The sequence below is a fragment of the Diadema antillarum genome, unplaced genomic scaffold (genome assembly GCF_040938485.1).
Source record: "Diadema antillarum isolate AM-2024a unplaced genomic scaffold, OU_Dant_1.0 seq00001165_RagTag, whole genome shotgun sequence".
NCBI lineage: Eukaryota > Metazoa > Echinodermata > Echinoidea > Diadematoida > Diadematidae > Diadema > Diadema antillarum.
Window position 1 is genome coordinate 604,040 of NW_027271972.1, and position 72,089 is coordinate 676,128.

The 72,089-nt window shown below is 38.5% G+C and overlaps 2 protein-coding genes across 2 annotated transcripts; one reads left to right on the forward strand and one right to left on the reverse strand.

Moving 5' to 3' along the window:
- Positions 1-2,470: 2,470 nt before the first annotated feature.
- On the reverse strand, positions 2,471-41,826 carry LOC139744367 (uncharacterized). Its single transcript, XM_071654808.1, has 33 exons — positions 40,956-41,826; positions 38,899-39,065; positions 36,500-36,584; positions 34,169-34,402; positions 33,387-33,775; positions 33,307-33,350; positions 31,194-31,328; positions 30,321-30,536; positions 29,514-29,706; positions 28,804-28,906; positions 28,158-28,330; positions 26,804-26,983; positions 25,184-25,231; positions 22,861-22,975; positions 22,352-22,473; positions 21,577-21,622; positions 21,078-21,147; positions 20,533-20,551; positions 19,257-20,002; positions 13,810-14,127; positions 13,005-13,337; positions 12,037-12,269; positions 10,643-11,022; positions 10,078-10,180; positions 9,318-9,481; positions 8,501-8,647; positions 7,684-7,752; positions 7,175-7,243; positions 6,858-6,909; positions 6,158-6,302; positions 4,455-4,592; positions 3,418-3,579; positions 2,471-2,679 (listed from the first exon to the last, which is right to left on the reverse strand). Exons 1-33 carry the CDS (start codon positions 41,061-41,063, stop codon positions 2,471-2,473), a joined length of 5,715 nt encoding a protein of 1,904 aa, XP_071510909.1. The 5' UTR covers positions 41,064-41,826.
- A 10,885-nt stretch (positions 41,827-52,711) lies between these two features.
- Positions 52,712-53,890, forward strand: LOC139744379 (E3 ubiquitin-protein ligase NHLRC1-like). The gene has a single exon (XM_071654820.1). The coding sequence runs from the start codon at positions 52,712-52,714 to the stop codon at positions 53,888-53,890; it is 1,179 nt and encodes a 392-aa protein (XP_071510921.1).
- Positions 53,891-72,089: the final 18,199 nt, after the last annotated feature.

Genomic DNA, 72,089 nt, shown 5'->3' on the forward strand with positions numbered 1-72,089 from the left:
ACAGCTAAACACATTATATTTAAAGCTTCTAAAAATTTCAGCTGCGCTATAAATCAACTTTTTGTACACGTGTAACTACAATTCTGCACATGCTGATGCCACTTCTTTGGTCCCACACAGTCAACTTGCCAACTGCATCTTAATGTGGTATAAAATCTGTATCATAAATAACAGTACAGCACACTTGTAACAACAGTTGTGGATGTTGCTTCATTTTTTTTTGCAGGTTGAAAATTACAATCTTATGTGAAAGAAAACAATAATTTTACATCTCAAAACTGAACGCATTTTCAAGTATATTGTATCAGTGTCCAGTTACTATGCTATGCTTTCATTTTCCCAATACATTGTAATAGTATGATTTTATTCATGTTTGATTAACTTTGAAGTATCATACACTTGTATGTATTTTTTTGATTTTACATCAGATTTGGTTTGAGCATAAAATATTGGATTAGTAAAAAAAGCGTGTCAACACTACTGTATGTAACATTTATTCATTTGCATGCAAAGGTCAGTTTTTATGGTTGACATGACGGAAAACTTATTTTACATATTCTAGACAAAGGAATTGATTTTTATAGCTGTGATAGTATTATAATGAAGTTAATCTCTATTGGTGCTAGGAATTAGATCTTTGGTCCATGACATTTGCACAATGCATTCACTATTTCATTCCCAGCACTAGGCTTGCCTAATCATACTGATCATACTTTGGTGTCCATGATTTTTTTTTTTTTCAAGCCACATTTAGGGTAGTACTGCAAGTTTACATGAAGTTGGACCAAAAAATACCATGGAAGTGAAAGTATTTTGGGACGGATATTCACTGAACAGATACTGAGTACGCCTAAGGCACTCGTTCATAGTCTCAGATATGTAACAGTAACTTCAGAGTTGACTAACCATCATGATTTTTTTTTTTTAAACAAAATGTAATATATCACAGACCTGGAGGAAATTTTACAATGCAAATTATGTACAATCAGCAAATGGCAAGATAGATGAAAAGAAATACATTAAATCTCAGCTTTGATGATCTCAGAGAAATGGAAGATTACGTATACTTTTCACCATGAAGATAATGTTATATAAATGAAAAAATAAAAACATCGTGGACGAGTATGTCAGTTGGGGAAAAAAAGGTATTCAGGAAGAATCAATGGCACATATCTTCATCTGGAATGGTTAGTAGTTGAACTGGAGTTCATAGCTGACATCAAGTTCATCATAAAGTTTGTTTCCTTTAAAAAAAAAAGGCATTAAAGTCAAGTAGTTTCTGCAATGTACATGTATTTGGGACGGATGATCAATTATCAAATCACTCATGCACATTTCTTCTTAGCACATGTTCTTGCACAGCTTCATAACAATGAAAATTCAAACTTATTAGAAATTTCAGCCAAATACTGCTGTATGATGGTCAAAATCAGATTTTTCTATGAAATCTCAAAAAAAAATGTAATTCATTCCCTGCAGTGCACCATTTTATCCAAAAAATTCCCTCTAATCACTCAGCCATATCCTTACATGCTTACAGAGGGAAAGTTGTCATGGTATATGTATATGGCTTGATAGGCCATGGTGATGTCAACTCTGAGATTTGCATCTCTGTAAGACAATTTTCTTTGAAACACTCAATGACATTTGACCTCGTACATGTGTAGCATTTCATGATGTATGACACGCTTTTACACAGCACTTGAATGAAGACCTCACACCAGGTGAGAAACGAGTTCCTAAATAAATCAACAATGACTTTTCAGTGGTCACATGTGGTAGGTTTTATATGCCTATCACTTACAGTCAACTATCTAATACTGTTATCACTCTGCAGCAGAGGATATTTCATTTTGCACATGTGCCTTTTGAGTGTTGAGCCCTTTCACGTGTTGCAAAATGTCTCAAAGTATAAGCCAGACTGATAAGAAAAAGTCCTATGTCTGACAGGATCGTTGTGCAGGCACGCTATGCTACATTATTCTTGGCACAAGTCCAATAAGTTATAATATATATATATTGTGAGTGCAAAAGCTTATTAAACATGATTTTCAATGAGTCATTGCACACAAAAGTAGATATTTCATACCCGTATGAAGATCAACCATATTACTGAATGAAGGAAATGAGTGACAAATTCCTGTGCAGAGACAAGAAAAAGTGAAAAGTGAAAAATGTGTTGCTCAAAAAGATTTTTGAACCAAAATCATGCCTAATGAATATCAATGTGTGTTGAAATTACATAATTCTAAATAACAGTCCATCATTGCTTTTAATGACAGAAAAAATAAACAAACAAACAAAAAACAACCCACACTTCATTCATATCATCCTATACCAGTATTAAAGCTATTCCAGTACAAACATTACTTCATCAACATGGCAATAGTACTGCGGCATGACAGCTTACTGTTGCTGTTTAATCTTTTCACGCTCATTACAGCATTGTTCATTGAAACGTAACTCTCTCCTAGGATGTAACCTTTTCATTCTGACTTCCGTTCTCTTTATTATCTCCTTCTTGTAATTTTCCTTCCTGCTCTGCCTTCTCCTTCTCCTCAGCTTCCTTCTTCCGCCGGATCTTCTCCTCCCACATCTTCTGCTCCTTGCGTTCCTGCATCGAGTTGAAGACGAGCTCTAGGGACTTTTGGAGTTGGATGTCCTTCACGGCATCAGTCCCTGGGAATGAGCGGGAATTTGCAAACAAAACGTGAACAACATTCTTGTGATATTTGTCATGGATAGATATTAAAACCTGTGAGGTAACTCATGCAAACATTTTGAAGTTATGTGACAGTTTTTGCAACTTCTGATCCGCCACAAACAATAGATGGGATGCTAGAAGTAAAAGTACAAGGAAAAGTTGCTGTTCATTCTCCATACAGGATGAATTTTCTCATGTGATCATTCATTATGATGGATCAAAGCAGACACATCAATTCAATGTTTGTAACAGAGGATTCATGAAATAACCTTTGAAATTATTGAGGATTGCATTGCACTGGATTCTTACTGAATTCCTTGACAACAGCATTTTAAGCCACTTAATCTTAATTGACAATCAAGCCCTTGTTATTCATAATCAGGAAGTTCACTAAAGTACAGCAGTCTGTGCATACTCTCTGGAAGGATCACTTCCGGAAAAAAAAAATGAACAATTTTAACATGAATATAAGCAGTCAAGCCAAAGCAACATAACAATGACAACCACATAAATTGTAGGAATTTTAGGAACACATATGAAATCAGAAGAAACTAATGCAATGTGGCACCTCCAGCACATCAACTTGAAGAGCACTTCCAGTCGTACTGTATGACCACAGTCACTTGAGGAGACCACAGAGAAAGGTAAAGTCCCTCCTCTATGGACATATTGAGTAACGGCTGCCCTGGGAGGTCAAAGGTTAAAGAACTTACCTAGCATCTTTCTAGCCTCCTCTCCATCCACCAGGGGGTTCAGCCAGGTGGACTTGCGGACTTCCTTGGGCTGCAGCCCGGAGCCCCGGGGCACGTAGATCATGAAGACAATCTCAGATACCTCTCTCTCCTTCAGCATCAGGTTTGGCTTGTTGAAGTCCTCTGTAGACATTCACACAAAAATACGGTCTTCATGATGCCAGTAGGCCACTTCACACACAAAACTTCGACATTGAGCTTTAATATGTTCTCTGTGTACCTATGTTAGCTCATCTGTTTTCCTGGTTTTTTTTTTCTTTCATAATCTTGCCTTGTCCCTTCACTGTTTTCACTGTTATAATATTGTATATCTATACTTTGATAAGTTTGCTCATGTTTACATGTATTTTGCATATATAATGAATCGGAAATAAAAATTGAATTGAATTGACTCTGTAAAGTGCACAAACTCTTCCATGTGCCATTAAGAACAAGCCTGCTGAATCCATAAGAAGTAATCCTTAGAGGAGCTGCTGGCATTACAGATTGCTCAAATTAATTGTGACCATTAATTAATGATGTGGCCAATGCATAATTTTCTCACTTCAGACGTTATGACCATCTATCCCTCCTCTTTTTCTTTTTCTTCTCATCCCTTTTCTTCATACTATTGTTAGTTGTTAGTTTTATCATCACTACAACTATCATTTCTTGCTACTACTACCCAGGTACTGCTTTTACTGATAATTACAGTGATTAGTAATATCAATATTACATAATTCATATGATGTGAAGGTAACAAATTACTACACATTAGTTACAGTATTTGAATTTCTCATTGTATCACTATCATCTTCTGTGGTAAGTATTATATACACAAATTGTAAATTGGTAGTTTATAATTACAATCATGGGTTCTAGGGCAATTACCCTCTGGACAATTACCCCAAACCCTTCCCCTGACCATAACCCTACTCCTAATCCTGAACCTAATCCTAACCCTAACCCCAATGACAATGACACCCACTGACCATCACTCTCCACTTGACCAAACTCACTCTTGGTGGCTCCAAGGATGGAATTGTTGATCTCCTTCTTGGAGGGGAAGTGGTCGCACTCCTTGAAGTATGCCGGTAGATCCTTGGCCTCCATCTCTGTCTCAGGGTGGATCCTCTTGGCAAAGACGTACTCGTAGACTGAAAGGAGGAAAGTATTTTATTGCTCTCATTTGTTACACACAATCTTCAGCCTATGTCTGGTCAGACATGTCATGAGATGTCATTCATCTTTTACAGCATCTGCACATACACGTACTGTCAAGCAAAACACTTTCGCAGCATGAAATTTTTGCAAATTGGAGCCAACGGCCCTTTTTGCTGCATGAAATTTTCACGAAATGCCACTGGCATTCAAATGCATAGTGTCAGCAAGAACTTTTGTGTGCATTTCATTTTGAGAATCTTGGCTCCAAAGAATTTCACCAAATGAGAATGCATTCAGTGTACATTTCTGCTTTTACAGTGGTCAACAGAAAAAAAAAAAGTTTAACAAAGTACCAGCGGAGTACAAAAAGCCTCATTTCTGACAGTGCAGAAAAAAAAAAAGCACAAAAACTGTGCTCGCACATCTGAGATGACTTGCTGTATTCAGCAGAAATAAAATCTGGCATTTAACAAAATATTCTTCTTCAATGCACACACACCAACATTCATCCCACCAATGGGAACAAGTAAAATCTTCCATTATGATAATCACTTCAAATCAAATAGTAGATTTTGTCAACTTGTCCTTCATGACTACCTAGTAGAAGCTCATTGCTGGAAGTGGTGGCCTGAATTTTCTTGCTAAAAATATTTTGTCATAACCCTTTACGACAATTGTTTTATAATTACCTGCATCTACAGTTTCTGTAGATGAAATTGGTAATAAAAATCTGAAATGGCTTGTACACCTGGATTTTGCCATGCATAGATGTGCACAATTGATTGAAGCAATGCAACAACTGATATGGTTTCTTGCTGACAGAGGGCACTGCTGTTGCTTCCCTTTAAGTGGCTTAAGTAATTGCATTCCACAGCAGTTCAGCTGGAAGTTTAACAGTTAACCCATTCCTTACGGGAACCTGGTTTACCAGGTTCCCGTGGGAGCAAAATGAAGACAATGGTGCCTGCTTCAGTGGCCTAAATTCATGTTTCTTTGTGTTAAAATGCTCAGAAAAGTGGGTTTGATAAAAAGATCAGAGTTTATTCTATCAGGATTTGTTCTCCTGCTGTTTAAATAAAAGGGGGGGGGGGGTTTACAGTATTATGTACCTTTTCCTGATTTAGTTTTTTTCTTGTTCTGCTGCAAACTCGTACAAACATGTACATAATGATCAAGGCTGAGATCAGTTAGAAATGCGGGTTCGCTGACCCCAGTCACCTCATTCAGGTACCTGGTTTTGTGTAGAACAAAAGATTCTGAGAGCTCATCAGCGCACGCTCTATTCATACCTCGCACCCGATCGATATTTCCATTGTTCACGGGCACATGTAGTTGACCGTAGAAAGGGGGACACAATGAACCGCTTGACTGCCTTCACACAGCTGGATTACCAACCTGTGTGCCTCTCTGTCGATGGGCGAAAAGAATCTTGTTTGGGGGCATTAAAGGCACTCATAGAATTGCGGAAGGAATGGGTTAAATTCCTATGGGAAGAGCTGTCATATTGTGAAGGACTGAAGTCAGTACAATAAGTTTACAGTTGATGAATTCCTCTTACACTTCTTTTTATCCATGAACTCGTCCATCTCCCAGAGATCCAGGTGAATCTTGGGTTTGCCCACACCATGCCACCTTGCTATCTTTTTCATCAGTGTGTAGTAGTACTTGATGAAGGACTTGAAAGACCCAGCATGGATGCGGCTCTATGGATATCAATGATTCAGATGAAATTACATATATAGTTTCATGATGGAAGGATTAATGAACATATTTACATCATATGTTGCTAACTTTAAAAAAAAAGCTACCAAGTTTATTTACTAACAGTAATACACACATAATTTAGATCTTTATTAATCCTGCCTACTGTGATTTTGATGAATAGTACTGACCTGAATTGATGCATTCTTTTCTGAATATTTGCACCAATTCTAGATGTACTATCACACAATTTGCAAACAGCAGCAATCAAAGCTGATGGTACTGCAAGCTGATTTATATTTACACTAGACTGTGTAAATGTTTTAAACTATTTCTTCTGCACAAACTCACAGATGCAATGCGTCATTGACGATATTTCCACCCGATACTTGCTATTACACCAGCTGATCTAATCTATCGACTGCATTCCCAAACATCCATAATCAAACATGTGCATTATTTTTATGCCCATCTTCATCATATGTCTTCCTGCTATCAGCATGCTGATTACTTTACAGTTCTCCTGCTTGTTTTTCTCTTGACAAATCACGACTCACCTTTTCCTTCACCTTGGCCAGCATTCTCCTCACAATCATCCCTCGGACAAACCTGCAAAAATAAAGTACGAGCTTGATTTTAATCATCACACTACGAAAACCATTGATATTGCTGGTAGCCTGCCATTTTTGTATTCACACATTTTTCTAGTTGCTCCTGATATGGCACAAGCCTATTAATTTTTCACTCTGAACAGGCAGCGCTGTAAAAACAACTACCATTTTATCTACATTTCATCACAAAAAGACAGGCTGAGACAATGTGTGCATTCTACATAACATTGTATGTAATAGATCATCATAAGATGAAATCTCACCTCTGGATGCTGACTGCAGCCCTCTTCATTTCTGCCTTGGAAACACCTCTGGTCTGAGCATTGAACAATCTAGAAAAAAATCAGAAAGAAAATTCCCATAAACTAATAATGAACATACACGTGTACAAGTATCTTATTTTATCTTTATGATAATTTCAACATTTCTTATTTGTACTTGTTCTACAACTGAGACAATAGCAGTTAATTTTCTGATTTGCACTTAGACAAGTGAAAAAATATCAAATACAAACACGTGATCATGTGAGTTTTAGATAACAATGGAGGGAAAAGCAATGCTTGGTATTTGTAACATTCTAGCCATTGTAAATTACAGTAATTATAATACACAGCTTTGATTTGATTTTTTGTTGTTGTCATAAACATGATTTTCTGTCAAGCGTGAATATGATAATGAATAAACAGGTCTTAGCAAAGGCAAGTTTCCTGCTACCTAACCATATATGCATAGAAATAGAGAGGAGAGGAGGGGAGTCTGGAATAATACATACTCATGGATGTCTACACTGGGGCCAATTCTCTTTAGTAGGGCCATCTGTCTTCTGTGCTCAGCCGCTTGCCTGTAGAGCAATAATGATTAGAACCAAGCAAACTTAGTAAAGAATAGGGGCAAAAACCAGCAGAGGAAAGGCAGTTGCATAAAGAAGTCAGTGCATACATGCTAAAAAGTCACATGTTGAATGTCAACAGCTACCCAAGAAATGGCACATAAAGAAGTTAACTTTATACACACAATTAGATATCTAAAGTAGAGCTGATCTCACAGTCAAGAGAATCTACGTAAGCACATAAAAAAAGAAAATTTGAATATTCTTTTCAATACAACCTGTCACGTTTATTGCTCATATTTTCACATTGCTTCAGCTAAATCTATTTTGCAAAAGCATTCACACTTTCAGCAGATTTTATAATGGAATCACACTGCTCATCATGGGATCATGACAACTGTAAGTTGAGGAATGATGAAATCATCCTTGCAAGTAATTAACCCATTGAGGACGGACTGATTTTGCTACAACTCGCATTTCCCATAGACAGGTGCCCGAGTATACTTGGGACTCATCCTCAACGGTGGGGTTAAATGTCTGATAAAAACAATGAACCAGTAATCCAAACTTCCAACATCCAGTTTAAATTAAGAAAATTACTGCATACAAGAAAGTTACGATCCATCAACTTCCAGTTAGCCAAGCTAGTCTTGATAGCAATGTTTGGGCATAGTGAAGGCTGACAAAAATACATCAATATCCCATCAGTCCACACAGGAAGTTGCTCATGATACATACAAATTTTGACCCCTGAACTCACTCTTGGAGCATCATGTTTCGCTTGGCTTGCCGCAGCTTCTCCTTGTTGAGCTTGTCCAGCATGTATTCCTTCTCCCAGTTCTTGAAGGTGACGTCATCTCGCTTGTACAAGGCGATCTCTCTCTTCCACAGGTGCTCAAGGTAAGCTCTGGTGAGAAAAAAAAAAAACATGAAGGAAATTGGCTGGACACTACTCTTCATGTAATCATAGTTTGTGTGGTATTTATCTCTTCTGCTATGCAGATCCTATTAAAAAACAACAACAGCATGATGCTATTCTATCCAAAAATCATTCGTACTCTCTGTAATAGACACAGTGGCACTGACAAATGTAAGGAAGAGAAGATAGCAGTCTGCTACGATATATGATGGACGAGGGTCATGACAATTATAGAAATTACAATTATTACATTCAATCTGACTCATTTTCAAAACATGACGAGTACCTGTACAATGCCAGGTAGTTAATTCAATGAGAACGCACAATGAGCGCCACAAGATTATAGAAAGGCATTGTACAGAAAATGACTACTATTATCATCCACCAACCATAAACCAATGCTTGCAGAGCCTGGATATGTGGTTATCATGCAAAACCAGTTTCTCTTCTCCCAGAGGGAATTGGCAAATCATTCATCGACAATATTAAGCAAGACGTGCATGGTGGTATTGCATATTATGTGGAATATAGAGAGGAAGCTTATGCAGGACATTTGAAAAAATTATTATAGACTGGTGGAGGTACATCACTGTATATATTTAACCATTCATACTTGAAAAAGTATAATAGATTGGTGGAAGTATATATCATATCTCACCTCTCCGTTGCAAATGCTTCCCTCTCCCTCTTCTCCTGCCTTGCTTTCTCAGCCTTACTCAGTCTCTTCTTGGTATCTCTGGAAGAGGTCTTGTTGAAGAGCTTCTGGATGTCTACGGATGACTTGGCTTCCTGCTGCTTCTGGTAATACTCGTATTCAGCACCCTGGAGAAGTAAAATTCAGACTCTGTGTTGTCATTGTTTTCCACTTTGTCTCCCCCCCCCCCCTTTTCTCTATTACATTAAATGGCACAATAAAGTAGGTAGAGGTAGCAGAGGGCAATAAAAGGACAAAGTGTAAGCTTACGGAGCAGTGTAGTGATACTGCTCTCTCTCTCACAGGCTCTCTTTCTCACGCACACAGACACACATACACTTAAGTGTAGCACATAGAGCAATATTGGGATACTACTGTCTCTTCCAGTCTATACATTTTGTACATGCACACAAACACATGCACACACAAACACACAGGCAAGCTTAAGCAACTTACTGATATATTTTTCTCTTCCAGTGGCTCCTTCTCTCTTTTTTTTTCTCTCAAACACAAACATTCATACACAGATACACACATGAAATATTACTATCACCATAAACCAACCCAAAGCTGTTTGTTGTTGAGAGGCAGTGTAAGATTGTGACCAGCAAGTCTCATCAAATTGCACTTGATACTTGCGTTTGATCTGTAATCAAGAATGCAGTGGAATACGCAGGACTGGAACTGACCAAAAATCTACACTGTGCTGTGATGCTATACTCACAGGATTCGAATGTCCAAACTCAGGTACAGGTCGCCCTTCCCACATCGCACCCTTCTGCCTTCCACTGGGAGAGACAGGACGGCTGAATCGGGGAGATGTTGGTCTGCATCACAACAGCAAGCCAAAAAATATGAAGTCAACATTTAAATTATCTTAAGATGTCTTTGACAGCACACTAGAGCTGAAGAGCAAAAACAGACAAGATTTGTGAGATTCATTACACATAAGAGTATTGCCATGTGTACATCACTTAGATAGATATTGTGTTCATTATTGTGAAAGGAATTATATCATAATTGAGCATTTCATTCATATTCACTGTTACAATATTTCACAAGTGGAAAAAGAAGGCTGTTTCGATGTCATTTACATCCTTACGTCTTTCACCATGAAAATATCAACTGCCATAACCTGGTGTAAACAAACATTCCTTCCTGTCTACAAACTGCCAATGTAGATTAACGCCAGTCCAGAAATTTCCCATGAGGGTGCCTTTCACAAATTTCCTCACATAATTCAAATAAAGTATCCACCAGTTTTCCTTTGTAAAGAGTTTCATTCTCACCTTGGTGATGTGGGCCTGGATGGGGACACGCTCAGTCTAGGTGAGGGAGACCGGACAGACGGCCTTGCTCTTCTAGCTGATGCGGGCCTCACACTCCCACCGGTGTCTGTGGGCAGACCCAGTCGGGGTGCAGGACCAACCCCTGTCCGCTGTCCCGGGGCAGAGCTCGGTCGTCTCCCAGGGACCTCCAGCAAGGCGGGATGGTCGGTCGACGGAGCGGTAGTGATGGTGATCGAAGGGGAGGCAGCTCCGGAGGAGAAGCCCGTGGCATCACCGCTGCGAGAAAAGTCGAGCTCGCTGTCTGGGGTGCAGATAGATGTGCCCGCTCCATCGTCATCAATGATGCCCAAATCGTCATAGTTATCGGTGATAGCAGAAACCTGAGCATAGGAGGAATGAAGGCAATCACAAACCGGTAAGTGTTGATTTCATGTTTCTCTGTCACACTTAAGTTTGTATGTCAACAGAACATCTTTACTAAAGCAACAGTATGGCTTCAATTTCAACTTCTACATGTATCTTCTGAAAACCTTGTTCAATTATGCTACATTGCTCCTAGTAATTCTCGGCTTGAAAGTGTTGCCTGGCAAACTGTGAACAAATATGAAAAAATCATGCCAAGTCAAAGGAAGCTATAACCATTAGGATGTCAGGGCTTATTCTGGGGGCATCTAGACATTTGTCCAGTGCATTCATAAATTCCATTTGCATTCATAATCAATGATTTACTTGCCTAATATAATTTTGTTTACATTGGAAAATGTGGTTACCAAGTTTCACTCCCTGCATAATGTTGCCTGTCAATAATGAGATTACAAACATTCTAGCCTCAAGAAACTGACTGAAAATTACACTAATTCACAAGATGTAAATGTAAATCTATGTGCTACCTATCTAACCAAGAAATAGATACTGTAAAACAAGGAATTTTTGCGTGCACTTTAATTTCGCGAATTTCGCGAGCGCCAAGATTCGCGAAATTAAAATGCACGCGAAAGTCCTTGTTTACACTATATGCATTGAACGCCAGTGGCACTTCGCAAAAATTTCATGCCACGAAAAAGGCTGTCGGTTCCAATTCGCGAAAAATTCATGCGGCGAATATATCATGTTTTACAGTACATTAAAATAACCCCAAATATACAACCTTGTCAGAGAACAATATCGCATACACATTCCGTCTGCAATGCTGGAACATACAAGCATTCATGAATGTTGGTGGCACAGCGTGTACAGCGTTGGAAAGCATTGCAAGCCGTTAGGTTGTAGCAATGATACTCATTAAGTGCTAGCCATTCCGTGCTAGTATAGACCTGTGCTCTGTAAAGTTCCATAAAATGCAGCAAACTAAAAAGACTTTATTATGATCAGGGTGACAAGATTAGGCCTATTACCTCTGCATCCTCTGAAGTAATGGTGAGTCTGCTCTCTGACATAAGTCCAGGGCTGCCCTGTCCACTTGCATCAGCATCACCAACAGCAACAGATTCCCCCTTCATTGAGAAGTCAGTATCTCTTCTGCTCGATGCTGAGCCTTGCCGAGATGACGCGGCTTTTGAGCGGGCGGATTTTGGCCTTGTCGGGGGAGACGGCGATGGACTTGGAGTCCGACTACCAGCCCTAGACCCTGGAGGTGGCAAAGAAATGATATGAGGATTAAAAGAATACAAATATAAATCTTGCAGCTTATTGATATACAAGTGTCTTATATAGGTTCTCTTGATGCACATACAAAACTCAACAGCACAAAAAAGTTTGCTTTACATCCTCCAGTTTCTATAGGAGAGGACAGGAAATCAAGTTGCAGTGATTAATATCTTTTGTTTCATGAATGGGGCACTCTACTAGACAGCTTATCACCTGTGAATGCTCAGCAAAAGGTACACCTTGTTAAAGTACAAGTATCTGGACTCTATTTTCCCCCTTTTGTTTTGCAAGTTGATCACTACATGTATGTCACCAAAACACACAAACAATCATGTTTAGATCTCCTTTCTATCTTTTGGCACTGATACAAGGCTTAAGTGGGCAGTTTCGACAAGTTTGCTAATGCACCAGGAGACATGCTTTTTGAAGGTGAAAATTATTTCTGTGTTCATAGTTGTTGTTTTTTTTTCTAAAACTAACCATATATAGTAGATAAGTCTTAGTTCCAAGTTGTCTCTACAGAAGAATGGCACACAAAACAAATCATACCAGCTGATGAACATATTTCAACACAGCTTAAATCAGCTATCTGATTATACAATGCAAAAACCTTCACAAATAACATTCATGAACATATACATAGACAAACTTTTCTATTGTCAACCTGCATGTAAGAATGAACTCTTTCAAATGGTCAGTAAGGGCTATGACATACCTCCCGGAGATGCCCCTATGTTGGGAGACAAGTGACCACCCACAGAACGAGGGGAAGGTGTGCGAGATGCAGTCCTCAGTGAGGGTGACGAGGACCTCGAGAGCCTTGGACACGGTGTTGGCGATGGTGAAAGGCGTGGCGAAGCTCCCCCTCCTGACCGAGGAGTGGCAGGCCTGCTGTTTTGGGGGCTAGTCCGGGGAGTGAGAGGCTTGCTGCTGACTGCAGGCATCATCAGCAGGTACTCAGGCACATCCCTGGGATGCTGGGCATGGCGCTGGGGTTCAGCCTCGTGTGTAAGCAGGTCCCTATGTTCACTCAACAGCCTCATGTAAGCTGGGATACAGACAGCACAAATGAAATTACATTAACAATGGAAATATAGCTATTCTTGAAACAAATCATTTCAAAATAAAAGCACATTGTACATGTACGAAGCAATTCTGATGGAAAAAACGTGCTGTTACTTACATACTCGCACTCTATTGAAAAGTCATCTGGCAATCGACTAGTCGTCAAGCTCTAACAAAACCAACCCTAACTGCAAACAACCGAATACAGTATTCACAATCCACAGACCAACAAATTTCACTTAGACAATAGACGTACAGGAATAATTAGGAATTTCAACGACAGTTCCAACAACCGAATCTGCTAGATGACACATGCTTCAAACTGTTTATACTGTACTTGACATGTTTTACAAAACTATTTCACATCCACTATAACATAAACAACCATATGAAACCAAACATTAATCCACAACTGAAATGATAGTGATGGACACAAGTGCAATGGTCATAGTTACCAGTAGGCGTGTTATTTTGTGACCTGACATGTGCCTGCTTGGAGCCAGGCACTCCATGCTGCACATCCAACTCAAGCGATACAACTTTTGCCCTGGGAGTGAGTGGGTCCTGATGCTGAGAGGTGGATGTGTGATGTGGGCTGTTGCTGTTGTCATGGTGATGATGATGATGATGATGTGGATGATTCTTCTCATACGTTTCCACGGGGACAAAAGAGTGGGAGTCACTGGGAGGAGCAGCATGCATGGATGGTGATGATGAAGATGGGGAACTATCTACGGCTTTAGCCCTGAAAGTGTGCTGGCTTGATGGTAGCACTGAAGGACGTAAAGTGGATAGACAGAGGGGCGGATGGACAGATGAACAAGAAACAGATGCACGAATGAGTCAAGACTGAACATGGACACATCAGAGCAATGACTAAGCAACAAGCTTGCGCAATAACGAGGAACATGCACATATTTTCTGAGTGAAAGCAGTATTTGAGAGTCACAACCACAATTCTGTCATGATCTACAAAACATTTTTCTTGAAAGCAATGGATGCACTCAACACGTCTTACTTAAATGGAATCTGCTGAAAGAACCATGAGGAAAAAGATGCAGTTCTAAAAGCACATTTTGACAGATTATGAATTTGCAGCATGAACTTTTGTACACTAGGGCCCTGTTTCATAAAGCTGTTCGTAAAGTTACAAACAACTTACGAGCGACTGGTGATCAGTTCTGATGTGCTATACTTATCAGAATGTCCATAATTTAGCACAAGAACTGATCACCAGTCGCTCGTAAGTTGTTCGTAACTTTACGAACAGCTTTATGAAACACTCCCCAGGTGTATTCATTCATGAGCCACCACACCTACACAAACTACATTTCTTGACAAGTAATTCTACTCAATGCTTCAAAAATCATGTACTTGTACAAAATACAAGGCACATCAAACCAGGATCATAGCAAATTTTACACAAACATTAGAGACAACGTATCTACATGGTGAATGGTTGGTAAGCATTTTTGCATTGCTTTCTCCTTTCATCACACAAACAGTCATCTCATCTGAATTTCAAACGATGACTTTGGTGCAGTTCACAGTCAGTTTGAGTTGAGTTAAACCAGTCAGCACACAAAATGGGTGAATTTTTTAGGGTGTAATGATGCAGGAATATATTACAAAATGAGTATTGACCCATGCAACCAATTTCCAATGACACAAATTCTTTCACATTTTTGATCAAGCCAGCTGATTACATACACAATAAAAAATATAATTATCTTTAAAAAAGCCATGAAGGAAATACATTTATCACCATTCCCTTTCAACACTGAGAAAACAGAATATCTTTAAATACCAGGTCTCAGGGCAATGCATATTTTGTCAACTAGTGTTAACAGATTAAACGTTTATTGAGTAGTTAGAGGATTACTATGTTACAGTGTACTTGGGATCACTACAAAGTCATCACAACATGATAAAGGAAAGAGACATGTGAATTTGAAAGTATTGATGAGAAACAAATGAATAAATGCATTAGAATGTGTCAGCTTAGGATATTAGTTTTGTTGGGTGAATTCAAAGCTACATGAATGTTCTGAGGCACATGTGTATATACAAAAACAAAAAAGGAAAAAGATTTCATTCATCACTTCATGCAAAGAACAGCAAGTATTTTTCAAACCAAGGAAATATTAATGGTCAGAGTCAGTCAAACTAAGATGCAATTTTATTAGATCAGGATTTGGCTATGAATTGCTAAGAGGTTCTGAAGACTACAAGAGACAAATTAACTGCCACACTGCAAACCAATCATTTTAAGCTTGGTAAAAAATACCACAGGCAAGCCTAAAGAGTGTGATAATGCCCTGCCTCATTGGCAGGTCATAAATATATAAATTTGAAAATGTTTCTGTGCTTAAAAGAAGGTTGTGTAAAGAATAAAGGCAGTGCAATCTCAGTTTTAAAACATGAAATGATGCCAAATCTCAATGCACTGCAGTTTTTGAATTGTACAATTCAGAGATGCTTGGAATTATGCAAATTCCATTCAAGGCTTTCTTATAAGATCTTGGATATCTTCACAACATTGCAAACGGTATCGAATGGAATTGGTTCCGATTCTAGTTTCATACTTGTGTTCATCACATGGAGTCACGAACAAAAGACAACCTGGCACAGATCTTCCTGGCTTCTCTCGTTTTTATTGGGACCGAATTCTTGTTTCCATCATTTCATTTGATTCACAGTAAACACTACAAAAGTGCATCATTAGGGTTTCAATGGCCCCAGAAAAGGGTTGTTTCCCTATGCTACAAAGTCTCAAGTCTTCCTTTTCTCCCTTGTCAGTTTGAACTGGTTGTACCCTTAACAGCAACCAAAGACATTACCACCTGATTACTTCAAGAATAAGTGGAAAATTATACAAAATTAGAGCCATGCTCAGCCATACACTGCATAATCAATCACATCCTAATTCTCAAAAGTACCATGATACACATGGTGGAGGATGGTGGTATTATGGTATTGTACTAGCTTTGACTGTTTCTGTGATATTTCAGTCAGATACTAACATGGGGATTTTAAGGACACCTCAAATTCCTACAGTGACTACACTTTGTAATTCCTTTTTTTCTGTCTTTTAGAATTATGTCATCACAATCAACTCACTATAACACATCATGATAAACTGCAATGAACATATCAATACAAACTGTATGTTATCACATAAATCAGGATTTTGGCCTCTATTTAACACTGCCCCTCAAGAATTTAAATTATCAGTAAGACTATGAATACCCCGTCACCTACAGCCTAAGTTTGTAAATGCGTGCTACAAATTCTACTAAAAAAAGTGAGAAACTGGATAAGACTTTGACAATAAGAACAATCTTAACATGGCTGTAAAAACAGGAAACAGCCTCTGAACTTAAGCTGAGCTACAAGGTAATATGTTAAAGGGTGTGGTACACTGTATATCACTTACATGGAATACATTCTCGCTTTGATTTTCACTCTCCTTCATTTACAGATTGTTCATGTAAATACTGCACCTTGTGCACCGAAAGGCATTTTACACATTTTTATGAGGAAAATTCTTTATAATCCACTGAGTCATGATTATTGGAAGCCCATTTTTAAACATTTTGAATTAGAACATAATCTTGAAAATACATATCATGTCTTAGAAATTACTGTAACTACAACAGTGATTGTCATGCACAGAAACTACAATTTACACAGTGTACAGAAACTATGTATTCCACTCATATATTTACTTACCTGTAAAGGGTATGATACAATATTATACAAAAACTTCACAGAGATCTTGTGACACTACAGTGTATACGTATCAAAATAAGTGAAATCTATAAATGCATGGATGCTTCAACCAACTCTTATATTAAATTCCTTAATAGCAAATGGCAATACCTCTCAATGCTATTATGCATTCAAAACAAATTTCACATTGAACAGCACTTCAGAGCATTCTGTCTGCCTGTAGGCATTCAATAAAATACAATTCAAAGTCCTGTCTGTTTGTTTGTCATAAATTTGTTTCCCTCAAGCTATTGCCAAAACAGAGACATAAAATATATAATGCAAAGAAAATTGAGTATCACAGGTGACAGCGATAACTGCTGTGAACAAATATCGATATCAAAGCATACTATTGTGTATGCACACCATCACTGATTGGAATGCAGTGTTTGTGCCCTTGAAGAAGATTTTTGCACATAAAGGAAAGATTTACAATTACTTTTCACCTCTCAGAAATACAATTACTTTGGCATGACAAGAATACAGACTTAAATCTAAACTGCTGAGTAAATTCTTCTTGGTTTTTCTGTGAAAGTGTTCCCCACAATATTGTAATAGAATAAATGCAATGTTCATTTTATGAAATGAATACACAGCAATGAGTCGTGTCATACCAAACGTGATAACTCTGTCACTTGTGGTATTCAAATATAAAAGGCATACACAGAAAATGAGATGTTAACATGAATGGGAAAATTACAACTGGTGTACAAATGTCATGTACAGTGTAGTTAAATTCATCAAATGTAAGAGTAACTCATACATGTATACAGATGATGGACAAATTTGTAACAAGTATCACAACCAACGACAATCAAATATGTGCACCAACCAGTCACATATTCAGTAACGCTCATGCAGAATGCAAAAATGTGGGATAAATAAATTCACGACTGACTCATGATATATGGATGCACACAATGTTACAAAATTCTGGACAACCCCACAGGGAAATGTACATGATTACCCACACCAAACAATTCACTTCAGTAATGAAGACAATTTGGTTTTGAGTATTTTAGGAATATAGACAGAATTAACAGGAAAAACTACAACGTCACTGTTCCCTTTGATAACACTGATCATTGCCCAGAACTGTTGCCATCATTTTCAGCTCACAGAATGTAAACTTACTCTATCACTGTGAATGCCATTTATACAATGTAAGTGCTTGAAATGAAAATGCACCATCAGGCATAGCTCTAGTGATAATACTTCTGGCATCATATCCTACAACCAAAGATTTGAATATTTATGCGGACTTACATGTAGCTATCTATCCCCTAAAAACTGATTTGAATGAAATATTTTCATTTATAGATTTTCCTCCAACGTGAAATTTGAACAGTATGATTGTGACTGTAATTTTGGAATTTTCAGAGGGTAAAATTTAGATTACAATATTAAGAAATGACAAAAGCACACTGAATCAAATTTCCCTTGTAGTTGATCGATCATAATGAAGCAAAACGAGTAAGTGCTTTTTAATGTACATGGGCTGCTGCATATCTACACTAATGCTGATCTACTCTGATCTTCATCCAAATGCAGACTAAAATCACAGCTTCCATAAAAAACAACTCTATCTTTGGGATAACTCTCCTACCAAACTCTTTAGAAATGGTAAGATCATGCCACATGGAAATTAACTTCACAGATATTAGTACTTTATAACTCCATTAAAATAAACTAATCATTTTTTTTCCATCTTTAGAGTATATTCATATATATACAGTAAGAAGAGTTATGAAGACCTGTAACATCTTGTATGAGGTATCATATTGTTTGACATGAACAATGAGTGGCTGTTCTCATGAAGACATTTTGAATGAATACTGGTAGAGCCATGATGTGATGAAGACGAGTTGTCCAGTACAATTAGCTCATTTGGTAAAGATGATAGTGCACGTTGTAATTTCCCCAAGAAAATGATTCATAATATGATGAAATGGAGACATTTCAGAAGTTTAGATGATTTTCCTGAATTACTTTGTGAGTGGTGATGATTGTTAATCATGCGTAACTTCTTCACTTGTATCTGTGTTAGTGTGTTTCGTTACATCAGTATCTACATCAACATGTGACATGTCTTCACTAGTGTTATTCTGAATAGATGTAATTTCAAGGGTACCTTTTTCACTCTCAGTCTCAGATTGCACGTCGACTCCGTCCTCCGCCCCGGCACCATCCAGTCCTGGTCCCTGAGTGATCCCTTCTGAATCACCACACTCCAATTGTGTCTCCACATCTCCAGCTGGACTCTGTTCCACCACCTCCTGGTCCTTGTTCTCTCCCTTCTCCCCCTCAACTCTGGGGGTTGCATCACCACTGCTGGTATCATCCTCTCCGCGGTTTGGACTGGACACATCACCAGCTGATCTGGGAGTGTCTCCCGTTTCACTTCCAGGGAGGTTCTCTACACTGCTTGACCCCACTCTGTCGCTCTCATTAGTCCCAGCTTCAGCCTGTGCATGTCCATCCTCTCCGTTAAGTGGTTCCTGTTCCACGGGAGGGGCTGTCGCGATCAGATCATCTATTCCGTCCGGGGCTCCCTCTTGCCCAATCACGCCATGGTCAATGCTGCCCGTGGTCCTGGGGGTGTCCTCCGGGCTGAGGGTCTGGTCAGTCAAGTCCGCCAAGTCCACGTCGGACATGCTCCCGAAGCTGCGCTCGCTGGGGGCCATCATGGTGGAGGAGTTGTCCCCGCCCTGGTGGGAGGAGGCTCCCCCGTCCACGGTGGTGGGCTCCCCCGTCGAGCTCTCCCCCATCACCCAGCCCTGCGCTGGGATGGGGCTTGGGTAGGAGCTCTCCCGGGACTGACTGCGTAGGGAGTCCTTGGGCATCAGGCTCTCTGTGCTCTGGTTTGGAGCTTTGCTTCTGCGAGGGACAAAGGTATTCAGGGACACAGCTATTACATATCTTTAACCCCAAAGAGTTTCCTTTTATATCTTGCACTCAAGGGGAGACAGTAAACACACACTTACATAAAAAAGGTCTGACAATGTCTCCATCGCAAACTATCACAAACCTGTACCAAAATTTAATGTCACTAGCTTACTATTTAAGGATCTTATACTTCATATTCCAGGTAAACATAAATTTGACAGGTGCACACAAATAAGGCTTCAAATTCCTGTGAATACCAAAAAGTTATACTTAATCTTTTCAAGGGAAAAGTACACGATACATTTACATTTAGCTCTGTGATATAGAGAATAGTTTCACTTGCTGATTTGTTATGTGTAACAGTTTCATTCAAATACAAATGTGACTGAAATAACCATTGATACAATTTTCATATGAATTCATCAAGCACTTTAGCAATGCTCACACTTGAGAAAACTCAAAAGATTTAAAAAAAAATCTATTATCTACAGCTACAGTTTGTTCAAGAAAAAGCAACTCACCCATCTGTGGCTCTCCTCACTGTGTTTAAAATAGTATGAAAACCAGAAAGATTTTTGTTAATATCATAATAACATTGCAGATAGAGAAAATATTGGGAAAACTAGAAAGGGATCTGCTTTAATATGCTATCTAGAGACAACCTACAGTTAAAACCAGGATGAAATGTTACAATATTATCTGAAATATGAAATCTATTGCAAACTTAAAGAAATCTTTTAACAAATGATGACGTAAAGTTGATATTTACAGTTGCTTACATCTGAATATATCTGAAAGTGTACTTCAAACACAGAGAAGATGGACAACAATTAGAACACAACTGTGGCATATCCAGTCTTTATGGAGAACACATTAACACTAATTTTTACATCATTATTCCACAAACAAGCACAATAATTAACCTAAAAAAAAAGGGTGGGGGGGGGGGGGGGGGGGGGGGGGGTAAGGAAGAACAATTGGAAGCAAATTCCAGGATCAAGATCAAATAATTCTACAAGTGAGCCAACTCAATAATCCTTTACAGAGAAATTGCGTTGTAGGTTACCTTTGATGTGTGCTGGGGTGCTGATAGACATGTATTGCATATTGGGAGGGGCACTCGTGGTTCCCGATTCCTGCAAATAATGCATTCAAGCAGTAGAATATAATCACAAAAGCACTGATTACAAATTAGATGTTAACACTTGGTAGTTCTTAAAACATCATCAATAACAATACATGAAATACTCATTCATGGTATTGTCAAAACTGTGTTATGTTTTTTTCTCATTGTAAAACTTTGCATTAAGATTGAAAACTGTTTTTTATTGAATGGTAACAATTTATGTGTGTAGCATGGGGAGTCGAGACATGACCTCATTCATGACTTCAAGCAATACAATGAAGGACTTGATTAAGTTTTTGCAAAGAGATCAGATCCATGAGATCCCCCCAAGACAGCCACTAGAGACAGCACACATAACCATCGTCTGACTGACTTGCAACAAGAATTGTTTGATAGAACATCAAACAATTTTCTGTGTAACATTGATACTTACATGTACTTCTTCCCAGGGGTAGGCGCCGGCTTGTTTATGTCCCATTCTGGCACTGTATAGACAAGAAATTGTAAAGGGGAGAATAAACTTTGCGTGAAACCGTCATTTCACGAACCACAGCTTATCATCAAGTGTCACATCACACTGTCCATGTCTTTCATACCTGCTACCAAACTGGTTTTCTTTTCAAACATGCATTGACTGAAGACAAAGTAGCAATAGTCTTTTATGAAATCGGCAAATCAGATCTTCACCCCCCCCCCCATTTCAGTTACTGTTACAAAATAAATTTTTGTGACATGAACTCCCCCCCCCCCCCCCCCGAATTGGAGCCAATGTCCCTTTCTGTGTCATGAAATTTTCAAGAATTGCCCCTGACATTCAATGTATAAGAGTGTAGAAAATAACTTTCACATGCATTTTTATTTCACTAATCTTGGCTCTCATGAAATTCTCAAAATCAAAATGTATGCAAAAATAGTACAACTATGGCTATTCTTCTTTATCCAGTAAATACTGCATATTGCTGGACATGACATATCAGATAGAGAGACGTCAACACTGTAGTCCACCAAAGATCTTTTTTTTTATGGCGTGAGCTTGATACATATATATTTTTTCACAATTTTCCAGCCATTTTTTTTTTCTGATGATGACATGCAGTGTGTATGAAGATGTCCATATGCAAAACATATCCTGCCTACCCAAGAGAACATCAAGTTCAATAAAAAAAGAATCGAAAAAAAGAAAATCTTTGGCACATAATTTGGACAATTCTCACCTGGTCCTCCTCTTGTCCCCACCCAGTGACTTGATGGTTACCATGGAAGCAATGGTGGCAGGATGCATGGTGGTGCTACGGTGGCTGGCAGCCTGGGGCACACGGATGTTGGCCTCACATGCCTGGTTAGCATCACAACGAATAAATGCAAGAGCATTGACGGTCATGAAAATACAGCCATTTTGAACACTCATCATTTCACATAGAAGAGCGTCTTCATTCTTCTTCTTCTTCTCCTCCTCCTCTTCCTCCTCCTTCTTCTTCTTCTTCCTCTTCTTCTTCTCATTGTTCTACTTCTTCATCTTGTTAGCATCACAATTAATGAGTGCATGAGCATGGACAGGAATGAGAAAAACTACCATTTGTGAACACTCATCATCATTTCAGATAGACAATTATCTCCTTCTTGGCACATGTGTTCAAAGACTTCATTGACTTAATTTCAGAGAAATCGTATTAACATATTTTCTATTCTTTGATTTGGGCTTACTTTATCATCCTCCACTTACCCTACAGGAATGATACTTGTTCTTGGAAGGGTCTGATGCGGTCTTTGGTCTGTTCCCACCCCGGGTGCTACCAGCCGTCCTCATCGAGGTTCTTGTGGGTGGGGCACTGTGGATTCTGTATGATCACATTGCACGATAATTCAGTTAAGTGTTAACTTAGTCTTTAAAATTCTTGCATTCACAATATGACACAATTTGCATTCCAGTCATGACACAAGAGGTTATTTCGGATATTGATCATCTGCTACGGAACATATCTGTTCCTACGAAGTGAGCAGTACATAAGTCTGAACCAGTGAGATCACTGTCAGTTGTTTGTTTTGTTTTTGTTTTTTTCCGGGTGTCTCCATCAAAACTTAGATGATCACTTGTACTGCGTTTCTAGTTCTTTGTATACAATATATGTTGCAAAAGTAAAGATTGCAGATTTCAAATGTCATTGACTTCACTGGTCTGAATATGTATATCTAGTTTCCATTGGCTTTACACAATGAATAGTACTCTACAATGCAATACACTGTAGCACACTTATCGCAATGCAAACCCATGAAAGAAAACAGCACACACAAAAAAAAAAAACGTTCTACTGTGGCATATACTAATATAGTGCAAAAGTGGTGATGAAATTACTGTAGCCATCAAACTTCAGTATGTTTGTTTGTGTCTTTATTTTTCTTCTTAATCATATTTTTGTCGAATAACTGCTTTATAGGTTTTCTGTATTCACATTTCATTAACTCTGTATGGTGTGAAGCCAGACACCGTATCATCTGAATTCAATTGAATAATAGTGCAAAATTGTACAAAGTTTTTCACAATTGTATGCATTCCAAATATGAACAACCCGAGAGAGAAAATAAACACAGTAACACAATAGAAACATGTGATGAATCTATAATTGCCTATCTGTTCTTTATATTCACAGGATTTTATCGTGGTTTGAGATGCTAGAACATCCTGAGATTATTGTTAGTATATGTGTCAGTATAAGATGAAAAACAACAACAACAATAATAGTAACAACACAGATGCCATGAATAGATTGAAAAAAAAATCTAACATTTATTTTCTGTTTCCTTGTGACTACTGTATGCATTAAGTGTTCCTTGCAACAGTATGTATATCCCAAACCATATATCAATCAAATTTGATAGAATCTTTCCCTTATGTGCTGCATGTCGAGGGCTATTTGAAGCGATCTTCAAATGTTTGCTTTATTGAGGTCAACTTGCACTATTCAATTCTTCTAGCAGGCAAATAGTTCTCCAATCATCAAGTAGCAAGGGATTTCATTTGGTGGAAACTTTGTTGCTACTCCAATGCCTCTTGTGTATTATGCACACAGTCCAACCTCTCTCTATAATATCTGGACATGTCAGGACGGACGCTTATCCAGATAAGGGATTTGGCCGGATATGGGAGATTCAATGTTTAATACACGCAGCTGTCTACCCAATGGTAGTTACAAGTGTACATGTAACCTCTTGCAGGTAGCGTATGCTGAGGTGATTTGGAGGAAGTGATTATCTGAATGCATGTGATTCCGATGAAAATTTGATGTGAATGTAAGTTAATTATGCTGGGAATAATATGTAATTAATGTGAGTTTGTGTAGGAATTTTGTTTGAGTTTGAAATCCTCCTTTTCCTTGTAATTACTAGATTGAAAAAAAGAAAAAGAAAAAAGAGATCACGTCTGGATAATAATAGAGAGATCCGGAAAAAGGGAAGGCTTGATCAGAGAAGTCGGACTGTATTCTGGGGGGGAGCTTATTGTTCATTGAAAGAGGCATCTGAATTTAAGGCTTTGATTCATAATTTCACAAGGAGATTCAAATCGAATGTGGTCTGTTTCAATCAATGTTTTCACAAGGAAGTCATGATTTTCCTCCCCCCCCCCCCAAAAAAAAAAAGCGGCAAATCTTCACAGCAACACAGTGCCGGGAGAGATGCTAAACAAACATCTGTTTGGTGCAGAATTGTAGTCACTGTTAGATAAAAGGTGCAAGGTTTCGGGTGAGTAGAGAGAAACGTTACAGAACACTGAATAAAAACAGGGGAGAATATTCACGCCTCCTGCAGCGACATGCATGAACGAACGCGCACAAGACAAAGACAAAAATGTACATTCCATTCTGATGATCATGCGCACACTACAACACAGTGCTGACAAAAATCGGAACAACTACTTTTTGAAATAGTTGCCTTGGTGCCAGTTTCAAAAAACGAGAAAAACAGAGAAAGAACAATTTTAGCTTTTAGACATCTCAGCAAAGATTAAGAAAATTTTGCTTTGTTGGTGCACAGATGATAGTTTTGTTTACCTGTGGATTTTTCGATAAGTCATATTACCATGACCATCGTCACGCCACCTGTTCAGCAAAGGACACAGAGTTTGATGAAAGGAACATGCATTAGAATAACCAGCTGATTAATAGAAGAGTTATAAAGCACCCTCAATGGGCAATGCATCCCCTCTCTCTTGCCGAGTTTGAAGTGATAGAGGGGGAGATCAGCATCATCACCTACTGACAACCAAAATGGTGCTACATAACTCCTTCAAACATGAGAATTTGAAAAGACCTCTTTCACGTTCACTATCAGTGTCATGCACATCATACACAATGTATCTTTTACAAGAATTCAGGCTTTAGTGAGCACTAGATTTTTTGCTGTCTATTTTACAATTTTACTTGGAATTTGCAGATTTAATCAGTCTTCATGGGCAGACAGTGTCACAGAATATTCTACCAACTAGGCAAGAAATATGGAGATGGCATGCTTGTTGAGTGTGATACCGGGATATAGGTAGAGTATTGTAGATACAGCATAATCATATATCAAGCCATGCAGGAGTTATCTCAACACTGAACAAGCATAGAAATCCCCACTGTGTAAAACAGCAGGATTTTCAAATCGGGGGATGGTGGCACTATGACTATGATTGCAATGACATTTAAGCAGAAGCATTCACATGTGCAATGACACAATTTCTGTATGAAAAAGCTAATACTACATAACCATTCAGTTTATTTCGAAGTATGCATAAATATTTCATCTTCTCCTTCTTCTGGTTCTATCGCTGCCTTCAATCCCGAAGATTATAATCAGCACAATCAAGAAATCCCTGCTATAACAATATAGCAGCGACAGCAAGGATGCTGCAATTCTATTCTACTCTACTGTTGTAACTCGATCAGTATGTTCATGATCTCAGCTGTAATTCTATTCTAATCTACTGCAATAGCTCTATTAGCATATTCAACACTTCAATGAAACATGCATGTTTAACATTAAAAGGCTGACAAACATGATTTCAACAGTCTGAACTAGTGGAGCAGCTATGGGCAATGTCTGAACATGCACATATCTAACATGACAATGCACACTCAGCATCCATGTTCATTCCTTCCGCAAACAAAGAAAAGCAAATAACAAAGCATGGAGTACTTTTTTCTTTATTCGTATCACATTAAAGACTGGTTTGAAGTTTGTCAGAATACCCAGAGCCCTTCATCAATACTTCCACATTAAGCACAGTCATATCTTCCAATATACAAAGCATATGATCTCTGCTGAGGACAAGTCATAGAGGGGTATTCATTTTACAATTGCATTTATCCTTTTTATGAAAGATGAACACTTTTCTCAGCATTCTCATTCCCATTTTTCATAAGAGTTGTCTCGACGTTAACCTTTAGAACCACAAGCTAGTGAAGATTGTGACTGCATGCCAATAGGGCACATGCACACACTTTCTGGACAGAATTAGTCATGACTAGACTCTGTTTTGAATCTTTACAGCCAGGGTAAAGTAGAAGGATGGAATTTGTCCTGATAGGCGAAGGAGAGACAGGCAAATTGAGATGTTTTTCTCCCAAAAAGATGCATGCATGATGGAACATTCTAGACACATCTACAATCACAAGATGGTTTGCACTTACTTGTATCTGGTTGTACCTGGGGCGACCATGGACCGCTGACTGGAGATGGAGTGGGGAATGGTAGGGGAGACCGGTGTCTGGATGTTTCTTCTGAAGTGGACATTGTAGTCAGATTGCTCGGGAAGGGCAAAGATGGGTTCACCCATTTGATTTCTGGGAGTGTATTCTGGGGTAGAATCACTGTAGAAGAGAGGTACCATAATTAAATACAGATTGAAGTGAAATACATCATATATCCATACAATCTTTTACATGACATCTTGCTTATTGAATGTCATAAATTGTTTTTGGTCTGGTTTTGGTTGTTGTCAATAGTTGGTTTGTTGTTGTCCTTGTTTACGGCTTTGCTTGTTTGCATCAGGTTATTTTATCCAACCCAAACAATTCAGCTTATATCAAGGAGTATTCAGATACAAGCAAATACAGTGCAGCTTTTAAGTGTTATCAAGATTTAACATAACATGAATAGTTTCCCTACACCAAGAAGTCTAACTACCTTGCCCTGGTAATCTTTGTATTGCCATCATCAATCGGAAAGGACTGGTGTTAGTGTAAGTAAACCTCACACATTCTGAACTCTGTAGTCCTTAGAGTGTAAGAATAATATCTGCTTAAAGGTAGGGGATACCTTTTACAGACTTCCCAAAATGCAGCAAAACATTAAATATGAACCTCAGGAGACTTGTTTAGGCCACTGCTGAGATATTTGGAAGTCAACAGTTATCTACAATTTGAATAATGCACAAAACTCAACTACTCAGTAGTTCTGCGTGTCAGCCACACTTAAGCCTTTTTGTTGCAGTCTTCTGTATTTTTTTATCTATAAACACAAATTTAAAAGTATAAGAGATGATGTAATAACATATAGAGTGTGTGGCAAGAATGTATATAGAAATGTTTGTAAGTTTTGATGAACTTTCTTCACAAAATATACATGATGGACACACATGCAGTGCATGGGTCTGCAAAGGTAGCCTAGTAATGTACCGGAATATACAGTGAGCCCCGAAAAAAATTCAATTCAAAATCTAACGGTCAATAAAAATGTACTAAATGTTACCTTCCACTTTCAATACTTTATGGGAGTTTCTAAAATGATACTCTCTTCAACATACCACTGTACTTATACCACTCTTCATTTGAGGCATGCAAATGAGATTCCCTACCTTTAACTTGCATAACCCAACTCAACACAACAAAAAATAACATGCAAGTAGCATTTATAATGTGTCTTGTATGTAGCTATAACACAATAATCATGCATCTTCTTCTAGCTGTTAATTAAAAAGAAAGTCTTATGATAACTCAAAAGCAATTAAAGTGTGTATCTAATATTGATTCTCACCTTGAAGACACCCTACTGCTGTTTGGAGGTGGAGTCATGCCTCCATAGGCGGTGGCTATACTGAGTGGGTGGCCGCTGGCTGGCTGAGTGTTAGGGGGCTGGCGGTTGGGTGCTGTGGACGGCCTTTTGGGGCTAATCTTGGAGGATGGTCTGCGGAATCCTGCCGGGAGTTCTGGGCCATACTGCAGGGAACAAAAGACAAACACAAAACATTTGGACAAATTATAAACAGCCTCAACTGGGAAAATTTTCTACATGGTCCTTGTCCAATATGCTCACTGTTATACTCTGATGTTGTTTTCAAAATACCCATCTATCACTCTACATTTTGTCTAAAATGTATTTTCAAGTATTCAAAAAGAAGAAAAAAAAAAGATACCGCTGAAGAAAATATATTGCAGAAATGAATAGAATGATGAAAGGGAGTACTCCAAACTACAAGACAAGCATCATTCTTACATTAATCTGGGACGTGTTATATTTTCTTCGTATTCCCCTTTATTCATATCTTCGTGGATGAACTGGATTATGCTGGAACAGAGTGCCATCTATAGTTTTCTTCTCTAGGTACGAATTACAAGGGTTAGCTATTTTGATCATCTTTGCTAGTACCTTACCTACCATTGGAATTTGTGTGCCATCACTATAAACTCACCGGTTCTCTTTCAACCATCATCTGGTCACCGACATGGTCTGCTAGTTTCACCACAGCTCCGGCTACAACTGTAGCCGGTCGCTCGCCTCTCCCACTGGGTAACCTGCACATAAGACAGCCATGCATGAATTAACCCAATTATTTCAGTTCTTCACGGGTCCTGCAAAATGTTGAAGGTACTTCTCAAAACCTGATTGAGAATTGGCATATTTGAAGGAACTATGCTAAAACTTTTCACCAATGGAAATGACTCACTTGAAAGTAAAATATGACTGTTAACGGACAGATGCATTGAAAAGTATCACACCATTATGAAATTCATAATGATTTGAATTTATAATGAAGTGCAATTGAATAAGATAAGGTACTCAGTCACATTTTTTAGATGACTGTTTTAATAGAGGAAGCATCAAACAAGGGATCTAAATGCCTGACTTTGCTGTTCATTGTTAAAAAAAAAAATACATAAAGCAAAATTATGCTCAATTCTCTAGTATTGGTGATCATGCTCATTTGTTAGCTTGTTTGTTTGTTTGTTTGTTTTTGTTTTGCTCTGAAGAGAATATACCAAACTAAGCAGAAAAGCTTTTGCCCACCTCAAGACCAGACTATATTTATGCACAGTCATCAGTGAAGGCTTTTAACAACTCAGTCCAAGGACAAAACAAATGCACAACAGCAGATATTCGCACACGGGATCAATGACCTACCTGGGGTTGCTTTCAGTTCTCTCGTCAAAGATAGTGACCTTTTTTGGTTCTACAAAGACCTGAGACTTTTGTTGCCTGCTCGCAGACCTCGGAGAGATATGGTTCTGCTTCACCTTGGGTTCATAGTCCGTGGTCATCTTGTAGAACTGTTCAAGAGACTGGGATGCGAGACTATTGGCTGGCATGTCTGGGGCTGTGGGAAGAGGACAGAATGAAATCCACACATTCATCTCCATCATCGCTTATCATCTTTTTTGCTCTACCAAGAATCATAACTGTGCTTAAGATGCTAATATGCTAGCAATCTTGGAATGTCAATTGCCATTTTTCTAATTCTGGAAAATCTTGTCATCTATCAAATGGCTCATGACATCATAATTATCTTGTCACTGCAATTGCAAAATGCATTTCATAGCTCTATATACATTTCATTTTAATGATAAAAATCTTTTGAAGTTTTCTGACTACTGGAGAGCTGCCAACATTCACCGTCAAAATCAGGAATATGCCAAAGAGCGATCAGGGAGAAACTTGTGTGTTACATGCATCTCAATAGGCAAAAATGATTTCCAAATCAGGGAGATTTCATGTTCTCTTCTCCAGACACACAGAAGTATATTACAGTTTTCAGGAAGCCTCCTGCAGAATCAGAGAAACTGGGTAGCTCTGCTATTGAATAATATAAAGTCCTAGATTTCACCAAGGGCTTGATCCCACAGTTATGGATGCATCCACGCCCAGTCCCACTGAAGCCAGTATGCGTCGGTGCATCCGTACTGGCTTGTTGGAGGACATTGTGAAGCTCACCATTGTCGGTGACGAAGGACTCCTGTGCAGCGTAGTTTGCAATGACCTGCTGGGTGAATCTCTCAGGGACCTCCGTGGTGACGACCCTGTCTCCACTCTGGTCCCGCATCAGCTCCTCGCTGGCACTTCTCAGCTGGTCCTCCTGGTATTCATTCCACTTCATCAGGTTCGCTGCCTTGTGCTCCTCTGCATGCTGGCTGCTCCTTTGCTGGTTTGCTACATTATTTTATTTCAGATGAAAGGACAAATTTGTATTCAGAAATTTTAAAATCAATGCTAAATCAGCATGAGAAAATCAAGCACAGCAGTTGCAGACTTAAATATTAAAAAATTGTTTAAATATTCACTTCAGTTCAAAGGATAACGCCACACTTGCAAAAACTGTTATTTTCACGTACACATACATTAGCAAATGAGGAGATCAGAGATATTTTCGCGAGGTGTTGCTTTTGTGATTTGACATCAAGGCTATCATAAGTGCACTAATGCCTGTCTGTTCACAATATATTTGCATGTTGATAAATTTGGGGCCCAACAAGGATTTGTGAAATTCACAAAATTTAAACCCTCATTAAAATAACAGCTTTTACAGTACTTTTGTTTTCATCTAATAATCAGTATCTTGCATTCTAAGTATTACATGTATAATATTGAAGATGGTTTGTTACGGTATGTATGTTATGGTTTCAACTCCATATAGAGTAATGATTCCTTTGTGTGTTTACCCAACAGCCATCTTGTCTAAATACTACACTTCTTCATAGCTTTCTTAAGCACAGAATCCACAGAGAGAGACAGACAGACAGAGACAGACAGACAGACAGACAGAGACAGACAGACAGAGAGACAGAGAGAGTGAGAGACTGGCCTTACCTGGCATGTTTGGCATGTCCACCTGGATCTTCAGCAGGGAGCTGTCACTCATCTCGGGAGACTGACCTCCCTGGTAGGTCTCGTCAAAGGTCACCTGGGCTACAGGGTTCACCAGGCTGGATATGGGTGGTGGTCCTGAGGGGTCGCAGGAAGAGAAAGCAACATTGAACAAATCTTAGTCATGAAATGTACCAGATAGATATGATGCAAGTGTGTCACATTGATAGCCCTGCAACAACTTAACTTAGCGGTTGAGATGAGGATTCAGGTTTTAACTTTTTGCTAGGTAATTACAAACCACTTATATGGAATATTCAAGAGCATACGCTTCTTAGAAGAATTCACAGTTAAGTTGATGAAAATTGGTTTTGAAATGGCCAAGATATCCAAAAACAAAATAAAACAAAGTGGTCCCAATGAATGGTGGGACCGAGCATCTATTAGGATCTCCTTGTTTTTTGGATATCTTAGCTGTTTCAAAACCGATTTTCATCAAGTAAAGTTTGAATTCCTCTTAGAATTGTACGCTCTTTCATACTTCATGACGGGTTTTTTCATTATGCCACAAAAAAAGTTAGAAACCCGAAGCCCCATCTCAACAAAAACTATACCACACCTTTAATGTCTACACCTTTAGACAAACCTTGATAAAACTAGAAATATCACTTAAGGTGATTAATACCCCCGCCCTGTGACGACAGTCTTACCCAAGGAATGATCTTTCCTTGATCTTCTGCCATTTAAATGCCGTTACCATGGCAATGCAGCTTCCGACACGTCCGAAAAATATGTCTTGCACATCTTCCCACCAAGACTATTGTGTGTGCCACATTTCATAAGCTTTTGTCAAAAACTGAGGAAGTAGTTCAATCCACAAGATCTTTCCTTGATCTTCCACCATTAATATGCCGTTACCATGGCAACGCAGCTTCCGAAACGTCCAAAAAATATGTCTTGCACATCTTCCCACCAAGACCAATGTGTGTGCCACATTTCATGAGCTTCAGTCGAATACAGAGGAAGTAGTTCAATCCGCAAGATCTTTCCTTGATCTTCTGCCATTTATATGCCGTTACCATAGCAACGCAGCTTCCGACACGTCCGAAAAATATGTCTTCCACATCTTCCCACCAAGATCAAGGTGTGTGCCACATTTCATAAGCTTTGGTCAAAAAACTGAGGAAGTAGTTAAATCCGCAAGATCTTTCCTTGATCTTCTGCCATTAATATGCCGTTACCATGGCAACGTACTTTCGGGTACTGTCAAAAAATGCGTCTTGCACATCTACAACCAAAGGCACACATCTGTACCAAGTTTCATGGAAATTGGGCAAAAACTGAGGAAGTAGTTTGCAACACAAAATTTTCCATCATTTTGGCTCATAATATGTGAGCTGTTACCATGGCAACATACTTTTTGTCACTGTCAAGAAATGTGTCATGCTGACCTATATCCTAAGACAAACATTCAATATGAATTCCATGAGAATTGGAAGAACACTGATGAAGCAGTTTTGCCATGAAGCATTTTGCCCTATATTTTACCAATAACATGCCGTTACCATGGCAACGCACTTTTTGCCACTGCGGAAATATGTGTCTTGCACATTAACATATTCAGATGAACATCTGTACCTAATTTCATAAAAATTGATCAAAAACTGTGGGAGGAGTTCGCGACGCAAGATTTGTACCCATTTTTGCCCATAATATGCCGTTACCATGGCAACGTACTTTTGGGTACTGTCAAAAAATACGTCTTGCACATCTACAACCCAAGGCACACATCTGTGCCAAGTTTTATGGGAATCGGTTGAAAACTGAGGAAGTAGTTCGCGACGCAAGATTTGCAACGGACCGACCGCCCGACCGCCCGACCGCCCGACCGCCCGACCGACCGCCCGACCGACCGCCCGACCGTCCGCTGATTCCTATATACCTCCTTCAAACTTCGTTTGGCGGGGGTATAAAAAGGACTGGTACAAAAAACTGTAGCTCTCAAGTCCCTTCTTGATAACAACAACATATGTCATCAATTAAACTTGATCTCTTTAAGGACACATGATGGTGGTTACATTATGACACTGTTAAATCGACATGGGTGTATACTCACTCTTGAAAAGTCCAACTCCTATCTTCTCCTGTGTCTCCTCTCCACTCGCCTCACTCTCTGCATCCTGGTCCTTGGCAGGCTCAGCGCCGTCTTCTTCTTTATCATCATCACCAACCTTTCCATCATCATCACCCTCCTCCTGTTCATCCTCTTCAACATTTTCCTCGACAGGGCCAGCATCATTTCCTCCAGGGCTCATAAGGGAGGCATTGGACTCGCTGCTGAGGGACAATTCCAGGGACTTCACAGAGTGGTCATCCTCCTCATCGCCCACCCCTTCCTCCTCCTTCCCCTGCTGGGCCGAGATCTGGGCCTGGCGGATGACGCCCATGGCGGAGGAGGGCCGATGCAGTCCCGTGGCCATGGGGGAATTGGCGCCGTTAAGGTACGCATTGATGTAATTGACTGCAAAGCTGGCATCGTCATTAGCATAGTCATCTGAGCGATGACTTCTGAGTGAGTTATGAATCTGAGGATGGGGACAAAATAGATGAAGGAAAGATGAAAAAAGCTTAATGTTTCCCTCAAAGCGGGACAAATATCAATGCCTTAGTGCAAATACTTTGTTCAAGAACAGCATACTTCAAGAGCACGGTCAACTTACAATATTGCAGTTGCAAGGTCTAATGTGTCCTTTTTTTATAACCATTTTCTGTCTTTATTCAAGAACTGACAATAAGACATATTTTATTCTTCAATCTTACAAAATATTCCTTTACATATGACAAGTTAAACTGAAAAAAGTGCAAAAATGTTCCTCACAGAATAAGAAATGATGATAGAATGACTGCAATTGGCAATTTTGTAATAAATGGCTTTCAGAAGTGACAAAGAGAGCAAACAATCTGTATGTCAGTCCTACCTTTGGTCTGTTCAGGCTTGGAGGAGCTGTTGTGGGTCTGCTGTTATCTATCCTCAGTTCATCAAGCTCACTTGACCCTTGACCTCGAGGAGTGTTCTGCTGGGACAGCGACGTCTGGAACCCAACCCTCTTCTGCAGCCGCTTGCCGGGTGGGTCAGAGTAGTACTTGATGGCATCGGCAGAGAACTTCAACTCTGGACGTTTGTAGAGCTGCTTGCCCGCTCCCTTGAAGTGCTGTAGTCACAGATTTATGAGAATTTTATGCACAAGTTGCATACACGGCATTTTACCACTAAATATGCAAAGCCATAAAGTTGATATGCAAATTAGATTGTATACTTTTTGCAATGCAATTACTGTAATCTAATTCAAACAAGCCCTTGGCTGGAATGTATGCCTGGGTGAGGTACATTAAACATAGTTCATTTGTTTACATTTCGAGGTCAACTCTCCTACAAGCACAAATACTCCTGGCAGACAGCTTGCCTCACCTAACTATGTAAACAAGTAAACAGTTATCTTTAGTTAAAATTACAACACCCCTATTGAACATCCTTGAAAAACACTGTAAAAGAATAAATCTTCAGAAAGTAAGTGGCAGAAAGAAATACATAATCAAGAAAATTTGGCATTCAACTTGGCCCTGCAAGCTTAAATGTACAAAACCTCTTTTTGTAAATACACAATAAATGTATGTCCAACATTCCAACATGAGTTTATCTCCAAACAGAGGATTGACACCAAGTTAACTGTCAGTTACGAGGCAGAATCCCTATATGGCACATTTTCTTGAAATATCTGTATAGATTTCTAAAATTAGTGACATTATGTCTTTCCAAGGCAGTTCCATGTGAGACTCCAAAATGCAATGCACAAAGTACGAAAGAGTCAGACTTCAACATTGATTAATGTTCTGGACATTTCACTTTCAGCTTCAACATAAACTGTAGTTAATGTTTGAACTCCTCCCCCCCCCCCCCCCCCCACTTCCCACATACAACGTGTACTGGCTCTTGCTTGCATCACAACTACATGTAGCCCAGCTATGGTACTAGACAGGTACTAGCATTACACATGAGAAACATGAAACAATATGCCAGGGTGCAACTCTTTATCAATAAATCAACAGAAGGCATGCCTTTGTTTGTTTTTACAGTTTATAGATTACTAAAGCTTCTTTTCTATACGGCTCAAAACTAACTGACCCAGTGAACAAGCACAAGAAACCTTGATGGTAAAAGGATTTTAGTAGTATCACATGACTTCTAAGCAAGTCATATATCGTCTAATAAAATTTTGATATTGTAATATTTTTTTCAACTTTCTGCAGTTCATGTGATACAAACACTTAAAGAAGATTAGATTGCCTACTATTTGTATGTTTACATTGAATTTTGATACAATTTTCTATTGCAGAGTTTTGCAGATCATTCAATAGACAAACTTTGATGATAATTTCAAGGGCTGATGATGAGGCTAGCATGACTTACACTTGTAGATCTTGTTTGCATGCCAAATCAACCAAATATTGGCCAAAAAGATTATGTTTACAACTAGAGTTAACATGTGTCAAATGAGCTCAAACCATGCAGGTTTTATTTGACAGGATTTTGGACAATATCCTCCATCTTTTAATCTCCTTGTACTTATCTTTAGTACATCAATAACTCATACTTTGTCTTTGTAACCATGAACATTAAGCTGTGTGCTACATTAGTAATGAACGCTAATATCTTCAGGATGTATGATATTTCTTACTCAATAAAAATTATATTACCAACGTTCAGTGACTTCATCAGTACACTCAAATGATTGACAGTCTGCAAGTATAATTCTGCACATACACCTAGTAGAATAACTTGAAGGGTTGGTATAGTATTGGTTGAGGCGAGGATTCAGCTTTTAACTTTTTGCGAGATACTTAGAAACCACCCTATGAATGTTAAAGAATATACAATTATAAAAGGAATTCATAGTTTGTTTGATGGGAATCGGTTTTAAAAATGGCTGAGATATCCAAAAACAAAGAAAAACAAAGCAATGCTAATAAAAGGATCACTAATTTGTTTTGAATATCTCAGCTATTTCCAAACCAATTTTTGTCAAAGAAACTTTGAATTACTCTTAGAAACATATATATTTTTTCATATTTCATAAGATATTTCTCACTATCACACAAAAACAGTTGGAAACCTGAAATCTCATCTCAACAAAAACTTTACCATCCCTTTAATGGATATTTGCATCACAAACACTCCATAACACATACCTACAGATCTGTAAGTCTCAAAATCAAGTACAATTATTGTACATGTAAATGTGTTAACTTACTGGCTCACAGTGCAGAACCTCTTTGTTGACTTGATACCAATGATACACTTTCTTGAGGTCATCTCTCTGCTTGATTCCAGATTCTCTGCAATGAAATGGAAGAGAATAAAGCAATATGAGTTCATGACTGATTGTTCAAAAGGTAAATATACAGTGTACAAGTACGGATACACAGTACAACAGATTGATCTCCCCATGTATACATTGTACAGCGTGTATTGATAGACTGATAGACAGAAAGATGAATGGATGGATTGATGGATAGTACAGAAAGATAGATGGATAGACAGATAGGAAATGGTGTACAATGGGCTGTATGAAGACATGAGCATGCCTGTACAAATGAACAAATGTACTACCAGTACCAGTAAAGCTTTGAAAGCACACAAATTGTATAAATGCAAAGAGAGAGACAGAGAGACAGACAGACAGAGAGACAGACCAACAGACAGAGACAGAGCAAAGAAAGTTTGTCGATCAACTGCATAGAAAATTGAATTTCATATATCTACAGGTGGCATGAGCACATTTTGGTTTATTAGACCATTGCTAACAAGTTCTTTTTGCCAGGTGGCTTCGCAAACTGATACATTATGTCCCTCATCATAATGCAGCCATGCCTGAAGTGAATGCAAATTGGCAGGTCTTGTACAAGACTTTCTAATATTGATCCACATTGCATTATTAGATCTGTTGGAGCTGCATTCCATCCTACATGCAGAGTGAGGCACTCTTTCCAGCTTCACTGAGCTACAACACCATCATGTACAGGCTTTACAATAAAAATTGATCCAGTAAACTTTGCAGGACATGAAAGCACCTGCCCATGGCAATTTACTGTCACTTTTTCTGTCTACTTCAGTGGCTCATCGATTTAAAGGTGTCATTCCTTGAATCATAAAATTGCTCGCATTGTCGAGCCATGCAGCATTATGAATGTCTGTTGTGTTCTACATGAAGTAGCAGTATATAATGTGTAAATGAATATAAATTATATATCAACCTGTTGAAGACTAGCTCCAAGTATTCTCGGGCTGAGGTAAATGGGAAATGCGTGTTATAGGAAAATCAGTCTGTCTTCAATGGGTTAATTATTTCCTTATTACTGGCAACCATTTGTTTTGACACACAGCTTTAGTCCCTTCAGTTAAACGCTATACATTTTGTGTTGCCTAATATTGTACACCGATAGGCTTTCTATTTGAAGCCCCTCGGTGACCTGGTAAATGCCTATTTATATTGTACCTTCTCTTGGTTTCTCTTCTCTAAGAAGACTGGCATGAAAAGAGCGAAGGCTGGCAGGATTTTGAGGAAAGCCTCTTCTCAAACATGATAACAAAAGAAGAGTATCCTTAGACAAGCTTTAAGACAGCAGTGAAAAAGAGAAAGAGAGAGAGACGGAGAGGGGAGCAGGGAATAAATGTACCGACAAACACCCAGTACAACCAAGAGGAGGGGATTGTCTTTTATGCTCCTTGCTTTGGGAAGAGGCAGGGGGAAGCAAAAAACTAAACTGAACATTCTATAATACAACCTCATGATTCATCTGGTCTCATAGAGCCTGTGATGATTTACCTTGAATATCATTAATGCATGCATTGTTGTACCTCATTTCAGTCAGTAAGGCATGTATTGTTTGCCAGTGCCGTACTATACTATGAATTTCTAAGTCCGCTTCATTTGAGTTTAATTGATTTTACTTCGAAACCCATAATACATAAGTGGCACTAAGTTAAAGAGGATAGCAAATTTAATATCCTCTCTCCCAGACTGCAACTCTCACAACAACAGTGGGGCCAAATGACTCTCTTTTGCTTCTTTTAGTTGCTTGGGGCTGACTTTGAGTAAACTGGACATACCAGTATTGTTATGAAAATCCTTCATATTGATCTCAGTTCATGTTTTGTGCAAAAATAATGAAAATGATGCAAAGCTGATATCAAATACTTTATTAATATCATATGCAAAATATTGGTGAAAGTCCAATGTACTGTATGTACTGAAGATGACAATAGATCTGCTAATTAGCAAATTGCCAGTTTGTAGGATGGTTTGGAAACCAATTTGGCCTGACAGGTTATTTGCTCTGCATAGGAACACAAAGATGTACCCAAATAAATCTATCTACATGTACATTGCATTCACACAGGAATACAGTGCACTTTCAGCATTAACTCTCAGTTGTGACTTCATATACCATGTCTATATTTTTATACTATACCATCTCCGTGCATGGGATGTGAACTCATTTTTCCAGGCATACACTTAAACTGGAGAAGTAGTTAAAATGAGAGAAATGCCATGATAAAGATGGGGGGGGGGGGGGGGTGGGGAGAGAAAGCAAAGCATTATCGGCATTTTTATCTCTTTGATATTTTTTTCTAGTTATATAGACTGACCTGCTGACTTCTAACATCATCCGGAGAAGAATGCGGAAGAATTGAGCGTCTTCTGCTTGCTGGGCTAGCTGGTTCTTGTCCTTTCTCGTCAATGAGGAGAGCTTGGCGTCTCTCTGGAAGCGCTCCACGGCTAACAGCATTGTCATGAATTCTGACAATTTAGTCAGCTGGTAGACCAGGTGTCAACAGTGGGGGGGGGGGGGGGGGGGGGGTGGGGAGAGAGAAAATGATACAAGTACAACATATACATAAAGTGGTCAGTACATGCTTGCTTATCATCAATCCAATCCTAAATTGAGATCTCGGTATATGATTAGTGCTTTTTATAAAATGTTCTAAAATGTGTTATGCAAACATATGAAACACCCACATCTGTAATGATTGCATACAATGTACGTGTACTTATCATATCCACTCCACATACAGGCAGTATCTCATCAATTTTTGCTGAACCTGCAAGCCACTACAATGTAAGATGGCAGAGTGACCACAAAATTTGAATCAGTGTATGCAAAGAAGTCGAATTTACCCTAAATTCGTACATATATTTGGATTAAGTTAATTCAGTACATACAGGGTGTATCAACAGTACGCATTGATCACTAAAGTTTTGGGAAACGAGGACAATTCAAAATTTATGAATTTTTAAAGTTTTGGTTCAATCCCACGGTGTCATGGGCCGTCATCAGGGGATTGTATGATGGATTTATTAAAGAAAAACATAAAATCTGTAGCTTTTGAATAAATTCTCAAATTTCATAAAACTTCATGTGTATTACGTACCGGTACTATTTCTTCAATCACTGAATCCAGTATGCTTTGAGGAAAATTTCACTGGCAGCTGTTATCACTTCATAATTTTTTCTTCTTTGAACTTTCTTAAAAAACCACTCTGGTGTATTAGTGCTTGTGTATATATATTTATGTTTATTAATGTGTAGATTTCCGAATTTCTATTCACCTTAAAATTCAACAATTGACACTAAGTTCATTCTTACAACAGCTATGCTGCAAAAAATGCATTGGGCCACACTACAATCCAGGAGGGAAGCTGCCATCAAGATAATGATGTACAAAATCACTAACAATCTCATAGCCATTAACAAGGACACCTATCTGAAACCAATGACCGACATCAGATTGCGGAATTACCATCCTTCCAAATATCAACCTCTCACAACTCACTCCACTAAAGATGTACAGTTGTATATAGGTACTCCTTCATGCCAACAGCAGCAAGGCTATGGAATGCACTCCCTGCAGATGCCCTCACCGCCACATCACTGGGCATCTTCAGGACTCGCATATCCGCATGTTAGCTCCACACTGGAGTTTTTTTTTTACTCGCACCATGTATAATATTTGCACAACCGTCCACCGGCATCACATACTCAAGTTTCATCCTTAGCATCATATCCAGAATTGGACTTTGCTGAGTACCGACGTAAACGTAAACGTACAAGCATGCTATCACTGCATCAGCTCCACTTTTCACCAAGAGTCATTAGACTCTATACAGCTCACTAAAGATAACAGTTTTTCATTCCTTTGCAGCAAACACCTTGCCCAAATCAGCTTGAATTGATGTGTATTTCAATTATTGAAAACCAGTTACATCTCATTTCTTGCATAGTAAGATATCACGGAAATTAGTATAAAATCCTATAAGCACAGTGGCATGACAAAAGAAATAGTTTTATCGAAAAACACATTAACCTCTGATTACTGAATAAGAGAACTCTGTTTGCATGATGTAGAAATTTTACTCTCGTGGCATATTCACACCACAGAAATTCACTCATTCACTGTCAAGTCTGACAGTGTTACAACACAAGTGTATGTGAACACCCCTTTGCGTTGACAGTCAATTAGAAGATTACGCACCGGCACTCTACAACATGTACTAGACTACTACTAGATCTAGTACTAACTAGTACTAGTCGACTACTGCAGTGTTCATTGTAGATCCACAAGCCCATACAAATACAGAATGGCCAGTTCGAAACTGGGTTGTAATTATGAAAAATTTTGCTCTGGTTTGTATTTAATGTACTCACCCGTGATCGTCGCAGGATCTTGATGTCATTCTCAAAATCGAGTCCCCGACTTGGGTCAAAATTAAATGTCCGAACATTACTCTGCTTGGAAGTTGACAGCGAAAACATTTTGATTCCACAGGGATTTTGTCTGTTTAGAACCTACAGGTGTAGAAGAATATTAAATATAATCTGTCAATTACTTCACCACCAGTCTTTGGAACAGAGGCATATAGGCATATACATGTAGCCAATGCATGCAAGTCTCGACTGTTAGCTGAGATTATGACCTCTGCTGTGAGCTGAGTCTGCTGTCAGTGTCACCTTCTTAGACTGAATTCACATCTCAAACTCTTCTTATTCCTGCTCGATCGAGTCTTTCCATTTCTTTTAAAATATTAAATACAGAAAGCTAAGCAAACAACTCTGCATGGCAGTGTCACTGTCAGCAGTCAAGATCCATTTGGTCTGAGGGATGAACTAGTCTAAACTAATCCACTTTTCTAGATGTATAAACATTAGATCTAACAGTGTCAGTGCCATCCAGTATCCGTCAATTCTAATTGGGTCGCGTCCTCGCTAGCTTTCACGCAGGTACCGATGGGCCGACCCCACTGGCTGGCACACCGCGCGTGTCCCGATCCCCCTTGCTCTGTGGCGTGTCACCGTTCATCGTTGCCGTAGGTACTGTGCGTGGAAAGCGGAATCTTGCTGTCGGCAACTTTGACGTGTCGAGTCGAGTATACAACAAACAACAACACAACAAAACTCGGTTGTCCACTAGAATATGTAGCAAATCCCGGAACTCCAACTCATATAGAACACGATAAAGTTGATTACAAGATGCAAAACAAATCCCTTTTGACAGAAATCATGATGAGATTCCACGCTACAAAAGTTGGCTCGCCGGGGATATTCTCATGTTACACACTAATTGGACTACTCCATTTGTCCGGTCTTGAGAGGGACTTAACAAAAAAAAGAACACCTGAATATCTCCAATGCAGTAGATTTCAGAGTAATTTTCGTGGAGATAATTATCTAAAAATAGTTTTAGGAAAGAAACTGCAAAATATACATCGATTGTTCAATCATGACAAATCTGAAATATTGACTCCGTTACAGCATCATACAACTTCAAGTACACGTAGAAAAATGGAAGCGTCCACTTGTTCGCTCCGATGTCACCGTTTCCAACACGACGTTGTGTCATGTGACCACCAGCTGCAAGCCAATAACAAAAGCGCTGGTGAACAAGTGGATGAAGGAAAGTGGATACTTTTACTCAGCCGATGATGATCCCGCGCCGCCTGAAAACACGCATCGCACTTTAAATATTGTACAAAAATCACATCCTCTCAATACAGTAGCAGAGAAAGAGTAAATATTAGGCATGTCATTGTCTCGATGTTTCCATGATATCCAACTCAAGCCACCGTGGTTATAATTCAAATGCGATAGTCCATACAATTATATCTTCGAAAGAGTGAGAAGTTTCACCTGGAGAGGTAGACGCTGTGTGGTATTTTCCCGTTTTGTTGTTGTTGTTTTGTGTGTGTGTGTTTTTTGTTTGTAGTGAGTACATGTCATTGGAATCTTGTCATGCTAGACTACACCGACCATTGCGTTCGTCTTAGATTTATTTTGTTTCAGGCTCATATAATAATTCGAGTTTTTATTCTGTTTTTGCACGTTAGAATTACCAATGAACAATTGTCATGACTCTTTTTATTCTTGTGGAATGTTCAGTTTTGGTTAAAGTAATGCAAAAAAAACCCAAAACAACCATTACAAACATATATTAGTACAACGGCTGCTATTAAACATCAGTGTTATCCATGTGAACAGATCTCATTTAATTTCATTTCGAATGATGTTGTTAAATCAAGGTCATACACTTCACCCTGGTGTCACAAAGCAGTCAAAGCAGTTTTTATTTCTGTGTTAGTGTATCATATTATCAATTAATCAAGAACCTGTGCATTTGTCTTCAACTCAGCAATGAGAAGCCAAGACGGTGGGAGAGACCGCCTCCTTGCGATAACAGTGAAAGTATCACATATCATATCTACTCTGAGGCAAATTACTCTTTCCATCTTTGGAATATGATCAAAGACTGTCGTCGTCCAATTAAGCCCAAAACGGATGGAAGTCTTAAAAATTAAAGAGCCATTGCGTAACATGATAATTTATACGGTGTTGAATAATTATTAAGGATATGATCAGAAAAAAAAATACTGACTGCCTAAAACTCCCCGAACATGGTGAGTTAGGAACGTGTGTCTATACCTGTATATTTTTACGTGTGTGTGTGTGTGTGTGTGTGTGTGTGTGTGTGTGTGTGCGTTCATTTGTTTGTGTTGCGCTCGGGTGTTGGGTAATGCTTTCGTCAATTGACAATGCCCAATGGCAAACATGCACACATGTTTCATGTCATCTTATACACCGACATTGGTTGCTTCCATCGAGCAACCGTTGAATATCATGAATCATCAAGGAGGTGAGACGAAATCATGCAGCATTTATTACCCCCACATACATAATAGTTCCTTACCCGATAGAATATCAAAAAGTTTATGGTTTGAGAGTACTTGGACTGGTTATTGGCTTTGAGACTATCTAGCTCCTTAATAACATTGGGATAATGTATTGATTTTCTCATTTCATGTACGCTGTAGTGCAGTAAGCTTTCAATGGAGCATTGTGCATTATGACATTTCAATCAGCATTCAGTCAGATTACAGATATAATGGGACTATTCGAGCTTCAGATGTAAATGTGTTTCCTTTTAGAAATATTCAATAACATAAGAATAAACTGATCGCCATAGGCGTAACACCATGATCTTCCAGGAGAGGCTAATACGAAAATGATATGAGTGTGTGCGTGTGCGTGTGCGTGTGTGCTGTGCGTGCATGTGTATAAAACTCGGTTCAAGTCTCTTGTGCTCCTTCATATGCATTTGACAAGGAAGTGATCAACATCTTCAGCAGCACAAATCCAAGAGAGATGATGCTGAACTTGACTAAGATAATTCAGTATATAGGTATGAGAAAGATACGAGCCTTTACATCATGGCTGATACACACCACGTTAAGCCAAACTATTAAGAGTAAAAAACAATAATCATAATTAAATTTACGGATCCGTCGCGGAATACGTACTGTCTCAGAGGTATATACTCTTTATTATATTTTTTTAGTAAAAAGATCCAATATATTTGCAATATTGACCCCCTAAAAATCCTAGCTATAGGCCTGGAATGTGTGTGTGTGTGTGTGTGTGTGTGTGTGTGTGTGTGCGTATGTGTGTGTGTGTGTGTGGTTACACAACACGTTGCATGAACAATTCTTTCATCTCTATCTCCCATATTTCCGTTACATCGACCTTAAATGGTATTCATTTGCCTGCTGATCGCTATTGATATTGAATATATCTGCGCTGATAAGTGAATAGTTCGTAGTCAAAATCTTGCATGGCATGCACTGGGTATCAATACTTATTATCAATAGTCACTGAGAGAGTTTGTCACTTTTTCTGACCACTGGTGCGTGTCAGAGCAAGTCAGCCTAGAGTTCGCTGGCATAAAAGTGAACAAAACAAAACCCTTGTGGGGAAAAAAATAGTAATAATAAAACAGTATTTGAACAAAAGAAGAGCGCGCCAGAGTCGTTACCATCTGAACCCTTTGAACAAAAGAGGCCGCCACAGAGAACGGCGAATCAGTCAGTTATGTGCCCTTGCAGTGGCTTGTACGAAGAGCAGCTTCAGTTCGTATCGCAGAAAGTGATCTCACATGTGCACGGGACGCTCCTCCAGCGCAACCATCAGCGAATACAAGACAACGCGAGTGGGCGTTGCTGGACTCAGGAGCAAACATTGACTCTCTATTCTTCCGAATATCGATCAGGCATCCCCTCAGGACCGCCACAGCCACCCGCGTGCTATGAGATGAAGTAGGGGGAACTGCAGCAGGTAAAAGATCACAGGTGATCAATGTAGCCGGTGAAAAGCTCGTATAATATATTATGAGTCACCTTGGGTGTGGTGTGATGCAGTGTAATTCGTATTACCACTACTGAGCGCATCGATGCTAATGAAGGTTGATGCGCCTCGGTCCGCTGTCACTAAGGGTAGAGGCGTCAGTAATCGGTCTGATCACCGAGCGAAACGCACTAAGGATGACTACAAGCTGTTACTGACCAAATCGACAGTGTTGATACACACATTATTGATGATGAATGTGATGCATTTCCATGCACACTGAGACACATTCGAGGCCGGAGATGTGAAATATATACGCATATTCCTACCTCTTTCTCGCATCATCAACGGCAGTGGTGAAAGAAATTTGGGACAAGCGTACAAGCCTTGCCACATTGCCACTGGCGTCGTCACTACAAATATCGGTTTCGTTTCTGAGCAATCTTTGAACCGGAGGTGAGTTAACAAATATTTAAGTCTTTCGAAATGCAATATGATGATCATGGCTGCAATCCTGATGTTTATTTATCGTAAAATTAATGTTTATAATAACTGCACATCTAAAACAAGGTGGTAGAGCTACATGCGCCTCCGAAGAGCCGGTCCTCTAGTAAATCCGACTGTTCAGTCTAGATATCTGGCATTTGATTTTTCGAGTACTGCAAAATATGAAGCTGAATAATGGCGAGGTTGTTTGATGTTTATGGGCGATTCTGCTGTCTGCTTCCACATAAAATGAAATGAGAGTAAGACTACTGGTTTCGTGTTTACACTTGCCACCTCAGGACACGGGCAAGTTCCCGTATCATCTCTCCTACAACTCTGGTAGTTCATGATGTGGGACATACTGCACTTTGAATCTGTTAAGTATAATCATGATAAATACAAGAAAGCGAAATTGATTATATTGCGTTGTTATATGATTAGATTGGTAAAACGTCGGTAAGCATAAGGTCGACCAAACAAATTTGTTTGCTGAATCAGAATCTGAATATGTAAACTTGTCGTCCCCTTTTTGCTTTGAGACAACAAATATTGATTTACATGGAAACCCCGTCAGCTTTCGATAATACGCTCGTTAACCATGAAGTCAAGGAGTATAAATGTCATTTGTAATGTGAGGTAAGATAAACGAAGCACTGAAACTTTGAAAGAGAAGTAATCTTTCTGATATAGCTTACATATATTCTAATGACTGGTGACTGATATTAATGATGATGGTAGATTTTTGATGATGTGCATTGATCGGTGTATAATTCAAGACCATCTCGGTGTATGTGAAAAGAGTCCACCCTATATCTGTATATCGCGAAGGTCAATGACGAGGTGGTGAAGGAGGTATCCATAGCCATACACTTTTCTCATTGACTTCCGAACAAGAAACAAAATAAAAACACTGTGGTATCACATTGTGCATTAGCCGACGCTATTTCTAAAAAGGCATCTTGATCAAAAGGTTATAGGGAAGCGATGCCTTTTTAGAAATAGCGTCGGCTAATGCAGCTGTTCGTTTTCTGACTCGGTAATGTTACAAAATATGAAGAGTATCATATCCCAAGGAAAAATATGAAGCTTCTCCCTCGCCGTTGATCCTTTCTCGATTAGCCATAAGTTGACTGATGATGTTTCAATTCAATTCAATTCAATTATACTTAATTTATTTCCACGCAACAACAGTGCCAGCTAATACAAATATAGAATATACATTAAATGAATTAATCGTGAACAATTTGTAAAAGATGCAAATCATAAATTTGGATAGAAATATCCTTTATGAAAAAAAAATGAATAGAGAAATAACATGTTCCATGAAGACGACGTCTGCATACACCGCCATGACAATAGCCACCGTTAATTAGCGTACGTGAACACGTCATGCTTCTGCACCAAGAACAGTGTGTTTTCGCTAATCAAAGAAATATCAAAATGACTTGGAAAACATTCATCACATATCAAGATGAATTAACCAAGAACTTGGCATTGCGTCTCGATTCCTACGCCTCATACAATTTCTAAACAATCAAATCTCAACCCCCATAATTATCACTGCGCATTAGTAACTCGGGCAATGAATACGTACATGCACCAATTAATCTACACCGACGTTGATTCCGCAGCTGACATTATTATATGCTTCTCTGTTTCAATTTGCGGTGAGAAGCAATTCGTCCCAGATCGTTTCCCACAAACACCACTCCATCCAACCGTGGTCACAGTGATTATACAAGCGAGAGGTGGGATGCTATTGAATTCTGTGGCTGGAAATGCCTCACACTCGACACATCGTTTGCTCTTTATGCCCAAAATTCTTCAGATTTTTCACATTCCATTTACAAACGAACTATTGTCATTTGCGGCTTTCATTCATTGTCTGTTTGTCCTCCCAACCCCCCTCCCCCCTCCATATCCATGGCAATATCAAAAGAAGTTATTTGTATTGATTTCGTGCAAAATATAATCATAGAACATCTGTTCTGATGCAAACACAAGAGGGGCTACTGAAAGGAGCACTTTGCTCCTTTCAGATGATGAAAGAGAGGAGAAGAGAAGGTGTAGGCAATTCGTGAGAACACCCTGCGACCAAGAACAATGCATTTACCATCATGTCAGTTGATATGGTGAGGCAGTGGCCATTTTCATCGACACTGTACCCGTGAAAAGTGGGATATTCTCTTAAATCTAAAATCATGATAGTGTAATTTCTTCCCCTGAAGTACGTTTTATGGTGTTCATGTTCGCGAGTACGAACACTACACTCGATGAAGCAAGCAAACACACACACACACACACTTAAGGTTAGCTGCTTGGTGATATAGTGGAATTTGGTTGTGCATCTGCGATGTCAAACAATTTTGTCGTCCGAATCCTGTCCCAATCATCAACAGACCCCAAATTCTGGCATTTTTTTGTTTTTTTTTTTTGGTCATTATGCTTTATTGATATGAGTGTATACATGTAGGCAACATTGACGTCACTAACATATTAGGTGGTTGGCACTCCGTTGATTTCAAAATGGCACGGTAGCAATTTTTTTGGGGAAAAAAGCGCAGCAAAAGCTGCACAAAAGCGTGTTCAGTTTCGCAAGACTGTAAGTATTGTGACGAATCAGACTACAAAGGGAGACATCTGCGGCATTAAAATCCCCTGTCGTTCCCGGAGAAATCCCGAACGGAGTGATGAAAAGCAGAAAACAAACCATAAAATACGAATCTATCACCATTTCATAACTATTGTCTGGTTTCTATGGATTGAAGATGTGAAAATAGAACTTAATGACGAAGATTTTTTTGAAGCATTATTCCCTTTTTCTTTGATGGATGGAGGTGGGGGGGATTTAAGGGGAGGCGTCAGCTTCATTCATGAAGGACACACAGAGCCATCAAATTAATGTTCTAATGTGACATCCTATACCTTGTCTAGTCGGCATCGCTCGTGCGAATACTATAAGTGACATTGGTTGCGATAGCGACGATGATCAAATTGACAAAAGAGCCAACAACTGGTTACCCGGATGGCAGCGGTTCTCCCTGTTGCCCCGGTGACGATGAAGGAAGTTGCATTCGAAAAGCTGGCTGAAAAGGAATAGAGCAAAAATCAATTTCAGGGGTGTGAAGGGGAAGTGCAATAACTTCCTCATGAGGAAATTGATGAAATAAAAGGGATTACCTCCTGAGAATTGGAGGTCACACTTTGAGGTGATGATGATTGATTTGATTTGATTCTTATTTGATTCGATTAGATTTGATTTGATTTGATATCATCATTATGTATATATTATCACTGTACATTGGGAGTAGCCATATTTTGGGGGAGAGTTTTAGATAATGTCCAGGCATGTATCAACTCTTATAGACCCTGGGCTGACAAAATAAGATGGATTAACGCAGAGAGAAAGGAGATGCAAATATCAAAACTCATAGTACCATGTATCATAGGATCATAGCAAACAAGCACAGTCCTTTGTTTAGGTTATGATATGATCGAGTGAATCCAAACTGAACTGCCGGTCAACAAACCAATGTATGTATTGTAGTCACACTATTGACATGACACTACCAACGTGATTCGGTACATATCCTCTCGTGTTTACCTTATTCACCAATGCAGAATATGCTGTCTTTAGAAAAAAAAAAAGGCTGACAGCGTACATAACCAGTAATCAATCATGCTCATATAGACGAAGCAACGCATAATGAATATGACAGACGTGTTACATGGAGTGTTTCGTGCCTCTTAAAATCGAATTTCAGTCTTGTGAACCAATCTAAGAGATATTATCATCGAAAGTAAGTGGGTCATCTTCAATGATTTTCTTGTCGCGATCTTTCATTTCGTGTTTCTCTGCTTAACCAGCATGTTTGTTTTCAGCCAGTGAGAATTATAGTTACTGCCGTTTACGCCGTACAATTCGCGATATTTACCAGAAATATTTTGAAGAGCAAGAACACCAACAAAAGATGGTTACAAACTCTTGCAAAGTCTCGTGTTAGCCAGAGCCGTGCGTAGAAAGCTGACGGGGGGGGGGGGGGATAAGGGGATAACACTTTTTAAAAGTAAATTATATTCTCTATTTGAATGTCGTTCAATATCGGCATTCGCACGATAGTTGCAAGGAACGAATACATTGAAAAAAAAAACCTCAGCTATATTTTCCACTCACGTAATGTTGCCTAATTGGACATTAATATATATATATATATATATATATATATATATATATATATATATATATTTACCTGCAGAGAAAGTTTTATGTTGATTCATATAAACAACAAAAAAGAAACACTTGTATAACCTAGCATGTATGTGCAATAGTCTTACTATACAGACTTAGACATTATTGTCTTACGAAATTCACCTTGATCAATATTTGATAAAACTCATCGATATCTGCTTAATCGTATACACATGAAAAGACAGCATCAAACAAAAGCCTGCTATAAACTACAATCTCACAAATCATAATACAACATACACATAACGTAAACACACACACACAACACAACACATACGGCACACACTAAAACGCAAACACACAGCGTACACACATACACACACGCACACACACACACACACACACACACATATAGGCCCTATATACACACAGACTATAATATGTTTACGTTCATTATTTTGTTCTGAAGTCAGATTTCTTTATTGATTAACAATCTTATCTGTAATGCTAAGCAACAATCATTGAATGATATCCTGTAAAAAATCACAGACGTGGGAAAATGAGAGCCAAATATTACGATATCGTTATTCCGACAGTTACCAACAGAAATTCATGGGAGAGAGAAACAAGTTCTCAGCGCTTGTGTACAACTTCCTACGGTAGATGTTTGACAAGTATTGCCCAAAGTGTGGGAATGTTAAAAAAAAATCAGAGTGTCTCTGATTTCGTAAAGTACAAATTGTCTGAATAAATGAAACCAACAAGCAAACAGACCCGCAGTGCAACTCTCGTCATTTTATTTGGTGTCTGTTTTGAGCCATTATGACATGTATGAATGGACACCATGGACCCATTCAGCTGAACCTAATATTCTCTTTTATATCACTATATCTATGTCTTGAGAATTGATGGTAGTTACACACGTGAGAGATTTGGCATTGTCAAGCGAAAGAATATTCTTGTCGTCACGCAAATACTAACAGCATGAAAGAGGTAGTAAAAGAAAAGGGAAAAAATCAAAACATAATGGACAGCGTTGTGTTTAGTATGTGCATATTGGAGTGATGATTGGGTTGTTTACGTCATAGCGACACTGGCGTGAACTCTCTCACGTAGTAACCGTCAAAATGTAGTCAAGGGAAAAACATTACCTCCTCTCAATACTATTACAAACTAAGGAGATTTCGCAAAGCTCGTCTGAGAACAAAAAGACAATGAAACTTATGGGATAAAAGGGTAGATATGTTAAGTTTCTCGTAGCTTGTCAGTGAAGAGGGCAATGGCGTCAAAACAGCGACCATCACCGGTCCCAGAAAATCGACAAACAAAATCAAAATATCGGCATTGGAGTCACCTTGCGCATAATATGGTGTATACTATGTAGTATAGTTGTTCACGCAAACACATAAGACGTGACCAGGTGAAACGACGTAAGTCCGACACGACTCGTACTGAGTAAACAAACGAAAAACGTCAGAGTTATCCTTCGTTTACATTGTAAACAAAACTGTCTTCAAAAGGTATAGTAGCACGTCTAGTAAGATTTCATAATTATTTGTGAATGTTTCTTTTATATTTTTCCGGGCTTACAAAAAAGAAAGCGTATAAGGAATGGCTCTCTCTGGTGAGAGAGAAACGAAAAAGAATAAAATGGACAGGGTAGACTACTCTGAAGGTGTTCAATGCGTGGCGCCGAAGACTTAGTGAAAATAAACAGTACAGTTGACTCAACTTTTGATGGTCTCTCTTTATCTCTTCTTGCATCTGACCATGGTTCGTGTATTTTACTTCTCCTTGTTTCTCCCTCTCTCACTCTATATTCACTTTTGATTGATTCTTGCCACTCCTTTCTATTCTGGACACGAAACTGTAACTTATATCAGATATTGTCCTTATAATTGGCCTTCCCATTTTAATTAGTTTTCTTTTATATTCTATTTTCTCTCTTTCCCTCCCTTCGTTCTCCATCATCTATTGATGTGAGGCATAGTAATATCCCTGGGATTTTCTTTTTGCGCCTTTACGACTGTCATCTGCGATAACGAATTGAACCAGAGAAATAAAGACAAGCATGATATACCACATTGTTACAAAACAAAACTACAAATAGTTATGATCGAATGTCAAACTTCTACGAGAGAGCAGATAGTTGAATACTGCAGGGGGGTTTTTTCGCGATAAATCCCATCAAATAAGTATCGTTGACTTGTGATGATCATTGTAAACTTTGTTTTTTTTTACGGACTCTTACGTTATAGCATAAGACTCGTCATTTTGTTCATCAAGGCGCATTGACCTTTTCCTATTCATTTTAATCTATGACTCATACTGTAATTAGGAAGGTGACTGTGTGCTCTGTTTTCGCTTTTTGTGTTTTTTTTTTGTCAAGAGTGGACGAAAGGTCATGTAATTATCAAGCTAATCTGTTTTATATGCCAAATAGCATCTGTGTCCATCAGTACGAGGAGCACTTATTTTGTTGAAGAATCATATTTGGTGTGAGAAGTACATCCCTGGTATCTTCTGTTCACACCTTTACGTCTTTCTTCTGTGATAATGTGATAATGAATCAGGGGCGGATCCAGGAATTCTGTAAAGGGGGGGGGGGGCGGCGCAACTTATATTTCTGGTGCCACTTCCGGGTTTCATTTCAATTTTTTTCTTTTTATTTCTTTTGTTTTTAACTATAAATAATGGGGGGCGTGCGCCTCTTGCGCCCCCCTCTGGATCCGCCACTGTGAATATTCATGTATTGCTGTGTCAAGGAAGATTGCCTGTACACGTTAACAGCATTCCGGCTGAATATTTCTCAAGCAATCGCTCAGCAACCAATCAATTCTCACTTTCGACGTTCTTGGATCGTTAGCAAACGATGGACGCAGCTGTTGTTGTCGTTCATTGCTGGCTTTGTTTAATGATGGTTTGTTCATTTATCTTTTTGTTTATTTCAATATTTTTTTACTTTGTTGAAATTCTCAGCTGTTAGCCACTTTCAGGCAAATATCTCTACGTAAACATCATATAAAATAATAATACAAAACTGTGATGAATTGTGAGAACCACGAAAATATTAGACTTGTTTCTTTGTCACAAATGTTTCCCACCTACAGATAGCGCCATGACGGACACAGCCGATGCCCTGGCCAGAGATCTCCGCCAAGAGTTTCTCACCTGCTCCCTGTGCCTCAACTGCTTCTCCCGCCCCAAGATGCTTCCTTGCCAACACGTTTTCTGCACCCGCTGCCTCCACAAGTGGTACGAGTCCAAGTCCAAGCAGAACGGCACCCAGGCCAAGATAGTGACTTGCCCGATGTGCCGGATTTCCCACGCCGTCCCCGCAAACGGTATCCTGGGATTCGTCGACAGCCAGATGACGTCCTCTCTCATCAACTTCCTCGACGGCCGAGTCGAGTCGACGCTATCGTGGGGGCCAGACACCATTGGTCTCATCCGAGAGTTCGGCACGAAAGGAAGCCAGGACGGACAGCTGTACAAGCCCCTAGGGATAGCCGTGAGCGTTGAAACGGGCGAAATATTCATCGCCGACAGCAAAAACAGAATACAGATCTTCGACAACGACGGCCTGTTCGTAAGAAAGTTCACCTTCCCACAGCTAGCCAAGAAATTCACGCCAACGCATCTGACGATGACCCGGCGGCTGAGCTCCGACTCGAAGGAATGCTTGCTGGTGTCCGATGTGAACAATAAGCGCGTACTCGTCTGCTCCTTGAGCGGAGAAATCCTGATGCAACGGGGCGGGAACGAACTCGGAATGCCGGGCGGTGTGGCGGTGACAAAAGACGGGTCCATTCACGTTGTCGACGTCTACGCTCGCGTGGTTAGAACGTACAATCGTATCGGACAACAGGTTCGCGTTTTCAGCGGGCAGACGAGTGGTAACCAAGGCAACTCTGATGATGAGTGTGTGTTCCGTAGTCCAACACACATCGCCGTCACGCGCTCCGACATCCTTCTCGTCTCCGACAGCCAGTCGCATGTTATCTATATCTTCGATAGCGATGGCGGGTATCGAAACAAGTTTAATACCATCGGAAAGAACGGCGGACAGCTGCAATCGCCAACGGGAGTGGCTATCGATAGGGTCGGTAACATTCTTGTGGCGGACTCCGTCTTGAACAACATTCAGCTTTTCGACTGCAGAGGTCGGTTTCGTGCTCGCGTGGACGACAGCTTCGATGGATTACGTAATCCACAAGGAGTCGCTGTCCTAAACGACGAACACGTAGCAGTAGTGGATGCAGATAATCATGCCATCAAGATATTCTCCTATTTGTGACTAATGGTCTTGTAATGGATATCACATTCGACAGTGACGTTAACTGCCAAAATGTTTTCTTTATGGTTGTGTCGGGTTGTAAACCCACAATACCTGATGAACATAAACAATAGATTCGATTCCAATGAAGTAGTCGGATCAAAGAGATAACAATTTCATTCTGTAGGCCAAGGAGACAGTTCCTAGAAAAACAAATTTTAACTTGCCACTACCATGCAGTCTGCAGACATTGGACATACTCATAACCTTAACCATGTAGGTCCTACTCTGAAGCGCCAAGTGAATGACGATATGTCATGCAGAGGACCCGTCAGAAGCGATGGCGTCAGAAATGGTAGTGATGATACTAGAGATGCCTGCTTGCGGTGATAATGATGCTGAGAATCATAATTATACTGATATTTTATGATTGTGAAAAAAAGATCTTACGATAGAGAATCAATTACCGTTAGAATGATAGCTGTGACAACAATTTCAATGAATTCATGAAAATCAAAACCTTAAGGCGGGGACTATGCTGAATGATTACATTTTTATTGAATTTAGTATTTTGATTGAGATCAAAGGAAAAAAAAAACTAGTTGTTTACCATAAGATGAAAGGTGGGTTGTAAAGTGTGTGAAATGATCAAGTTAAGCCCCATGAAATAGCAGTATATCTGAATATTGCTTAGTGATAATGTGTTCCAAAATGTTTCAAAAATATGCAGTTATTCCTAATGTCTATTTTTCATCTCAACCCCTTCCTGTCCCCTCTTGTCCGTCACACTCTACTATAAAATTATGTCCGCTTTTCGATGTTTAATTTGTCATCTTTTATCCTGTCATTAAAGGAAATATATGACGCACTGTATGACCACCATCTCTTCCCTTTTATGTATGTTCTGCTCTGTAATTACACTTCTTTGCTCACTCCTTTTGGTAACCTCGTTGTAACTCGATTTTCCAGCACAATTAAGCCGTCCTTGTGTGAAACAGCCTTCAAATGTACGGACACCGAATTTGGTGGGAAAGAGAGCGTGTAATTTATATTGAAAGAAACATCTCGCGTCAAGTCTATTGTGTGAAGACATACTACACGTTTGCTGTATGACTGCTTATCTGCCTTTTGTTGTTTCCTTTGTACTTTTATGTGGTCTAAGAGTTCATACACCTTTTGCTGCACTTTAGGGTATACATTTTATTCAATTTGCACTCTTGCCTCCTGTGAGAATTTTAACGCATGAAATGTGTTATTGCTCATCCTTTGTTGTTTTTCAAAGGTGTATTTTGATCAGTGGAAATATTCAAATGGAGAAGAACAGTGTCGTCATCAGACTGTGTCTAATGGTGTTTAAAAATGTGCCATAGCATAAAGAGAAGATCGGGTTCGTGAGGAAAATGGTGTAGAGCTGCACGTATCCAGCCCAATCATGAACGGGGTGGGGCACTTTAGAACATAACTCTACCACCTGCGATTTTATGGAAAGTCAAGGTGCTTTACACCACAAAACAAATTGTTTGTGCATAATGAGGTAAATGCTTGACTTTATTCTCAGAATCTCTCAATATCAACGTCAACGTTTGTCAGCGAACCAGTTACTCCTTTTCTGCCCACATATACGCTTCTTTTTAACTCATGGTTACATCTTCTCCAGATCTGTGGGCCCGGGCTGTGGAAAATAACAAATCAAACATGAACACTTTTCAGCAGTGATTGAAAAGTCGCTGCGTAGAATTAATCAGGACGTATGAGCTGACCACACACCTAGATTCTCTGACATGATTGTCTGATGTGCTGTCGAAGAACGGAAACCGAAAGGAGAAGACAAACCTATTAGAGTTTTGATTTTATGCTAATCCACGCGATACTATTATAGTGTGTGAGGCATCAGTATTACGTATAGTTTGACAAAACAGATATGTAAATCGGTGGAAAGGATGCTGTCATTTTCCTATATCCCAATTCTACTTTGGCGTTAGTCGAAACATTCTACTTGGGCATTTCACTCTCTCTCTCTCTCCCTCTCTTCGTTTGTTTGTTTGTTTGCTTGTTCGTTTGATTTTATGACATCTTGCCAGTATCATATTGGATTTTTGCAACATTTTTTTTTAGGTGATTGCTTACCTACAAGACTAGTATTCTATTCTATTTATTCGGTCCACCATAAGATTCTTGAAATATGTGAACAAGCCTCGTTAAGAATGCAAATCCTTACCAGAGTATTCACAGTTTATTGATTTATTCCAGTACCCAATATTTATACAGATTTATTTATGGCATACATATTCTTTTTCAATTATAGTATGTTAAGAACCATTTCTTGCATAACCAGGCATATGATGTAAACCGATTCTTATGCAAGCATGTGTGATAATGACTGGGAATATTTTCAAGCATTATATTATGTATGGAGGGATTATGTTCTTTCACGTCATAGACGAATAAATTTAATCTTGAATTTGAAAACGAAAGTGTTTACATATGAGGTATTTCTTTGTGAAGATAAGTTGAAAGCGTCGGAAACCTGCATGTTGCCTGTTTTATCACACAAAATATTTACGTAAGCACCTTTAGTATGGGTTACGTTGATTAGTCTTATAAGTCCATGAACATTATCCTTTTGAAACAATCCAGTAAGAGAAGAGACAATTACTTTCATAACTGATTTACTGGTAATTTTTGGTATGATTGTTTATTCGCTTTATTGCGTATAAACATTACGAAGATGATTATGAAGAAGACATTCAATACATAGAATGTACATGATATGCATGATTTCATAAATAGGTGTAATGTAATATACCAGTTCTCGTCAAAATTGCAATAAAGTAACGATAATGATCAGAGAGAGAGAGAGAGAGAGAGAGAGACACACACACACACACACACACATAATCTTTACGTACAGTACGATGTAGGGCAAGCGGACCGAAAACTAGGCCATTAAAATGCCTGTTGAAATCTTGGCTACGCCTAACGCTATTTCCTACTTGTCACCATATAGTATACATAATTATCATCTTTATGGATATGGTATATTCCAACTATCTCTTTATTAATCAAAATAAGGGAGTAACAAGGTACCTATCACCTAGTATGATACTTAATGCTGACACTAATAGGTTCTGTGTAAGACCGTCGCCACTCACATACTTTCCTCGGAACTCACCAAGACTGGTGGGCTATGACCGCCAATATCTGTAACAGACCAGGGTTCATGAACATGATGAAACTTCCGTTACATGAAAATCTTATGAGAGACTTTTCGCTCATTGTTCACACTCATGAGAGAATTAATAAAATGGATTTGAAAGTCTCTCATAGCTATAAATATGAGCGACTTTGGCCATTCTGAGATCAAAATTTATGTAAAGACTTTTATGTAATGACTTCATTAAACTGATTCATGGTACTGGGCGATTATTATCATCAGTGCATCTGCGGTTATTACCATTTTGATAAAACTGGTAAGTGTCAACGCCCCCACTATCTCAACATAACCCTCCTAGGTACCATCTGGCGAGACAATACCGCATTATCGATTAAGATACATAGTTTACAAACAGATCGATAGAAAGTAACCTTAATGGAAGTCAAAAAGAGGACGACAATAGCACAGGCATTGTTTGTTTCACCTGAATGTGCGTGACATTTTTGTCACCATTCTTTTGAACAAACACAATCATAAGGATCTGCATTGTTGAAAACAGGTGAGGAGTTAACTAAAAATGTTGGTAGTGTCATAGCAGGGAGGAGTAATGTCCAGAAGCTAAATACATGTCAGGGTGGCTACTACATGTACTACAGTATAAGGCATTTGATCGCTCATACTGTCTCAAAATAATGTCAACTTGTTTAGACATTACCAGAACATTTCATAGATACAGCAAACGAGAGAAAATATCGAAAACAAACAGTGAAAATAACTGCATTCACAATTAACTGCAATATTGTAATCCGTTACAAAGTGTGGAATGTCAAAACACATAAAGTAAAATTATTTGGTCCAGTTAAACAAGGTTGATCAAGACCAATATTTATTCTATCTCTGCCACCACTCATACACTCTCCTTGATGCAGCATTTTCCCACGCGGCCTGGCTTAGAAAGGGAGGGCCACTTCAGGGGGTATCTCACCGGGCGGCGAATGTTTGTTTTTAGGTTTCATCAGGGTTCGTGAACAGTTGCAATCGATTTCTCAAACGTGTTTTTCTTGTCTCAGAGCCTATTTTCGAACATGTTCAAAACATCTTACGACAAGAAAACTACTTGCGAATTCGATTGCGACTGTTTTATACGAACCCTGACGAAACCTAGCATTCGCTAAAATGTGCCGCTAAGTGAGATATACCCCATTTAGTAATGTTTAGGGGGTGTACTGTATAACAATGAACAGTGCAGTGAACAATGCAGAACCAGAGCAGACTGGCTTACTATATACAAAGTACTATATTCTTAAGTCATGCATTCGTTGATAACATCGTTTATCTTTTGCAGCCAGGTAGACTGAATGAGCAGTAGAGAGCTTTCTACGCCGCAAACCCCAAAGGACGACGCTATAAGGCTAAAATGCTGTTCTGCACATGTGCTAGGCAGCTGTTGCCATTGTTCAACCCGGGAGGCTGCGTCGTCTTAGCGTTCGCGTCGCAAACATATGCAATGTATAAGCTCTCTAATGATAAGCTCCCTTTTGCCTGCAGTGTGGATTCCACGTACTCAGATTGAATGTAGGGCCTAAATGTGAATAAAACAGCTAGACACTAATTATTGTTACTCATGTCCCCAAAGAAGAAATTAATTATGAATATTCCAAACCGAATTGTAACGCAGAGGACAGCTCCTTGGATAGAGTTTGTTGTACAACACACCGGACACAAATTTCTTTTCCATGTTATACATAAGACCTTATTATTCCCATCCATGAACTTCATTTAACCGTTACCTTCTACAGGCTCTTGTTTGGGTGGTTTAGTTCTATCATTATCAAACACTTTTAACGCCAATGCCTATTATACCGAGTTGCAAACTTGAAGCTTGCTGTTCTCTCATGGGTCATTGTCCTGTCTTGTTTGTCAGGCGTTGACAATGAAAAACACTACTAAGTATCCAGGTTGTGGAAAAAGGAGACAGAGTTTTGACAGAGTGACCTTGTATTTGCAGATATGACCTGTTATGAAAGCAATCATGCTGGAGGGCATTAGATTCAATATGACCAATCTGAGAGCACTCAAGTAGATTGTTTCCCTTTGTCGAAGAATACATTATTATTAGTCCAAAACACGATTATATATCAGTTAATAAGCATTGTAAGTATAAATCTCAATCCCCCTCTCTTTTGTCCTTCTTGTATAGCGGAAAAAATCTATCCCTTTTAGAGAAGATTTGGGCCTTCATGGTTCTGCGAATTGTAATTTCTGTTGCGTGAAAAATCACAATTGTAGTTAGATTTTCTTTTTCTTTTCTGATCGCAGTCCTCAGGCACTAACAAATCGTATATAAAACACGATATTTTTTATCTGATTGAAGAAAAGTACACGGGAAAGACCACGCCCTTTTGCGTGCATGATTTCATACAGTTAACACTTTAGAATGAGAAAAGCAAACATTATTATCCAATCTCTAAGTATCAGCGTCTTTGAATAACATGTTTTAACAATGACGTTCTCATTGTATGTCGTTGGTATAGACATCAAACAGAGGGGATAGCAATGTCCCTGTCTTTAATCAATAAAGTATTTGGAGTTACAAATCTGCGGCTTGATTGTGAATCAACCAAGCTCATGGCAGAAAATGACTTTTCGTACATTGTTAGAAATGTAACAAGTCTTGTGTTTGTTTTTTTCTTGCTATCGACAAGTTCACCGCCGTCAGAACTATGAATATTTTATGAACATATCTCTTTCTCTGAACTTTTAATCAATAGTTTAAACTGAGACATACGTTGTGTAACTCACCGAGGTTGTTGCACGACGAGAATTATGACATTAGCTTCTATGTTATTCTAAGGCAAGCAAAACTGAAAAGAGATGTTTTGCCGCTGAGAGGACGAGCTGACATACGTATTCAGTGAATTCATAATACGTTCACGTGTTTGTACATTTTATACATCTGTGTTTTCTACAAGCCAGACACGAAAATAATGCAAACGAAGTGTATCCCAATGTGATTTATTGATTTCGTTTCTTTTACCTGTAGGATTTATTTCCCTTTTTTCTTTCCACATAAACACGAGAAGCGACAATAAACCTCCAGCGGCATTCAACATTCCAGTCAATTGAATTCACATACGAAAGTAGCCTATACATGAAATTTGAATCTATTCTATACCTGTTGTTCATTCATTGCACATCAGGCATGCTATTTTTTGTTGTTCGAAAAGAACTTTTGACGCATTTCTTCCTCATAATACACGTCAAGGCATAGGACTAGCTTTTAGCTTCTTGGTTTACGCAGTAATGTCGTCGTTGCTGTGTTAACATGCATGGTTATTATGAATCTGGATTCACAACACGGACTCACAGAAGTCAGGGGAGGATCCAGGAATTCTGTAAAGAGGGGGGGGGGGCGTGACTAATATTTCTGGTGGCACTTCCGGGTTTCATTTCATTTTTTCTTTTTATATCTTTTGTTTTTCACTAAAAATTAAGGGGGGCGTTCGCCGGTTGCGCCCCCTCTGGATCCGCCACTGGAAGTACAGCCATTGGCTGAAGTGAGTGACCCGTGGTGAAATAAATAAACTCAATCTGCGAGAGGGCAGGTATTTAGCGATGGCCGTAGAATGAAATTAATCTCTTTTGCCGTTAAGGTGGTAAGGCCACTCTTTGTTACGGTATCTTGACAGCCTCTTCTATAATGAGTACACGGGTCAGTGGCGATCTTTTAATAGGGAGAGGGGGATGTGAAGGGACAATAATGACATTAACGAATCCATCCCTCGTTTCCGATTCTTATTAATTTTGTCTCTTTCAAATTGGAATTTCAATCAAATTTCATCCTTGCTGATTTGATCTGACTTCATCAAACGCACAGAGAACTCATATTTCCATGAAAGTAGTTTAGCCGCGACAAAAGACATAGGTTAATAGATGTACTCGTCATCTGTTCTCTTGTAGCTGTATTGCTAAAACGTTCTATTATACAGAACAGCAGCACATGGTAACATTGGACATATGCAAAATCTGAGCATGGACGAAATTGTCGATGATTCAACAAAATGAGCAAAAGGTCAAAGGTGATCGTGGAGGTTATGGCGACAGTCATAGTGACGACGACGCTGCTATAATACCGCAACCGACACTGGTGATGGTGATAATGCCAATACAAGGAAATAAGAACACTAATACAAACTTATGACCATTATACTGTTGTGATTATACTGTTGCCGCATCTGAAAATACGTATTTTTGCGCCTACAGAACACGTTCCAGCGTTCCTCCCCCTCCTCCTCCCCCATTCCATTCATGTCAAATACCTATTGTTCGAAAGATTTTATAGCGACCGATACAATCAATGCCGTCAACTTCCCCTTAGGCCCCTTATCAAAAATTATGACGGCAAAATAGCATTCAGAAAGAGAATAAACTCCAGATTTGAGACTGCTTCAATCAGACCCCATACCATAAAACACATTCCTGTGATGTGGTGCTGTATCTTTCTTTTTTTTCATTAAAAGAAATGTTACTATTATTGTTCGTGTTTGGTTAAAGGGATGGTATAGGTTTTGGTTGAGATAGGGCTTCAGGTTTCCAATTATTTTTGTGAGATAATGAGAAACCTCTTATGAAATATGAAGAGCATACAATTCTAAAAAGAATTCAAAGTTTTATTTGATGAAAATTGGTTTTGAAATTTCTGAGATATATCCAAATCCAAATAGGCCCTAATAAAAGATGGGACCCATCTTTTAGTAGTACCACTGTGTTTTTGTTTGTTTTTGGATATCTCGGCCATTTTAAAACAGATTTTGAATTCCTCTATAGAATCGTATGTCTTTATAATTTCATATACAAGTATATGGTAATTCTAATTATCTGGCAAAAAGTTAAAATTTGAATCCCTAATTCAACCAAAACTATACCATCCCTTTAAGGGTAGAAAAAGAAATATCTTTCACTTGACGTTGTTTGAGCAATTGCTTTTCATGTTAATATTTGATTATATAGATAATGATATATGATATATATATGATTTCTCTCCCTGCTTTTGTGCAGATTACATGAGTTTCGCCAGTTCCCGTAATCTTTTTTTTGACACAACATATACCGTTATATTATATATATATATATATATATATATATATCACACTAAGAAATCAGGGTTCAAAATTGAACCTCTAGGCGTGATGCAATAGCAGCACCCCTTTTCCCTCAAAATTTGAACCCCTGTCTAGGGTTCAATTTTGAACCCCATAAAAATGAACCCTCTGAGTTCAAACTGAACCTCAAGGTTTATTTTTTATGGGGTTCAAAATTGAAAATTGAAAATTGAAAATCATAAAAATGAACCCTCTGAGTTCAAAACTGAACCTCAAGGTTTATTTTTTGCACCCAGGCAGGTTAAAAATTGAACCTCTGAAGGATACATTGTTCAACCTCAAGGTTGTAAAAAGGTTCATTCTTCCACCCAAAAGGGTTAATTCTTGAACTTTTCAGATATCAAAATTGAACCCTTTGCGGTGCATCTACGCTCCCTGGTTTTTATTTTTCCTCCTTAATGGGTTACATATATACTTTATATATATATATATATGTATATATATATAAAGTATATATGTAACCCATTGAGGAAAAAGGGTTCAATTTTGAATACATGCATGTATTAAATAGACATATATATATATATATATATATATATTATATATATATAATATTACATACATATGTATAAATATTATATATATTATAAATCCTGCTGAAATAATGGAGATGTTCAAGCTTAAAGTACAGCACAGTGTTCAGAGTTGTTCAATCAAACACATACTCCTTAGCAATGCCAACACATACTCCTTAACAATGCCACCACCAATTCATTGTACATGCTGCTCATACTTCATGTTTGGCACACACTTTGCACAGAGAAATTAAAACATATCTGCATCACAGATGATTACATTTCATGTTTGTTTAATAAAGTCTTGGGATGATAAAAAGCGAGGAAAATTAAATAAAGAGAAATTCCCAATTTTCGTACATTATCTAAGTACAGTTCATCATTTGGTACATACAAACTTGTCACTATCATTTGTCAAGATGGATGCATTTCTGCATTCACACAAAAATGCACATGTATTAATTTCATAGGCTAGGTTTTCATCATTCAAAACAAAGAATTAAGTCAAATCAAGTTTTTGCATTATAATGTAATACATGTACAATTAAGAAAGTTAAATACAATACATGTACATAACATATACTCATATAGTAATGGAACACAATGTATATTCAAATTTTGTAAATAAGGGAAAACAATATTCCCTGATGAAAAAAAAAAATGTATCAAAGATCTGTCATTATATTGTCATTACATCATTTCAATTCCCTATAAGAATTTCTTTATGACAAAAAATAAACATAAAAATCTCTCCCAGCAGAAAAAACAATGAAACATTTGCAATCCATGTGCGTTGTGCAAAAAGTACATTTTTATCATCTAAAGAAAGCAGAGCTGTTAATTCCAGATGTTGCATTGCAAACAACACAGTGAATTCAGGTAAAAAAAAATAAAACAGTTGAATAAAAAGTATACATGTACATTACAAAACCTTCATGGTTAGTTTCCACATGCATAGAAGGAAACAAAATGGCCACAATACTTTCCAGCTACATGTATATGCAAATGAATGAAAATACTTCATAAATTAAAGATTAATATCTAGAGACCTTCAAAAAAGAAGGATCATTAACAAGTAATCAAAGCACAGTACACAAATATTGATAGGATTTCCGTGAACACATCTTTACATGGCTAATGTTTACATACTATAATTGTAAAGGTTAGTATCCTCACCTGTTACATAACAGAAGGAAAAGAAGGATACCAAGTTTGCTGAAACTGCAATAAAATAAATAATCAACACCACTAATACACACACACATGCAAATTGTGACAAGCAAAAAAGGAAAAAGCCCCCCCCCCCCTTCCTCTAACAGCATCCAATTAACCCAAAGTATGGGGATATGTCTATTCCATCGATATAGGGATGGCATTTGTAACTAGAATCACATTGTACGAGATATGATAGAAGAGAGAGGAACACTCAGAGATAATAGTAGGATAGCATAGGCAGGCATAAAACAGGAAAGTACAGGAATTGTCCAGCTTTATACAGAAAGCTTGAATGATACCACTGTACTACAGTGTAATTCTCAGTGCTGGCTCAAGGCTAAAATTCATCTTCCACCCAAAACATCAAAATGCAGCTTATATTCATAAGCAAGAATGACAAGAAAACTAAACTACTCTAGCTGCAAGAATTTCTATAACAACCTCGAGGATGATAGTACTGTACAAAGTGTCAGCATACAAAACAATACATTTTTTAGTGTTTTAGTCATTTAGGCAGAGGATGATACACAATGCAAAGCAGATACAAGTATTAACTCATCACGATAAAAGTAGCCACAGGGTTGTAACTCTACAGTGATTTCTTTAAAATCATTCGATGAAGTGTTCTTCACAATACAATATTACCTGCCAGTATTCTACACTGATTTTATGAAGACTATTTCAGACTGTAGTTGATTGCCCTGGACAAAGGTTTCATCATGGATGCATCTGTAGAACTGAGTGAAGTTGTAGCGATTCATTCCACGAAGACAGCTGAAGGAGGTGCCTCAGTCATGCAGAATACCTTGGGGAAAACAACAACAACAACAAAAGTGTTACACTCTCCTCTGCATAGTGATGCAAAAATGTACAATATATCATACATTTATTGAGAAGATTAATTTCTGGGAGGAAGGAAAACACCAATTGAACATTTCTATGGGTTGCACTTTCCTGACAAATCACAAGTACAACACACTCTACACACCCTCTTAAGCTTAAATTTGATTGTAGGGTAACAATCTCAAAACAATGCTATACTACATGTACAATGTAATTCTAGAACTTTAATAGACCATACACTCTACACTGAAAATTTGAAAATGCTCTGCCATCTGGATGAAATATATGACAATGAAGAACAGGTGAAGTCAAAATTACTTGTGAGGGCCATCAACCCTCTCCATGAAAAAGGTCATACTGATCATGTAGGGTACCGAGTTTTCACATTCAATGCAAAAATGCAAATTAACCTTGATCTGGGAACAACTGTTGATTGAGAGAAGAGAGATGACAAGTCCAGTCGTATACTGGGACAAACGTCTTGTCCAGGATCATCCTCCTTTTATGTTGATGCAGTGACTGCATCAGCAATTTGGTACAGCGTATTTGGCCCAGTATACACTGGACTCCTGTTATAATGAGGTCCTCAGGGCCTACAGTTTTCTTTCGTTTTATCAAAGTTTTGTTGCAACCAAACAAGTAAACAATAAAGCAACAAATGTAGAGCCAATAACATTATGGCCTCAATTTCAATTTTGTTGTAACGTTATTTATCAGAACAGGAGTGCACTGTGTGTATGTATAAAGACTGATGCATTAAAGAGTTCCATAAATAATACATCTGAACATACAATGCAAAAAAAAAAAAAAAATAAGACACAGCAGTCTCGTGATCAACTCACAGTATTGTTCTTTGGCAGATCCAGTACAGGTCAGTTGCAGGTTAGGTGGCAGCGACATATGGCAGCAGACTTTTTCCGGACTTTGCGAAATGTTGGCAAGGTTTCTTTCTTCCTTGGTGTTGTAGTGTTGCGATTCCTGCGTTAAATCTATTAAGCACATGTACAAAAATAAACCGAATACATGGTATGTCATCTTTGATAATCCAACTAAAAAACAACAGTAATGTAGAGCTGTGCAAGAAAGAATTGGATGCTATATACATGGCCACAGGAACCAGGGGGACTCGGGCCCCTAATTTTTCGGCACAATACAAAGGAAAACATTATAATTGTCCCCACTTCGGGTCCCCATCCCCCCCCCCCAACTTTCTTTACCCGAAAGTGTGTAAGTGGCACTAGAAAGAAATACATGTAGATAAAAACCTGGAAGTGTGAGCACCATAAGGATCTGTTTTTGCGCTGAATACTTTTTTGTTTTGTTTTTTTTTTTGTTTTGTTTTGTTTTTTGCTTGTAAGCTGAAACCTGGAAGTGGCACCAGAAGTTGCATTCAAGGCCTCTTTTTTTTTTTTGCTTGTTAGCTCATGAAACTAGGAAGTGCCCCCCCCCCACTTTTGAAAACCTTCCGCCAACAGTGATACAAAGACTCTGCATGGCATACTGCAATTAATCTTACAAGATTAACCATTCGATCTTTGCAACTCTTACAGATAATGCTGCATTTGCAACATTCATAAGAAAACAGTTTTTATATCAAAGGGAGCAAAAGTGCATTTTCCTGGCCAGCAGAGAAAACTCACCTTTGCCTTGGTGTCACAAGTAGAGAAGAAGCTTTGACATCAGGTTTCATACCGAGAATACTCCCAGGGAGTAGGATGCAGTTCAGCGCAGCATAGTCCATAATGAAACAAACAACATCCTTCATTTGCTGTAAGGACAAGGATGCTTCAAACACCTTTGACCTGAAGAACGAAAGAAAGAAAGGGGAAAAAGAAAGAAACTTGCAATGGTAACACAGAAATTTGAATTTATATTGAACTGTTCATGTGCAGTAGGCCCTATAACAAATCTGCAGGTAACAGTGCCGTCAATGCGATACAAAGCATAAGGGTCTGAGTAACGTACATTTGTTGTACCGGTACGGGTACCAATTGTAACCTCAAATTTACCACCACCCACCAGTTTAATATGTAGATGAATGTCTGCACAGCGCATGGTGATGTCAATAGGCTATTATATAGATTGCTCACACTTAATACAATGTACTAGTCTGCTACATGACGTACAACGCTGCTGGCAACTTGTATTTTCACTTCGAAATCAGTATAATGATGATCGACTGTTGTTCACCATGTCCATAGATATAAAGTTTGGGCCATAAAGTTTATACATGTACTGTAGATCTACTTGAAATATCTCTTCTTTGTTTTTGTTTTTTTGATAATCAGTACCGGTATCATCAGCTTCACACCCTTGCCACACTGACACAGCTAAACCTTTTAGTCTAGCTAGTCGGCCACTATATACCGTACAAGAAACTTTATTATACCAGTATAGGATTTTACTGTACTCAGTCTGCACTACTGTGTACTGTCAGTACTTGGTACTGACTGCGGCACTGTGCAACCAAACCCAAGTAAGAAGGAATTTCTTTCACACTGATGATTACTAGCTGTACCTCCTCTGCCTTAGTACAGTTTGATGCACATTCTCTCATTCAGTGTTTCAATCACCGGTATCCGTATCATGTGTGTCACCGCCGACCGCGACTCTCACACAGCTTATCATGCAGACTGTATCAGGGGCATGCAGATATGACTATCTTGTCTAGTGACAGTGCGCGATCGAGTCTTAGTCCCATACACAGTTGTACACTGTGGGAGCCCGAACGCTTCGAGTTCGGGCAGGTCGCAGCAGTTAGCCTACTGACTCTGTAGACTAGCTGTCTCATATAAGCACATGCAATAGAAGACGAAACAGTATCACAAATCACTATACATTAAACTACCATTAAATTAAACAATGCAAACTGTTTTGCCTTATTTCTTGTCGATAGTCTCACTCAGAATGCGTGAGACTTGGTAGCTCTGCTAAATGGCAGTAGCAAGCAGTAGTAACCGTAAAAAGGCCCGTATTACTTCCCATTAGGTCATGTGATTTTGCATGTACAGTGTATTAATACACGCGTGAACGTGGTAACAAAGAACGGCACTACAAACGATTGAAATTATTACCGAAGAATTGAAGGATCTAGCCGTACAGAAGCAACCCAAATAAGTCATGATTTACAAAGTGATCATTTACTCACCTTAGTCTTGTATAAATCAGCAAGTCTTGCAACGAAAAAGCCCCGCTTCAATGCAATTGCATGGGAGTTCTAGAACGAAATGGAAGTGAACTGTCGCGACGCTTAGCTTTGTGACACGTATACACATACAGTAGCTAGCTCGCTGGAGCTGTATGCCTCGATCGTCTTCTCTGATGTGATTGGTTAATTTCCGGGATTGGCATGTTAGTCTTTGCTCACGTACTGTTTATGAAACTGGCACGAACAAAAAATGCTATTTCATTTTATCACACACCAACAAACATCTTTATATTGATTGATTTGCAATCTTAAAGATGAACATCATCCACAATTCAAATCACTACTGATACTGCATTACAAATCATAACATGTTTGAACGCAATACTATGATCTAGGTTTTCGTAGCAGACTAACTCTTCTATTTGGAGACGTTCAAAAATTAAACTTTCTCAAAGGTGAACCCCATTCGGAGTAAATAGCACCCATAGAAGTTAAATATTCAACCCTAGTCCACGCAAGGGTGCATTGGGTCAAACTCAACCCCAAATTGAACCCTGATTTCTTAGTGTATATATATATATATATATATATATATATAAGGAATACAAGATGACAATGTCTTTGACGAATTAACAGTGCTATGTATTTGCTTTTGCACACCATAAGCGCTGTAACAAAAGCTAATGCATAACATACGAAGTTGTTTGTAGCACAACTAAAACATCAAACAAGGAAGGGATCAAAGTAACACAACACAAAAGCAATGGCAATCGCTCGTGTACACACACACCGGTTTAGTTTACGTGTACAGTAAAAAAAACAAAACATTTTGGTCACTTAACTTTATGAGTGTTTTTTGCTTTGTATTATTTTCTCTACTGCACAGCAACACTTAGCCGTCTTTCCAAGGTCATAAAATCCTGAGTGTGAGGGACTGACGTATCATTGTGTTTGAAATGGCAGTATGATCGTCATTGCATATAATGTGCATGCGTGCATGCGGTCGTCACGAAGTAATGTTAAAACACATTGATCTTCGTAATATCCGTGTGATGGGTGAAGTATGATAATGGTGTATTATAAGATAGGATATGATATGACTGTGAAAAAAATACTTTGTGTCTATGACGAATAAGGAAATACGCTCTACAACAGTCGTCGACTTTCAAATTATCAAATTCTTTATTGTTCTTGTAAGACTTACGTCAAGATAGCAATAAATATAAACTGGCAATTCTTGATCTTTGCTTTTTTACTTTGACATAAGGCTGTATTCCTTTGCAGGTGAATTCCTGTTTAGCATATTCAGCAGTTTCTATGTAGATAATTAATGCAAACTGCTTGAGGCAGTGCAATTCAAAATTTGACAAACTGTCATTACTTATAAGTTCACGAGGAAAATATTGTTTCTTTGAGAGTACATTCCATCTTGATCAACGCTCACATCGATTGGAAATCAGGAAAGTTTTTTTTATAAAGTATGCAAACAATTTATGGCATGTAAACAAAATGAATACAGTGGACTTCATAATACATTATACAGATTCCATCATCACTTTGTATTATATTCAGCAATGGAATGAAATATGCCATCTGTGCTCATTCAACGCACTTGCCGCTTTGCTAGCACGAACATACAAACTTTGAATACGGTAAATTTACCTTTTCAAACAATGTAACAAGACAAAGAAGTGATAACATACTATCCCTAGCGACTACAGAGAAATAACACCTCCCTCGTATGTCCATAGGTAATACAAAACCGTATCCATGATCTTCAAGCACTCGATATTCACATTCGTCCTCGAACAACGAAATACAACTTGTCAACGTATGTTACAATTACGCATGCGTTGAAAACAAAGACTGTTGACAAACGTTTACATCAACTTTTTATTATCTTTATAAATGTATCTCTAAAAGAGGACTTGATAATAAAGGGCTTCGTGGCAAACGCAAGTATAAACTGCGTCGATATATGGATGCCTTTTAAAGCTCTTTACTTGTGAAAGAATATAAGACTAAATTCTTATAAATTAAACTGAATTTAACTTGAGCACATATATCTATTCAAGGACGCGTGGAACGCCTCAGATGAGACATCGATATGCATGCAATCATCACATTATTTTGACAGGTCGATCGTACACGTATATTTTCCACAGTATAGTGCATATTTGGCAAAAGCGAGGAGCTTCGAAGCTCCTTGGCAAAAGGTACCTCCCAGTCAGAATAATGCGCTCGAAGTGCATTGAAACACACACATAATAAATCAAACATTTTCACGCAACGCGTTCTATTTCGGCGATATCACACTCAGCCGAACTTATTAAAGGTGACACTTAATCAAGCGTCTCCTCTTGCATGCTTCACAATATCTTGTGTTGAAAAGGGAGCGTACCTGTGTTTATTACTCTAATGTGGAAGTGTTAACATGAATACGTCTGCTTCCATCAAATTCTTTACTACATGTACCATACCAACTTTCTAAAAGATCATTCAAAATAATCACACAAATTCTTACATGTGAAAAACAACACAGCTGAACAAGCTGCCGGCTTTATCAATTCTCACCAACAGATGGCAGCATTCAATATTGTGTTTTCATAGTGAACGACAGACAACGATTTGTCCCGCACGCACCCTGTTAACAGTCTGAAGCCACAACGAAAAAAAACAAAACAAAACCAAATATCCTGTCACAGTCTATGGAAAACAAATCTTCGTCGTTAATATTGTAACCGAGATAGGGTTAAAATAAATTCTACAAGATTATACTACAGCTGTTTCTTGACTTTAAATCATTAGATTTTATAACATGTGACCCATTAATACCCGATTATACATTATTAGGCTTTGCAATTATCAACACACATATTGACAGAAATTGGGATATACAGACAGAACACGGAAAATGTGACAAACATTCACTCTGCGATTGCATAATCCATTTGGTAATCATTTTGATACACAGTGACTTATAAAACATAAATTCTTGAATTCAAGCAATTTTAGCACCTTTCTTGTCGTCAAATTTACAACGCTAATAAATCCCTGTGTCATGTTGTCATCGCAAGTGTGTGACCGTTATCATAGCTGAAATCGAAAACAAAATATTTTGAATACAAGACAGAAAGCAGTAGACTTTACAATGCCAAGTGAGTGGTATATTCAACTGGAAATAAATACATATAGAATTGAGAACCAACAAAGAGAGATAAAAAAATTAAAGACTGTAGCAAGTTCGGATTGTACGTAAGGTTCTATAAACAAAGGAAATAGGTCGATGCTCATTAGAGCATATATTTGCGTCTCGACTTTCAAGCACGTCTTCATTTGCATAGTTAATAATACAGTATGAAACATTAAATTCTATAATGACTAATCCGTAGAATACAAGAATGTCATCGGCAAGGTAATAAATGTACATAATAACAATACTTGTCGAAAATAGTCATATTAATGTTATTTTGCACAATGTTAATAAAATTGCAGAAAATTGATGTCCTTGTTAAGATAATGGCATACAAAGAATAAATCAGATCATATCAAAAATGAGAATGCAACAATAATTGTTCTGCATAGATTTCTTTCGTATCTGACATGTTGATACATAATACAATGTATACTATAATAATAGATTTCTATTTACATTCAATGAAAGACATAGTGAGAATTCAATAAATTCATTTCTGAATTATAATTGTTGACACATTATTATCTACAAATGCTATTGCACGCAGAAGTATATCACGATCTATTTACAAAATATATTGCACATTTATCCGGCCAATTAGTGAATCACATTATCGTAATGAGTTTCACATGACATGATATATCAACAAACGAGGAATAAGACAAAATTCAAGACAATCATAGGCAAATATATTAGTAGTTTCATAACATTAATGTAGAAGAAAATGTTTGATAAAACGATCTGATGATATTCCTTCTAGAAATGGATGAACATTTATAAAGGCAATGGTAGTCTCAGTACGAAATTATTGATATATATGTATATATATATATATATATATATATATATTACAAAAAATGGACCCGGAAGAAAGACATGAAAGTTCTTAACAGGCTTCCTTGAAATGTAACTGCAGTGATTGTGTCTAGAAATATCTAAGATTTGACTGCAAAATCGGATGTAACTATGCCAGGTAACTTCATTGCC

What these genes read in the sequence shown, in the direction of transcription:
- LOC139744379 (XM_071654820.1), top strand. Translation starts at nt 52,712, where the DNA reads ATGACGGACACAGCCGATGCCCTGGCCAGAGATCTCCGCCAAGAGTTT.
- LOC139744367 (XM_071654808.1), bottom strand. Translation starts at nt 41,063, where the DNA reads ATGTTTTCGCTGTCAACTTCCAAGCAGAGTAATGTTCGGACATTTAAT. An exon ending in CAAGCCTGAACAGACCAAAG is followed by an intron (nt 33,776 to 34,168) that starts GTAGGACTGACA and finishes CCCCATCCTCAG; the next exon opens with ATTCATAACTCACTCAGAAG. An exon ending in CATAGGGGCATCTCCGGGAG is followed by an intron (nt 12,270 to 13,004) that starts GTATGTCATAGC and finishes TGCCACCTCCAG; the next exon opens with GGTCTAGGGCTGGTAGTCGG.